We start from the raw sequence: 72,089 nt of genomic DNA, 5'->3' as shown, positions 1-72,089 counted from the left end.
CTGCAGTGCAGCACACATAGGAGGAAAAAACGAGGAGAAATATAAATATTTCTCCTCGTTAGGCCTCCGCTGGGAAGGGGTAACATATTGACACTTCCCCGGGTTTACCAGTGTTGGTAGATCTGGGAATGTGCCAAAATCCTTGGGTGGATGTGTGGGAACAGCCACATGCCTCCCATGGAACTCCTTCCCAGGACAGAATTACATAGCACAGCGATTTGCACTGTGTAGCGTGAAACTGGATTTATCAAGCCATGCATGGCTACACAAGGTGGTCTTACGTGGCTTAATAATTCAGACTTAGATTTTGAGTCACCCTTGTGTTCCCTTGCATGGTGCAAGGGTGACATAAAACCTTCATAATCATGCTCCCTAGTTTGCGCTACTGTTCAGTGAGGTCCAGAGGCTGGTAAGACAATGGAAAGCACAAACAATCCAAGATGGGGAGGGGTATTAGCAACTAAGTCTTCCTGGATCACACCTGTCTTTGAATGCTTCAACAACACAAGTCTCCTTTTGGATTGCAGAGCAAGGGCAGCACTCAGGAGCTTCGCACAGCAGGGGGCTTAGGGCCTATGAAGGATCAGGGATGGAGGCTTCCTTTAAACCTCGGAGCATAACTGGCAGACGAAGGGTAGAGTTAGGAGGCAGGGAGTGCTCAGTAAAAATAAAGAACAAAAGCACCATCTTGAATTTTGTGGTGCTTGGGGCAGTGGGATAGCTTTTTGGCATACATTATTTCCCAGAGGGAGGAAATAAGTGACACTGAAGTGAAATATGGGGGTGAGGAGGAAGTCTGGGAAATGTGTTATTACTGACTCATGGGTCTCACCAATAGCTGAATAATTTCAACCTTTAAAAGATCCTGCTGGCCAATTCTAAAGATAAAGCATGACAAAGGTCCAGCTCTCCCATGCTGCTGCATTGCTCTCTCCTGCTTTTGCATCAGTTTGATGCTTTCTCCCTCCCTCCACCCTGTTTCCCAAGTGCTTCCTCCTGCTTTCTGCCTCATCTTTTCACAGCATTTTCCTTGTTTTCCCATTGCCGCTCCCGCTTGTTTTCCTGACTCCTGTGTAGCAGGGCCCACCACTTCCCAGTGCCCCTTCCTCCTTACAGGACCTACTTAATGTTAGCTACAGTCATCCGCACCGCTGCAGCACCGAAGGGGCGCCAAAGGCAAGCCCATCTGCGCCTGTCCACGCCTGAACCATGCCGGGACCCCTGGCCCTTCCACCCCACGATGACACACTGCCACAAAGAGACTGGAAAAAGGTGTCAGCAGACTAGCGGAATGACACTCTCCGTTTGCAACTCAACACATGACCCTGAACAAGCAGCTAAGAGCTTTTCCCAGTGGATCACAGACTGTGGTGATACAATAGACCCCACCAAGACAGCTAGGACCAAAGAACAAAGCAAAAGAGCAATCTTGTTCACTAAGGAACTGCACTCTACCAAATGCAACTGTCGACAACTTGAAAGGAAGTGGCGCATCAGCAAAAAGACAGAAGCCCACACCGCCTTCAGGTCTGCCTGTGACCATGACCAACGCTTCCTGAAAGAAATCAAGAACACCCTAGCAGACCGCATTAAAGCCAGAGCAAACCACAGCAAAGAACTCTTTGCCATCGTGAAGGAGTTCACATATCCCGCAGCCACTGAGAACAATATCACTCCCTCCCAAGAATTGTGTGACAACCTCTCAGACTTCTTCCTTGATACGAGTTTGGCCATCTATGAAAACTTCGAACAACAACCCTCTGCTGCAGACAGCATCAACCAGCTCACACGCATGAACACAAACCTCAAACACCTTCTTACGCACTGGAAACTCCTCACGGCGCCAGACACTATCTCCTTCATGAACTCTGTGCACTCTGGAGCACCCACGGACCCATGCCTCCAATACATCTTCAACCTAGAAAGCAAGCCCAGCGTCAACGAGCTCAGGAAGGCCCTGATTACCTCCATCACCCCAGCCTCCTTCCCTGAGGACTGAAAACACGCTGAAGTGATGCCCCTCCTGGAAAAAACATCAGCCAGCCCAGCCAAAATGAAGAACTATCGGCTCATTTCTCTGCTCCTCCATCCAGCGAAAGCACACAAGAAAGCAATCAACCAGCAGCTCAACCAAAACCTAAAAGACCACAACCTCCTGGACCCCTCCCACTCCAGATTTTGTGCTAACAACAGCACTGAGACAGCCCTGATTGCAGCCACAGCTGACAGAGCCCTCCTGGACCGCGAGGAAACAGCAGCCCTCATCCTCGTAGACCTGTCTGCTGCTTTGGACACCGTCTCCCACCACATCGTGATCAACAGACTTTACCACATCGGGATTTAAGGAAATTCCCTCAAATGGATCACCTCGTACCTCACCGGTGTAACCCAAAGGATCTGCCTCCTACCGTTCACCTCAGATCCCAAGCAGATCATCTGCGTAGTCCCCCAAGGATCGTCCCTCAGCCCGATTCTCTTCAACACCTACATGACCTCCCTGGCTGCCACCGTCAGGTCACACGGACTCAACATCATCTACTCTGATGACACAGAGCTCATCCTATCACTATCTGAAGATCCCTCCACCACTAAAGCTAACTTCCGCAGATGCATGACGAACATCACAGACTGGATGAAGGAAAACTGTCTCAAAAACAGAAGTACTCATCTTTGGGAACAAACACTCGCCATAGACCAACGCAGGGTGGCCTGCGGAGCTCGGCACACCCCTGCACCAACAGACCACACCCACAACCTCGGTATCATTCTGGATAGCAAGCTTTCAATGGAGAAGAAAGTCAACGCAGTCTTCTTTCGCCAGCTTCCACACCCTTTGGATGCTCCGTAAGATCTTGAGATGGCTCCCGGCAGACACCAGAATGATCGTCATGCAGGCCCTCATCACCGCCACACTGGACTATGGAAACACAGTCTACTTAGGAATCTCACATCTCCTGAGGAGACTCCAGACATTACAGCACTCAGCAGCAGCCTCCCCAGAAGGACCCACATCACACCACATCCCAACAAACTACACTGGCTCCTGATTCAGAAGAGATGCCAGCTCAAGATACTGACCCATGCCTACAAGACCCTGCAAAACTAAGGACCAGCATACATCAACAAATGCCTGACCCTCCACTAGCCAACCAGACACCTTTGATCAGCTTCCCTCTCCCTCACTAACACCCCTCGGATCCTTCGAGCCAACAGCGGACGACCCTCCTTCTAGCACCTGGCGCCCAAGGCTTGGTAAGATCACACCTTCGCTCCAGCAACTCAGAAGAGAACTAAAGACCTGGATGTTTGAATGATATAACAGCAACAAACAGCTCTAGCATCCCGAGACCCTCACAGTTGATTTGCAGCACTCAATGAATGTTTGATTGATTGATTGAGAAATGCTTGGACCAAAAGACGAGAAGCATGTTTCTCAAGTAGAACTCTCGCCTGCTTGACTGAGCATTGAACAAAGGTGTCTTTAGCTTATGAATTTAATCTTCTCTGATCCCACAGGCAAAAAGGGAGTGAACGTGCTGGCCAAAGCATGCTTTCCCCTTGGATCATCCCTCCAAAATCCAGAGGGTAGCAAAAGTACTGTAGTAGATGGAGATGATGGTTGCCTACAAGGAAACCAGTGGACCACTATATATATACATCTCTATTTCTTACTCCTGGTGAACTTCCTTGCTGTGGCTGCGTTTGGCAAAAGGTAATATGGGCGTGTTGCTGCTGTAGAGACATTGAGAGGGCCAGTTATAACTGGCCATTTTACTGTAGACCTGAAACTGAAGTAGTGGGTAGCGTCCTGCAACTGAAAATGGTTCTCTGGGGTTTTCAGTACATTACATGATTATTACTTTGCGGTAGCAGTATTATAGTAAATTTTGTAGTAAATCTGAAACTTAAATCCTTATTTAGAATTGGGCAGTTGGCACACTCCATCACAAATGTGGTAGATCTGCTGTCTGCTTTTTTAAAAGAGTATCCTGGCCTTTAGAAAGTTTTCATCTGTAAGATTTGACAAGGTGCCTGCCAAGCTAACCTGAAAGAGACACAAACTCAGTGGCTTTATCTTAATTGTTTTTCACACTCTGAGCTTTATAGCGGGAATGTTTAAGCTACAGTTGCACCGCTAACTGAGGTATCATACCTCTTAGACTTTTCTTGGCTACATCCTACAACCTTGCCCCTCTTAAGGTTTTCAACCTAAAGAAAGGTTTATTAGTCAAAAAGTAAAGTGTTTGATGCAGATGAATCACCAATTACTAACAAGCCATGCGGTCATGGACAAGATGGTGGCCGGGATGGATGCTTAACAAAAAGCTTTGCTTCAGGCCTGACGGTAATCCTACCTAATCCATCCATCCAGTCACCAAACTGCACCTGCGATATCCCAGTGTGCCTTGCAAGGTGCCAACAAGTAAGAGCTCTTTCTTTCACCTACTGGGGGTAAGATACAGGGGCTGGGTGCTTAAAGGCAGTGGCCTGCTGGGACGGTCGAGCTGACTGCCGTTAAGGCGCTCTGAGCAACAGCTGCTGCTGCTGCCTGGACTGGCGAGAACAGAGCGCCCCAGTGACATCGACTGTGGAGGGGAGAGGAGACTGCCCCCGGTGCACAGCGCTCTTGTCTGAGGAACGCGTGGGGGCCGCTGCATGCTGTTGGGGACCTGTGGTCCTCCAGCTGCTGCACTTTGTCTTCAGGACTGTGTACGCTCTTCTGGTCCTATGGGGATCGAGGCCGCAAGCACAGACACTGTGCCACAACTGGAGCAGCCCTGGTGCTTCATGGGACTCCAGAAGCGGGTGTGCTTGGAGACGCAGTGAGTTGGGGAGTTGATGGGGCTGAGCTGGCCTCAATCCATGTTCTGGCCACTCCACCCTATTTCAACTGTTGGCCGCCAGACCCCCTCCCCCAAGTGGATACAGTGGACAGCCCCTGAAGGTGGAGAGGCCTGTGCTTTCTCCACATGGAAGCGCGGGGCTCCCAAACTGCCCCCGCCATGTTAACCTGACAAAGGCGCTCCCTGTCCTCCTGGGGGAAATACTAAAGCAATTTACAAACTGGTCAAGGCTCACGCGCAGATAAATCGAGGAGACCATCATTACCCCCCAACCATGTAGCTTGAACGTGACAGTGCTTTCACTGTTGCACAGGCGAAAATCACCCCCAACTGCACGTACAATTATCTGGAAGGGAAATGGGGCCCCTGTAATTGATCAATGAAATCCAGAGGATCTGTAGGGCCCCAGTGCTCACACCTGTGGGACACTGGCTTAGGCCCCCGCTCTGAACTGCATTGCCAATCACTGGACTTGCGCTGTTGTTACTCTCCTCTCCGCTATATCCACCGCCAAAGGCCAGCTATGTTACTCGGCAGCGACAAACACGTGCTGCCATTACAAGGTGTGAATGGCGGGGCATCCTGTGCTGGGTAATCTATTTAGTGTCTGCTCTCCTTGACTCCATGCAAAAAGTACAATTGATGGACAGAATGCAGAACAATGTCATACATTCACCCCAGTACAGAGATCTGGGCCTAAATCCATCGTTTTTTTTGCTCACCGTGCCATTCCAGTTTGGACCCAGTCATATGCAAATCAGTCTTGACCCTGTGCCCAATGGGAACAGTCCAGCCCGAACTGCTAGGCCAGGTCCTCCCTGGACCAGAAACAAGCATCCTAGGACCGCTTTCAGGCTTTCAGCCCTCTTCAGCCAGGATGGCTTGACTACAGTGACAGGGAGAGCACGGGAACCACGTCTGGGCATACCCGTTCCACTCGCGGTGACAAATGCAAAAAGAACAATTTGATTGACAGAATGCAGAACAATGTTATAAATTCACCCCAGTACAGAAATCTGGGCCTAAATCCATCGTTTTTTTGCTCACCATGCCATTCCAGTTTGGACCCAGCCATATGCAAATCAGTCTTGACCCTGCGCCCAATGGGAACAGTCCAGCCTGAACTGCCAGGCCAGGTCCTCCCTGGACTGGAAACAAGCATCCTAGGTCCTATTTCGGGCTTTCAGCCCTCATCAGCCAGGATAGCTTGACTCTAGTGGTATGGAGAGCACGGGACCCATGTCTGGGCATACCCATCCCACTCGCAGTGACAAATGCAAAAATAACAATTGATGGACAGAATGCAGAACAATCTCGTACATTCACCCCAGTACAGAGATTTGGGCCTAAATCCATCCTTTTTTTGCTCACCGTGCCATTCCAGTTTGGACCAGCCATATGCAAATCAGTCTTGACCCTGCGCCCAATGGTAACAGTCCAGCACGAACTGCCAGGCCAGGTACTTCCTAGACTGGAATGAAGCATCCTAGGACCGGTTTCGGGCTTTCAGCCTTCATCATCCAGGATAGCTTGACTCCAGTGGCATAGAGAGCACGGGACCCACGTCTGGGCATACCCGTCCCACTTGCGGTGACAAATGCAACAAGCATTGGCATAGCCAATAGGTCTCGCCTTTGGGACCTTATAAGTGTTTCACCATGCAACGGTTGATGTTGTTGCACCAAGGATATTGTGCTGCATAACTAAATACTTATAAGGTCCCAAAAGCGAGACCTATTGGCTATGTCAATGCTTGTTGATTCTAGACTAAGATTTTGCTCTATTAAGAACTTGAAAAACAAAACGGATGCTTTTGTGCCATTTTTTCTCAGCTTCAAGATAAACCAAAGCCATAAGCATGTGCATCCATATCAATAATGAAAGGTATTTTACTAAAATAAAATGATACATGGAGTGTCTCAAATGTTTTAGTTCTTTAAATTTCCAAGTGCAATACATCTGTACAAACATGGCACCCTTCCTTCACTTCCTCTTGTTTGTGGTGGAAATGAAAAAACTTTTCAAAATGTTTACTAAATATCTTTTCCTAAATTTAACAAAAAATGCACCATTCAGGCTCCTCTGTCCAGGGAAGAGCAGAAAAACCGGGCACCTGTGCCAAAAGCATCCGTACTGGACCTCCATCTTGTTCGCTCCTTGCTTCAGTGTGCTCCTGTTACGTTGCACCATTCAGGCTCCACTGTCCAGGGGGGTAAAAAAGGGTGAGGCAAGCTTGGCACCTGCGCCAAAAGCATCATTACTGAACCCCCATCTTGTTTGCCCCTTTTTCTGTGTGCTGGTGTTTACACTGCACCATTCAGGCTCCACTGTCCAGTGAAGGGGAGGGAAGCTTGGCATCTGTATCAAAAGCATCCTTACTGGATTCCCATCTTGTTTGCCCCTGCCTTGCTTCAGTGTGCTGCTGTTGCACTTCACCATTCGGGCTCCACTGTCCAGGGAAAGGGAGGGAGGCTTGCCACCTGTCCTTATAGTGGACTTATGTTACCAAATCCCTGCCCGCAAAGTGCTGCCAGACATGCAGCTCTTACCGAACCGGAAAACTGCGGCCCACGCCAGCTAGCCATTGAAGTGACTCCTGTCTCGGGGGCCGCATCGGCGTGTCAGATAGCCCTGTGCCCCCAAGCTGAGCGGTCCATGTGCTATTTAGATTGAAGAGCAGCCTACATTGTTGGGGAGGTTTGCGAGCCAGAGGAATTTAATCAGTTCTGCAGTGTGGCTGATCCACGAGGGGGGAATGAACAGGTCACAGAGGGCAGCAGAAAGATATGACTAGCTGCCTGCAGATATTGGGGATGAGAAAAGAGTGACGCAGCCTGCAATTTACACTCTGCCTGAAAAGGGTATGTTGGAGTGAGCGACTGCCTGGCCCACTTAAAGCCCTGACTGTAGCCCACGAGGTTAATTGAAAGTAGAGGATTAGAGCCAGTGTGTCAGTTCAGTAAACTTGCTGTGAACTGGATGGCAGGGAGAACCGAGGGATATGTGCGGTGTCTGGGATAGTGGCTAAGTAAACAAGCAGAATTTGACAATGATTGTTTAAGTCAGTGAAAATTTTCCCACCGTATTTGCTCCAGTGGGGCTGTTGGAGAGTTACTGTTTGCCTTGATTGATGAGCTTGGACCTTTAGCACTGCTCAGTCGCTTTACAGCTTTGGTGCCCGTTTCGCTGCATGTTAAAGAGGCTCTGTGGAGGTAATTTAGCCGATAAGTGCTTTCCGGCTCATCCTTCCTTATGGAAACCCCACTTTAAAGTAAAAGCGTTCACCACCACCAGCACAGACCCTTTACATAGCGCAGATCGCCTTGGTAATTAACTAAAAATATGTTTATCTGCCTCAGTAGAAACAAGTTCTTCGCAGGTCTTTTCAACCAGAAGAAGTTGTGAACTTTTCCAAACAGAGAGAGAAGAGGGAATAGTCGAGCGGGGCTTTGAACAAAATAATTTAATTAACAAGACAAGTGCAGCCCGCGTCCGCGAAAGTTAAAGTTAACGAGTACTCGTGCATGGCGATCGCGCTAAGGACGCCTGTAGACGGTGAGGGCAATGATCGCAGATCGCAGATCGCCTTGGTAATTAACTAAAAATATGTTTATCTGCCTCAGTAGAAACAAGTTCTTCGCAGGTCTTTTCAACCAGAAGAAGTTGTGAACTTTTCCAAACAGAGAGAGAAGAGGGAATAGTCGAGCGGGGCTTTGAACAAAATAATTTAATTAACAAGACAAGTGCAGCCCGCGTCCGCGAAAGTTAAAGTTAACGAGTACTCGTGCATGGCGATCGCGCTAAGGACGCCTGTAGACGGTGAGGGCAATGACTGTTTTGAAGCACACTCGTGCTTGTGGCTGCATCCGCATTGCAGGAGCGAGCAGCGGCCAATCAGCACACTCACCGCTGCTCGCTCCCGCAAGGTGGATGCCGCAACTGGAACGAGTGTGCTTCAAAATGAGCAGACCGATGGCTAAAGGCCCTCCTAGAGCAGCGCATGCGCGCTGCCTAAGTGAAACCTAAAAAGAACAATTGATGGACAGAATGCAGAACAATGTCATACATTCACCCCAGTACAGAGATCCGGGCCTAAATCCATCGTTTTTTTGCTCACCATGACATTCCAGTTTGGACCCAGCCATATACAATTCAGTCTTGACTCTGCGCCCAATGGGAACAGTCCAGCCCGAACTGCCAGGCCGGGTCCTCCCTGGACTGGAAACAAGTATCCTAGGACCAGTTTTGGGCTTTCAGCCCTCATCAGCCAGGATAGCTTGACTCCAGTGGCATGGAGAGCACGAGACCCACGTCTGGGCATACCCGTCCCACTCGGGGTGACAAATGCAAAAAGAACAATTGATGGATAGAATGCTGAACAATGTCATACATTCACCCCAGTACAGAGATCTGGTCCTAAATCCATTGTTTGTTTGTTCACCATGCCATTCCAGTTTGGACCCAGCCATATGCAAATCAGTCTTGACCCTGTGCCCAATGGGAACAGTCCAGGTCCTAGGATGCTTGTTTCCGGTCCAGAGAAGACCTGGCTTGGAAGTTCGGGCTGGACTGTTCCCATGAGGCACAGGGTCAAGACTGATTTGCATATGGCCAGTTCTAAACTAGGGTGGCATGGTGAGCAAAAGAGTGATGGATTTAACCCAGATCTCTTGACTGGGGGTGAATGTTTTGATTTTTTCTGCATTCTGTCCATCAATTGTGTGTCTTTTGCTTTCTCGCTCTAAGTGAAGAGGTATGCCCAGACATGGGTCCGGGGCTCACAGTGCCACTGGAATCAAGCTATCCTGGCTGAAGAGGGGTGAAACCCCGAAACCGGTCCTAAGATGCTTGTTTCTGGTCCACGGAGGACCTGGCTTGGCAGTTTGGGCTGGACTGTTCTCATGAGGCACAGGGTCAATACTGATATGCATATGGCCAGGTCTAAACTGGGGTGGCATGGTGAGCAAAATAATGATGGATTTAATCCAGATCTCTTGACTGGGGGTGAATGTTTTGATTTGCTCTGCATTCCGTCCATCAATCGAGTGTCTTTTGCTTTCTCGCCCTAAGTGCGCCAGGTATGCCCAGACGTGGATCCTGGGCTCACTGTGCCACTGGAATCAAGCTATCCTGGCTGAAGAGGGGTGAAACACCGAAACCGGTCCTAGAATGCTTGTTTCCTGTCCAGGGAGGACCTGGCTTGGCAGTTCGGGCTGGACTGTTCCCATGAGGCACAGGGTCAAGACTGATTTGCATATGGCCAGGTCTAAACTGGGGTGGCATGGTGAGCAAAAGAATGATGGATTTAACCCAGATCTCTTGACTGGGGGTGAATGTTTTGATTTGTTCTGCATTCCGTCCATCAATTGTGTGTCTTTTGCTTTCTCGCCCTAAGTTCGCCAGGTATGCCCAGACGTGGATCCTGGGCTCACTGTGCCACTGGAGTCAAGCTATCCTGGCTGAAGAGGGGTGAAACCCCGAAACCAATCCTAGGATGCTTGTTTCCTGTCCAGGGAGGACCTGGCTTGGCAGTTCGGGCTGGACTGTTCCCATGAGGCACAGGGTCAAGACTGATTTGCATATGGCCAGGTCTAAACTGGGGTGGCATGGTGAGCAAAAGAATGATGGATTTAACCCAGATCTCTTGACTGGGGGTGAATGTTTTGATTTGTTCTGCATTCCGTCCATCAATTGTGTGTCTTTTGCTTTCTCGCCCTAAGTTCGCCAGGTATGCCCAGACGTGGATCCTGGGCTCACTGTGCCACTGGAATCAAGCTATCCTGGCTGAAGAGGGGTGAAACCCCGAAACCAATCCTAGGATGCTTGTTTCCGGTCCAGGGAGGACCTGGCTTGGCAGTTCCAGCTGGACTGTTCCCATGAGGCACAGGATCAAGACGGATTTGGATATGGCCAGGTCTAAACTGGGGTGGCATGGTGAGCAAAAGAATGATGGATTTAACCCAGATCTCTTGACTGGGGGTGAATGTTTTGATTTGTTCTGCATTCCGTCCATCAATTGTGTGTCTTTTGCTTTCTCACCCACAGTGTGCCGGGTATGCCCAGACGTGGGTCTCATGCTCACTGTATCACTGGAATCAAGCTTTCCTGACTGAAGATGGGTGAAACCCCAAAACCCATTCTAGGATGCTTGTTTCCGGTCCAGGGAGGACCTGGCTTGGCACTTCGGGTTGGACTGTTCCCATGAGGCCAGAGTGAAGACTGATTTGCTTATGGCCAGGACTAAACTGGGGTGGCATGGGGAGCAAAAGAATGATGGATTTAACCCAGATCTCTTGACTGGGGGTGAATGTTTTCATTTGTTCTGCATTCCGTCCATCAATTGTGTGTCTTTTGCCTCCTTGACTCCAGGCTTCCACAGTCAGCAAAAAAGGTATCTACCATTCTCCACACCTCTTGTGGTGGAAAAGACTATCACTTCATGGCGAGATGGTGAAGCCGAAACCTGTAAAGCCCTTCCTATCTGAGGAGATAATGCCCCGCTTGCCAACTGTGGACAGCACCACGACTGCCCTATAGCACCTGGAAGCCACTCTCCATACTCACTCCACCCCGATTGAAAGGGTCCTACGGGCTATACTAGACACCAAGACGTCATTAGATGTCAAAATTGACACAGTGTCACAAGACGTCAATCTCCTGCTTGACAACCACTGTGAACTGGCTGACAGGGTAAAACAAACTGAGTTATCCCTGGTCACCTTGTGACCTACTGTCCAGGAGCTGCAGGTGCAAATGAAACACCTGAGTGCAGATGTGACTTCATTGCATCTCAGGGCAGAGGACGCTGAAGCGCAATCAAGGCACAACAATGTACGCTTCATGGGCTTCCCCAAATGGGCAGAGAGCCCAAGGGTAGAACTTTTTATTGAGAAATTGTTGGTTGACAATATGCTTATCAATAGACTGCCAAACATTTACTCCATAGAATGGGCACACAGGATTTCAAGCACTTCTGGCGCTCCTCCAAGACTGCTTATTTCCCGTCTCCTCAACTATTGGAATTGTAACATGAGACTCCAGTGTTTTCAAGCCCAGGGGCCTTGGAAATTTGAGGTTGCCTCCATCATGGCCTATCCCAACTTTACAGCAGAGGTGCAATGGCTGTGGTGCTCTTGCACCAAGGTCAAGCAACGTCTCCGAAACCACAACATTCAATATGCTTTATTGTTTCCTGTTAAACTCTGAGTGGTGGACGGTGAGATGACCCATGCTTTTGCCTCACCAGAGGACAGCTGGACATGGCAACATTCCAAGAGTATGGCCCAACCTCTGCCAGGGGAAGCTGCAACTGGAGAATGGCTAACTCCTCGCCCCTGCCGCCGGTGGCACAACTTGTCCAGTCAAAACCTACCAGGTCTCAAGCGGCCAAGGAATGGGCTAAAGCTCTGCTGGAGACCACCCAATACACTGCAAACTCCTCAGTGCTCGGAGACGAATGCATATCGGACTCTGGCTCTGACACGGGGAGCTCCCATGCCTCATTTGCAGACTCCACCAAAGGTCCAGTGGTCACTGCAAGCATGGCAGATGATCTCTGAGGGGTGCCCGTTTGCATGTTCGCCACTAGCTTTTGTTACAAGTGGCCCAAACCACAACTGGTGTAGCAAGTCTCGATACTCATTGGTCGAAGAGCAACTGGCTCTCGCCCTGCTCTGTGTTTCCTACGGCGTTAACGAATTGGGGCATGGTGGACCTGGCCCTTGTACTCTGCTGTGGACCGCCGGTGCTCCAGAGGGTGTGTCCAGGCACCCCTGAAATTTTGGCTCCCAAAGGTATGTCTCTGGCAGGCTGTACACACTACCTACCATCGGACTGCAGAAGGTATTACATCTTAAGTGCCGACACCACAAAGTAAGAGACTCTGCACCCCATCAAGAGACTTCCAAATGGACAAATTTAACCCCATGAGTGGTTTTTGTTGCATAGATTGTAATTTGGGGTGTTTGCCAGGTGGCCAGACTGCCATCAACATGATGGGGGGGGGTGTTATTTACTAGTACTGTTTTGTATAATCTCACAAGTTTTCTTCTGTGGATCCATGTTGGATTAACGGGAGGTGGGGGAGTGACTACATGACTTTCATGCCCAACGTGAAGGGGGAGTGGAGCACACCAATTTTGTGTTATCCTTCGCTTTAGTACTGTACCTACATAATACATCATGAGCATCCAAACTGACATGACTGCTCCACGCTATAACGTGCTGATATGGAATGTGTGTGGCATGGCTACACATACCAAACTCTATCAGATTCATGAATATCTCAAGCGCCGCCACATGCACATTGTTCAATCCACCTTACTGACACAGAGCTCTAGAAGCTCATGGCTAAATGGTGAGGGCAAGTATATAGCACAACCTCATCGTCATTTGCCAGGGGAGTGTTGATTTAGGTGGCACCAGGAGTCACCTATGTTATGGAGTGATACATTGCAGATACGGGGGTAGATATGTGGTTCTAGAGGGACACTTAGACGGGTCACCACTGGCACTGGTAGGGATATAAACACCCACCACGAGCCACTGAATCGCTTACCCCTGCTCTCTTTCATCACCCAATGGCTACCTTCCTATGGAATGTGGTGGCTTTAATTGTATACCAGAAATAGATCTTGATTGGCTTCACCCACCACTGCCCGGAGCACCTTGTAGGAGAGTGAACCAGGGTTTTGGCTCCTGGCTTGTAGAAAGAAGGCTCCATGATCTGTGGTGCATTGGGCACTACATCGTGCATGAATACTCCTTTTACTCTCTGGTCCACGATCTCCACACGCAGCTTGCCCAGATGGTTGCGAGGGAGGAATACTTGGCAGCCACCCTGTCTGATCACTTCCCACTACAAGTGGAACTGCAGAGGGGCTGGCCGCGCACACGTATCCCCAAGTGGCGTCCAAATTTATTTTGAAACTGCTGTCAACCTTTAAGTTCTTCATTTCTTAAACAGTATTCTTTCTCTAGTGATTTGTTTTTCTGCTCAAACCATGCTTTGAGAAAACTAATTATATTCTTGTATGTCCTTCGCTGTCGAGGGCTTGATTTATTTGTTTTCTGGAATGAACGTCTACTGTGGCAATGATCTGCCATTAAATTTCCTTGCAGAAAACCTGCAGCATGAGTTGGCAGTGGTCCCTTAACCTCCTTGACCTATTGGCTAGTGTCACCTGCTCCATCAACTCAGATGACATCTAGTTTCCTTCACACATATCTCACTACTACATGAGGCACTAGCTCTTTCACAGCACTCACAGTAGTCTTCCTTTGCTTGGGTAATCCCTTTTCATTGTTAGCAGTTGACTGGTCTGGACTTCAGCTCATTGGCCTTGAATGGATTCTGGTGTATGTTCTTGGTGGGATCAACCTTGCTCGGAGGTTGGAGGAGGGGCAGCAAGTGTATTCCCTTATTCCTTTTATGTTTGGCTGATGTTATATTTGGTGATTGGGAGGAAGGGTGCTTCTCCATTTCTTTGTTTGGTTCTCTCCTCCTTTTGCATATTTTTTACAGGTGGACACAATTAAAGGCACTGGTACAAAGGTTGCTTCTTTGAATCATGCTCTTCTTCCCAAAGTGCTCAAGTGGTGTGGGTATTGCTTGTTCAGAATGTTCTTCACCCATCCTCCTTTCAAGCAGGTTTGGACTTGTAACCTTTTACTAGTCTAGAGAATGCAGCTCTGGGCATACTAGTGAATACAGGCTGCTCTGTCTTGTGAGGCAATCATTGGAAGCACACTTAGGGGGATATGTACAAGGGGTTAATGCCGCTGTAGCGTCAATTTTTGGAGATTACGGCAGCACTTTTTTTCGCCGTATTTACAAGTTGCCACTAACTGCAGTTAGTGGCAGTTTTCCAGTGTAAACGTGCATTTTTTGGATTGGCAGTTCTGTTAGCGGGAGTTACCGAAAATGAGAGGCAAGGTAGGCGTTCCCGTGCAAAAACAGCCGCTCACCCCACTTTGCGATATTTACAAGGAATTCCTTGTATGGTGCGAAATTTTAAAAAAATGCCTCTAACTCCAGTTAGAGGCAGTTTTTTAAGACCTGAAAATAGTAGGTCTTAAAAATGGGGCAAACACTTGGGGCCTAATTTCAGACGGTTCTGGTGCTGGACAGCGCTGCAAGGAATGTTGCTGCGCTGCCCTGCGACAAAACTACAGGGAAGGAATGTGCACCATCAATAAGATAGGGCGCATTCCTGGTCCTCATTCATGAAAAGTGTTGCATCGCTGCGACAAAACAGCTTTGCAACACTTTTCACTACTCCCTTCTTACGACACCATGGATGCGCTGTATTTACTGTACATCGCTCCATGTCGCAATTAATTACTGGAATCCTGAAGTATCTGTCAGCGCAAAAGTCACAGATTGCTGCAGTTGTGTCACAAGCATGACGCAGCTGCAGCAATGCATGGGGCTAGACTATCCCTGTGGCACAGCGTCACCCTTACGCCTGCCATGAGGCAGGCGTAAGGTACTGACGCAGTGGCGTCCTACATTTGTTGTAGTGAAATCTGATGGATTTCACTGCACCACTCCTATGAGGCTTTGTTGTCTTTTCCCCCTAAGTTGGCTCACAATGGCTGCCATGCGCCAACGCAGGCACCCTTGCGCCATGGTGCAAGAGTGACTGTGTTTCGGAGTTGATGGATGTTGTGGCTCCATCTCTTCTCGAGATGTCTGCAGGTGGGGCTGGACTAGTGGAGGGTGGGAGTGAAGCATTTGGCCTACTTGGAGTGTTGTTTGCCTGTTCTTTTCTAGAGGGGTGCCAGTGTGTTGGCGCAGTTGAAGATCCATCGGTGGAGGTTGCGCGCTGCGTTGTTGGCTTCTGTTAGCATTGGCGGAGTGGTGGTGCTGAGGGAGTTGACGGGAAGTTCTTTGGTGGCCTTGACCGATCCACGACGGGGGGGGGGGCAATGATGGAGATGGTGTACGGTGGGCGTGGTGAAGGCATGATGTAAACAATGATGGTCAGTACAGGAGATTCCTGTGGTGTGGTTGTAGTTGAACTTCCCGCTGGTGTAGAAACCGGGCTCTAGCGTGTGTCAGGTTAATGACCTAAATATCGATTCCAAAATATAGAATGGACAGAATATCAACTCCAAAATATAGAATGGACAGAATATCGAAAATAAAAATATAGATAGGTCAGAATATCGAAATTGGGGTACGAAATATCGATTTCCATAATATAGAATGTAAAAATATAGAATTCCATAATATCGACTTTAAAAATATAGAATCCCATAATATAGAATTTTTTTTTGTGTTATGTATGGTAGTATATGTGTTAAAATTATGTATCATTTTTGTAATGTATGTTTAATTTTTTTAAACTAATGAATGTTATGTAATTTAATTTTTGCGTAATTTTATTCCGTAGCGGGTTGTGGGTTTATAGGGGAATAGGGTGGGAAGTCATTTAATTATGGTAAATTAAATATTAATTATATTTATATGTTTTGATAATTAATTGATTGACAATTAATTATTAATTGGTCATTAATTTTTATTAATTGATAATTAATGTATATTAATTGATTAATTGATAATTATGTTAATTTTAATTTTGATTATTAGCAGCGGGTTGTGGGTTTATAGGGGAATTGGGTGGGAAGTAATTTAATTGTAATAAAGTAAATATTATTTTTTTTATTTATGTGTATTGATAATTAATTGATAATTAATTATTAATTGGTAATTCATTTGTCTTAACGGGTAATTCATTTGTATGAATTGCTAATTAATTTTTATTAATTGCTAAATAATTTTTATTAATTGATTAATTGATTATAATGTTAATTTTATTTTTTATTATTGGGAGTGGGTTGTGGGTTTATAGGGGAATTGGGTGGGAAGTAATTTAATTGTAATAAAGTAAATATTATTTATTTAATTTATGTGTATTGATAGTTAATTGATAATTATTAATTGGTAATTAATTTGTTTTAATGGGTAATTAATTTGTATGAATTGCTAATTAATTTTTATTAATTGATTAATTGATAATAATGTTAATTGTATTTTTTAGTATTGTGAGTGGGTTGTGGGTTTATAGGGGAATTGGGTGGGAAGTAAATTAATTGTAATAGAGTAAATATTATTTTTTTTAATTTATGTGTATTGATAATTAATTGATAATTAATTATTAATTGTAATTATTTTTTATTAATTGGTAATTATTTTTTTACCAATGGTAATTAATTTTTAATAATTGTAATTAATTTTAATTAACTTTTTATTGGTATTGATAATTAATGTTATCTTATTTTAAAATTAAAGCATTACTTTCCCTACTGTTGCACTCTCAGGAGTGGGAATGGTTTTTTTACCCTCCCTCTATCCAACTCTTTCCCTACTGTTGCAGTCACTGGAGTGGGAATAGCAATTTTTACCCTCCTGCTATCCAACATTTTCCCTACTGTTGCACTCACTGGAGTGAGAATAGTAATTTTTAACTTCCAGCTATCCAATGCTTTCCCTACTGTTGCACTCTCTGGAGTGGGAATAGTAACTTTTACCCTCCCGCTATCCAACGCTTTTCCTACTGTTGCACTCACTGGAGTGGGAATAATAATTTTTACCCTCCCGCTATCCAACGCGTTTCCTACTGTTGCACTCACTGGAGTGGGAATAGTAATTTTTACCCTCCCGCTATCCAACGCTTTCCCTACTGTTACACTCTTTGGAGTGGGAATAGTAATTTTCCCCCTACACTATCCAACGCTTTCCCTACTGTTGCACTCTCTGGAGTGGGAATAGTAATTTTTACCCTCCCGCTATCCAACGCTTTCCCTACTGTTGCACTCTTTGGAGTGGGAATAGTAATTTTTACCCCTACGCTATCCAATGTTTTCCCTGCTGTTGCACTCTGAGGAGTGGGAATAGTATTTTGTATCCTCCCGCTATCCAACTCTTTCCCTACTGTTGCAGTCACTGGAGTGGGAATAGTAATTTTTACCCTCCCGCTATCCCTCACTTTCCCTACTGTTGCACTCACTGGAGTGAGAATAGTAATTTTTACCTTCCCGCTTTCCAATGCTTTCCCTACTGTTGCACTCACTGGAGTGGGAATAATATTTTTTACTCTCCCGCTATCCAACGCTTTCCCTACTGTTGCACTCATTCGAGTGGGAATAGTAATTTTTACCCTCCCGCTATACAAAGCTTTCCCTACTGTTACACTCTTTGGAGTGGGAATAGTAATTTTTCCACCTACACTATCCAACGCTTTCCCTACTGTTGCACTGTCTGGAGTGGGAATAGTAATGTTTACCCTCCCGCTATCCAACGCTTTGCCTACTGTTGCACACTTTGGAGTGGGAATAGTAATTTTTACCCCTACGCTATCCAACGTTTTCCCTACTGTTGCACTCACTGCAGTGGGAATAGTAATTTTTATCCCCTACGCTATCCAACGCTTTCTCTACTGTTGCACTCATTGGAGTGGGAATCGTAATCTTTCTCTTCCCGTTATACAATGCTTTCCGTACTGTTGCACTCTCTGGAGTGGGAATAATAATGTTTACCCCTACGCTATCCAATGCTTTCCCTACTGTTGGAGTCACTGGAGTGGGAATAGTAATTTTTCCCTTCCTGCTATCCAACGATTTCCCTACTGTTGCACTCTCTGGAGTGGGAATAGTAATTTTTACTCTCCCGCTATTCAATGCTTTCCCTACTGTTGCACTCTTTGGACTGGGAATAGTCATGTTTACCCCTACGCTATCTAACGTTTTCCCTACTGTTGCACTCACTGGAGTGGGAATAGTAATTTTTACCCCTACGCTATCCAACGCTTTCCCTCTTGTTGCACTCACTTGAGTGGGAATAGTAATTTTTACCTTCCCGCTATCCAACGCTTTCCCTACTGTTGCACTCTTTGGAGTGGGAATAGTAATTTTTACCCCTACACTATCCAACGTTTTCCCTACTGTTGCAATTACTAGAGTGGGAATAGTAATTTTTACGCTCTCACTATCCAACAAAATCTCTACTTTTTTTACATTTTTTTTATTATGTTTACATTTTAAGCTTTTTTATATTATATTATGTATGTTTTATTTAATTGTTTTTAATATTTAATTAATTTTATATTATTTTTAATACATTTAAAAAATTCGATATTTTGGCTAACTATATTTTAACATTCTATATTTTGGAATCGATATTTTAGTACTTACCTGTTTGTAGATAGGGAGTCAATATTCTGTCCTTCTATATTTTGTTGTCGATATTTTGTGCATTCTATATTGTGTCCCTCGATATTTAGTCACTGAACCGTGTGTCAGGCTATGTGGGTTGGTGTGGTAGCACCAGGGCCCCCTTAGGTGTGAAGTTGTAGCGCTCCCACCACACAAGTTCGGCGCAGCTCAGGGGCCTCACCCTCCACATTGTCCGACCAGCGAAACATCCTCCGGCCTGTGATGCAGAGAGGCGTGGCCCACCATTGGTAATCTCCTCCATGCGCCCGAGTGTAGTGGTGGTGCATGGTATGCGATGCGTTGGTGCACAGGAGCGCCTCTACCGTTCACAGCTCCAAGGGGCACCAGGCGGTCTTCTCACACAGGTCAGCACAGTGTCTGCGTGCGACCTGGCAGACTTCACCACCAGGTAAGGGTCATCGCCAATGCCTCAATGTCTACCACCACGTGCCAGCAACTCCACAGCACCCCCGCATCCCACTCTTGGGCCCAGACGCAGGCCCAGGGAGGCCTTTGGGCCCCGGGGACTGTCCGCGCTTTCAAGGTTGTGGATGGCATGGTGTTGTAAGGAGTGCGCAATGATAAGTGATGCATCACTGGTTTTTCCCAGCGATGCGCCTCTTTTTATGATTGTAGCCCTGGATTTCCTCTTCCCCTTGGATTCTGGCTGGCCATCCTGGCTGTTGGGGGATTTGGGGGGGGTTGTTGATCTGTGCTGCACTTGGCCCTGCTGCTCCAATCTTCATTCCATTGGTTTTGTTTCCTGTTTTTCATTGGGGGTGGACTTATAGGCTATTTTTGCCTCTAGAGGCAAAAAAAGTCACGCTGGGCTGACTAACGTGAGTTTTTTGCCCACAAATTGGCCTTTCGTCAGTTTTCGTCCACTAATGCCAGAATTTATATTGCCTTCATGCTAGTGTTAACGGCAGTTTTCACCGCAGCTACCTGGAACTATAGCCATGTAGAGACGTATTGTAAATACATCGCTAACAGGGCGATAGTTTTTGGTGATAGGCCGCGTTAAGAAAACTGCCCCTAACTAGCGTTAGCATTAGTTAGCGGCAGTTCTTGTACATATCACCCTTACTTTCAAAGAGCCACCTGCCTCCCTCATTCTCTGTGTCTCAATGTCCTTTAACCCCGCCTCCTTTATGTATTCACTAGTGACCGGGTACTGAGAAGCTAAAGTTGGCTGGAATGTGGTGGGCTGTGGTTTGAGGGAGGCAGTTTAGCAACGAAGCCAACGGCTCTCGTGCAAGCAATGACAATGCCCTCCCTACACCCCTATGTTGAGTAGTTAAACAGCCATAATTGGATGCAATGGTCCCATCAAACCACTGGGCCCCGGTGCTGCAGCACCTGCTGCACTATCAATACCTTAGCCCCTGGAGTGGTGAACTGCACAAGTGTTGAACCCATTTTGTTCAAGTAAAAAAAAACGTTATCTATGCCCCAGCCTGGTGAACACACTATGAACCTGGGTAAGGGGTTCTGAGAACTGCCAGAGCAAAGTCCCTGCAGATATTAATGGAGTATCATCAGTGTGCGCGCGTATTATGGTTCTATACTGTATGATAGATTATGTGGCAAATGCGGAAACATGTATACTTATGTGAAAAAAGTTGCAGTCGCAAAATCGCATAATTCCAGTGGCCCTGTCTATACTTAATTCCCACTATGCAGAGAAAAGTGATTCCTTCCCTTATGCCAGCATTTTTCACACAGGAATGGACGTTTCTTCCAGATCGTAAAATGTCGCCTAACCCCACCGCCTCACCTGCCGTCCACACACACCGGGCGTGTTAGACTTCAGACCTCTTCGTGCCCGCTTATGCTATTCATGTTAAAGCATTTTAAAAAAGACGGCGGTGGAACTAAGCGCTGGAGTGAATCATTTGTGTGAAGATTTCCTGAGTCATCTAAACGCAATCTCTCTTGGTGTTCAAGAGCGGAGTAATTGCTTCTCCCTCTCGCCTCTGCCGCTGCGTACACCGAGGACTTCTTGACAAACAACAGTTTCATTTATGTGCCCGGCCTAATCTATCACGCCCGGCGCGCGCGCTGTATCGCGCTGAGACTCAGGGCTGCGATTGAACTCGTTTATTGTGTGACCTGCTGCAAGCCTTTGGAGTTCAGGCGTTTGAAGAATGAAACTTCACTTCGGAGAGCAAACGTAAATGAAAGGAAGGATATTTTTACCGCAATTTGCATATGCTGGCCTGAAATAAAACTCTCAATGGTAGGCATAGGTAAGATACAAGCTGCTCCTATTTAACTTGCATATGTGAACAAGTTGCATAGTAAAATGAAAGATCTACTGACCACTTCACCTGTTGCAGGGTAAGATTCCAAGATGTGATTTCGGAGTTGGTTTGAGTGGGTGAGATTTTTCCAGGCTGGCAGGTAGAGTTTGCTCCCATGCATTGAGTTCAGCGTGACTCGGCGACAGGTATATCAACCAACAGCACCTGAGGGAGGACATAGTATGTTCACGCTAGCCCCATCCTGACGCTATGCACCCCTCATGACAGGGCGGTGTAGGCAGCACCTGCCCCTTTCTTGGATTAATCGAATAAAAATATTATTAAACAATCAGTGCCTCCACATCTCTGGCCATCATCCAGTCGTACCTTTGGGAGGTGTTACACACCAGGGCCCAGATTTACTGAGCCTTTGCCCGGGGCTTGCGTTACACAAGGTGGCACAGGGCAACAAGAAGGCTTAGGTAAGATTTACAAAGCCAAGCAAGGGATGATTTGCGCCACCTTGCATATCTTTGTAAAACAATGTAACATACGTTGCATTACATTTTGTAGTGGAAGGCATTCCATGGGTGGAGCAGGGGCGTTCTTGTACGTCGAGCCATGGAATTTGATGCAATCCCAATTTACTGAAATCAACAAAGCTGGGATTGCGCCAAAATGGTGCGCCATCCCACCCATGAGGTAACAAGGAGAAATATCTTTATTTCTGCTCGTTACTTCTTCTTTTTATGCGTGATGCATTATGCATCACCCATTGAAAGATGAAATTGCCGCTTACTCCTTCCTGCACAAAAACAATCCTGCCCATAGCACAGGCATCTGTTCAGCTCTCTCGCCCGTTCTCGCAATGCAGGGCAGCAAATTTCCTTGCTGCCCTGCATTGCATGAACATTTAGTAAATATCCCCTATGTGTCAAGCCCACATAAAGCACTGCTCTCTCACTTGGTGAATGGTGGCAGATGTGTATGTTTGACAACCCACTCCTCTGAAACATCATAATGGTGTGATGAATGACACGGGTCAAACATCATCAGATGATGGGCAACAGTGTCATTAACATGGACATTTCTCATGCTGTGCCTTGAACCCATTCCCAAGGTTCAGCGTATCTGATGCTTTTGCACAGAAGAACTCTGCCACGTCAAGAGCAGGAGTCTGAATCCCTGATGAGAGCAGTGCTTCCCAAACTTTCAAGAACCACGACCCAATTTGTAGAATTATACATTTTCAGGACCCACCGAGCTTTAACGTACATGAGGCGAGGGCAAATGTTTAATGTAATAGAAATGCTCTCAAAATGCCGTGAAGTGTGAAAATAACCTACTCTTTAAATGTTTTACATTCCTCTCTAACAGGAGTGTTTCCAAATGTCATGACGTGAGCCACTCTCTTTGACATGTTTTTTATCAGACTATTTTCAAGTTTTTGATCTGCTTTCAAAATTGGCAGATGTTGAGCTGCACTGAAGCACTTTTCATAGTGCCTGTGGCATCTCATGTATTTTTTAATAAATATATATATGTATATATATATATATATTCACTGAAAAAACCATGGGTTTCACACACGTTATAGTTAGGAATTAGCATTTAAAAAACCTTAGAAATTCAGTGAAAAAACCATAGGTTTCACACACGTTATAGTTAGGAATTAGCATTTAAAAAACCATAGAAATTCATTGAAAAAACCATAGGTTTCACACACGTTATAGTTAGGAATTAGCATTTAAAAAACCTTAGAAATTCAGTGAAAAAACCATAGGTTTCACACATGTTATAGTTAGCTGGACATTTTACTCGTAAAAAACCATTGAAATTCCCCGGTTATAGTTAGTTCAGCTAACTATAACTCGCGCGCCCGCAATGCACTGCTGATGACGTCACATATTACATCACTCATGACATGGTCAGTGACATCACTCATGACATCACTGATGACATCTCAAATGACATCACTGATGACATCACTGATGACATCATCCAGTGAATGTGTGTGTTTCTGAAAATTACCTATGTTTTATATATGTATATCTCAAGGTCGATGGAAGAATAAATGGGTATATAAGTGTCTAAATGGATGATTTGTTTTTGAAAAATTGATTGTGTTACTGACTGATTAAGTGTATCATAGTGAATACATGGCTTAGTGAGTAATGTTTAAATATGTATATATCTGTATCAGTCTTTCACTTTGTGTATAAGTGGCTGTATGGGTTGGTGAGTAGCTACATGAGTGTCTATATAGGTTATTAGTTGTTTTTTTGAGTATCAGTCTGAGTGTCTGCATGGTTCGGTGGGGGGTATTACGTAGTGCATAGGTGCATGAATGAGTGACTCACTGTTTGTATGTGTTGAAGACAGCATGTGTGCAGGACTGCATGGGTGGATGAGTGTGTGTATGGGTGTGTTAGTGAGTGAATGACTGTCTCAACAGTGTCTTTATGAGTAACTACATATGTTTTTAACTAGTATATGTGACTATTGGTGTATATAAATGAGTATATGTGAGAGTGAGAGATTGAAAGAGTTCCTGTATGAATAAGTATGTGTTTCTATAAGTGATTGTTTAAAAGACTAAGTATGTGTAAGTTTTTGTAGAAGTAAGTGTGGTGGTGTGTGTATAACTATATGCAAGTAAATGTATGTTTGATTCTTTATTAGCATGAGTGACTATGTGTGTGAGTAACTCTATGGATGAGTGGCATTGTGTTACAGGATGTATAGGTGTATGAGTACATATGATGAATGAGTACATGTATGAGTGACTGTATAGGACTGTTGGTGAATGAGTGGATGTGTATGTGGATCTTAGAATTACTGAATAGGTTATTGTAACTGGTATTGGTATGTCCATTGTTTTGAAAAGTTTAGTCTCTATTTTTGAATGTGTGTATCAAAGGTTATATTAGGGTGAGAGGAGGTCTGTCACTCTATCACAAGGATGATGTCATCAGTGATGTCATCAGTGATGTCATTTGAGATGTCATCAGTGATGTCATGAGTGATGTCACTGACCATGTCATGAGTGATGTAATATGTGACGTCATCAGCAGTGCATTGCGGGCGCGCGAGTTATAGTTAGCTGAACTAACTATAACGGGGGAATTTCAATGGTTTTTTACGAGTAAAATGTCCAGCTAACTATAACATGTGTGAAACCTATGGTTTTTTCACTGAATTTCTAAGGTTTTTTAAATGCTAATTCCTAACTATAACGTGTGTGAAACCTATGGTTTTTTCACTGAATTTCTATGGTTTTTTAAATGCTAATTCCTAACTATAACGTGTGTGAAACCTATGGTTTTTTCACTGAATTTCTAAGGTTTTTTAAATGCTAATTCCTAACTATAACGTGTGTGAAACCCATGGTTTTTTCAGTGAATTTGCATGGTTTTTTAAATGCTAATTTTTTTTTTTTCTTCTATTTTTTTAAACATATTTTTATTTTAATTTTCTAACCTTTTATAAAGACTATGGTTAAATTTTTAAAATTCTAAAAAATTTTTTTTTAATATATTTTATAAAATAAACATGTAAAATTTATTTGCAGTACATTTTTTCTTTTTTTTAATTTTTTTTTAGTACGCGTACCGTAAGCTCACGGTAAGCGTACGGTTTACGCAACGTCCGTAATTTATCTACGCTGTTTGCGTATATTTACGCAATTTCCGTTGCCGCGCATACTCCGCGTGGGACGCGTACGCGTGTACGCTACACGTGCACATTACGCGGAAGTGAAGGGGCGTGCCTGTTGTGCGCATGGGCGCGTGCGTGTGTCTTTTTTACGCGCATGCGTACTTTTTCCGTAAGCGTACCGTAAGCGTACCGTAAGCGTACGGTAGGTCATGTGATCAAGAAACACAACTTTTGATTGGTTGAAACTACTTTCAGTTCTAGAACTCTCCTACACCACACCCATTCCCCTCATTTCTGCTTGTGATCCCTTAGGAGAAGGAGCTGGGTTGTCTTTGTGATACGATGGCAGACCAGCAGAGCCCTTCTGAGAGTGAGGCTAGCACTAGCAGCACTACCTTGAGGCAGAGAGCGAGGAAACAAAAGACTTCTTATGTATGGGATTATTTTACTTTTCCTGAAGGCCAGCAAAAGGTAAATGCACCCTTAGTAACTTGTAGGCTGTGTAAGCGTGTACTTTCAAGAGGTAATCCTGACAGGAAGTATTCCTTTGGGAATCATACCATGATGAGGCACCTCAAGGATGTACACAAGAGGACACATGCTCGACTTACTGGAGGTAACCCTTCAGTAAGTGAACCAAGCACATCCACAGCAGCTCAGCCTGGACCATCATCTGCAGGGCTGACTCCTTCTTCTGCAGGTCAGGTGAGCCCTTCATCTGTGGGGGGAGCATCTCCTTTTGCTGGCCCTCTGGAAATTAACCCTCGATTTCGGAGGGTTGATATTCGATGCGCCTCTTGTCATGATCTAATTTGTCATAGGGAGACCAGTGTTTCCCTAGTGAACAACAAAATAGATCAGCACACTTGTCGCAGAGACTAATTTTCCCATTCTTTCTTTCCTCTGTCCCTGCATGAACACAACGGCTCTTTTAAGAGCCAACCTTATCTTTCATCTTTTTTTTATATATGTTTTTAAAAACTTTTTTTTTTTTTTTTTTACCGTACGCGTACGGTGCGCGTAATTTTTTTTTTTTTTTAAAAAACACTAAAAATCAATTATCACATTACAAGGTCCTTGAGAGACTACAATGAAAAACTGAAAATGTGATTGTAGAGAAGTAGAAAAAAAGGAACCATCATATTATTCACTTACCATACCCACTCAAAAAAATATTTATTCATTTTTTTTTTTAAATTGCTTTAAAAATGGTTCTAGTTTTCGAAAATTTTCTATATCAATCTGAAAAAAAAGAAAAAAGTATTAATATTTTTTAAAACATTTGATAATACAGTACACATATTTACATATTTATCAAAAAATATTTTTGCCTTAATTTGAATGCACACTTACTGCTCTTTTTTTTTGGCAAGTGAAAATCACTTATACAGACTGACACATTATAAATCCACTTTTCAGATTTTTTTAAAAGCACATGTCCATACTGCTTTTTCAGACCACCACCATGTGTATCCTGGGTGACTGCCTACAGTCCAGCAAGGGCAACCAGCCTTAGTGATGCTGAATGTATTTGCATTACAGACTGAAACCTCAAAACCCCACTCGCTTGTAAATACTGTGCATGATAATACATGGAAAGGAGCTGGGTGTGTGCTAAGAGTCTGCTTCTGCACCAAAAAAATCGCTCCCCCTTTTTCCTACTAATGCAACTGTGAAATCACCAGAGCAAAACGCAATAAATCTCTGCCTGTAATTCCTATTTGCACACAGAGTCATGTTTTCACATTAGTCACAAAACAAAATTTCTTTGCCAATTTGAATGCACACTTACTGCTCTTTTTTTTTGGCAAGTGAAAATCACTTTTACAGACTGACACATTATAAATCCACTTTTCAGATTTTTTTAAAAGCACATGTCCATACTGCTTTTTCAGACCACCACCATGTGTATCCTGGGTGACTGCCTACAGTCCAGCAAGGGCAACCAGCCTTAGTGATGCTGAATGTATTTGCATTACAGACTGAAACCTCAAAACCCCACTCGCTTGTAAATACTGTGCATGATTATACATGGAAAGGAGCTGGGTGTGTGCTAAGAGTCTGCTTCTGCACCAAAAAATCGCTCCCCCTTTTTCCTACTAATGCAAATATAAAATTACCAGAGTTGTACACAATAAATCTCTGCCTATATTTCCCAACATGTGTAACCTGGGTGACTGCCTACATTCCACCAAGGGCAACCAGCCTTAGTTTGCTGAATGTATTTGCATTACTGAGTCCAACCTCAAACCCTTAAACTATTCTTTTTTTATACCAATACACCTTAATTTATCGTGAAAACATAGTCCATATTATTTTACATGTTCCTCACATTTAAATTTCTCCCAAAACAGAAAATAATAAACACAACTTCAACAAAAAGAATTACATTTCTATTATTCATTTCTTAATTTACCATATACATCTCCTCTCAAACTCTAAACTCACCTTTAAAATTAGTTAGTTGTGAAAGAAATGTGGCACTCAAACAGCAGATTATCAGAGCCAGGATCTCTGTTCTCTACACCTCTCTCCTCTCAGCAGAACCAGATAATGGCAAAGTTTCCCTCTATTTTTCCACACATATACATGTAAGTTTCAAATCTCACTGCTTCCCCCTTTTTTTCAAATGTTATCACACATTTCTATTGGTTGAAAACCAACCCTTTTCCAAAAGTACCCTTCCCCCAACTTGACTTCTGCCTAGTACCCTTCCCCCAACTTGACTTCTGCCTGCTACCATAGCAACAGCTCATGGAACACTGCTGTGTGGAGTCAGGTCAGAAGTTCGCCAAACAATGTTTCAATTCCACAGAGCAAGAGTGCTTGACTTTTCAAACCTAACAGCAAATCCATAGTACTGTTCTTTGGTAACACATTTTTCTGTACCAATACAAAACATGCTTCTATTAATTTACACATACAGCCTAGTTTTTATTCTAGAATGGTATGAAACAGCCAATCAGTTCTTTTTTTTTTGAAAAAAATATGTATGCCTCCATTTCCAAACTGTCTTTCTTTTCATATTGCCATTCTACTGAAAGACACCTCCTGAGTGCATCCAGTTCTCCTTTGAAGATGTTCACAGTGTGGATTGTAGGGCACAGCTATGTCTTCTGGAGTGAAAAGTTTGCAGAGAAAACAGGTATGGTGAGAGACCTTGCTTTGCCAAATGTAGACATTAAATGGATTGGTCAGAGAGGGTTAAAGTGGCACCAATTGATGCCATTGGTGAAATCCTTCATTCAAATCCAACACCCTGACCTCATAATAGTGCACTGTGGTGGCAATGACCTAGGCACTTTGACTGGGGTAGGTCTGGAAATGCTTATGAAGGACACCTTTGCACAACTGTTTTCACTTTTCCCTAAAACTGCCTTTGTGTTTTCTAACATATGCCAAAGGCAAAAATGGAACTGGTCCAATCATTTCTGTCCGCAGATTGACAAAGCAAGAAAGCACGTCAACAAATCTGTTTCTGCTTTCCTCCGTGACTATGGTATGGGCTCCATTTACCACAACAACTTGCGTTACGACATGCAAGACATTTATAGAGGAGATGGTGTGCACTTCAATGATGAAGGGAACAGAGTCTTCCTCTTGAACCTTAGACTCTGCATCGGTACTTACTTGTAGGTACCAATAAAAAATCACTTTATAAACACAACGGCTCTTTTTAGAGCCCCCTAATAACTAAACACTTAAATCTGAATTTCATTTCTTTTTTTTTTTTTTTTTTTTGTTACCGTACGCTTACCGTACGCGTACCCCGTGATTTTTTTTTAAATCAATAAATGTTTTCTTTGTACTTTTCTATCCTTCTTTGACCCCCTCACAAATGTAAGGGGGTCTGTAACTCTCCTCCTTGCCCCCTTTTCTTGTTTTCACTCTTTTTTTTTCTGAGTGACACACACAAAATGGCGGCCGCCGCTTCCTGGTTTCGGCCGATTCGAATGTTTACTAAGATCTAAGAGCCAATCAGAATCGCGCTCGCGCACGCCACCGTACGCGTACGGTAAGCTTACGGTAAGCGTACCGTAAGCTGGCTCAGATATATATATTGATTTAAAGGCTATTTTCTCAGAATCTACTGAACAGATTTACACCAAACCTACAAAAGGCACTTCCTTGACCTGAGGACTACCTCTCTGCCAAATTTCAAGTAATTCTGTTCAGCCGTTCGGGCTGTAGCCCTGTCTAAAGGTCCTATGGAAAAATGCATGGGAAAAACGCGTTTTGGGACCCCCCTTTTATCTCAGCCCCCGCTTGACGAATCCCCCCGAGACTTTCAGGGTAGGAGCGGAGCGTAGCGCCCCACCTATTTTGAGAAATTCGCGAGGATTCGTCGACCGGCGCCAAAGTTATTCCAAATAGAATGTTGCGGATTTCCTATGGAAAAGGGGTCCTAACTATAACTACCTACTGGCGACCGCCAGTAGGTAATATATACATATATATATATATATATATAGAATTTTTTTTCGCTGAAAACTAAAGGTTACAGGCACATTATAGTTAAATTCAGATTTTACATACATAGAATCATAAAAGATCAGCAGTTACAGTTATCTCAAGTAGCCATAACTCGCTCCCCCGCCATGCACAGTTTTCTCATCAATAATTGTATTGCAAATGTTGCAGTGATATTATCAATGATGTCATAGAAGATGTCATGACTAAGGTAAGATGTGAGGGTAATTAGCAGTGCATGGTGAGAGTGCGAGTTATCTTATGGCACAAGTTACAGGTTCTTGAGATAAATATAACTATAACTGCTGCATGTTTATGGTTTTATGTGTGCAAAGTCTGAACCTAACTATAATGTCCCTGTAACCTTTGATTTTTTAGTGATTTTCTAAGATTTTTTAAATTCTGTTTCCTAACTATAACGTCCCTGTAACCTTTGTTTTTTTCAGTGAATTTCTAGGTTTATTTTACGTTAAGTAAGTTTTAATTACAATGCATTAATCAACAGGGCCCCCACTTCCCGAGCTGCTTTTACCCCGAGGACCCCATCCCCTGGGGTCTGGCAACATATTTAAGGGGGAGGGGGATACGGAGCCCACTCCTGGGCTGATTTCAGTCTTGGGGACCACAACCCCTGTGGTCTGATGCATTTTTAGGGGTGGGCAGTAAACTCCGCTCCGCTGGCAGAGTTTACGGTGTGTTGCCACTCCATGCGAGCTCAGCAAAAAAACTCCAACTGCTGCGTGACAGAGTTTCCAGGCGCCCACTCCTACCGACAGTCGGTCATCGCTTGCTTATGCCCACACGCAGTTTGATGCACATGCTTTCCCATGCGTGGATTGGTCGAAGGGTGAGGATCGGTCAGTCAGGCAGGCAGGCAGAAAAGACCTGCAAAGCTAAGGAGACATGTTTTTCTGTGACTTCTCTGTGCATGATGCATTCCCAAGCAACATGCAGTCCAGCTCAACCTCATCTTTTGAGCCCTGTGCCGCACATGCCTTGTTGTGTGCGGTCCTGACAGTGATGGGCTGCCATATCCACAATGCACCGGGCACTGCATGAAGCTCTGAGGTGCTGATGGCAATGCAACAAATCCAAAAGCAGTTGCAGTTCAATGGGTGAGAACTGATACACCCTAGAGCAGACACGTTTGAGCAGAGAGAGCAAGGCCAGGTTCCGATGAAGAGGTATACCCTGGTGAGCCAGGGATCAGTTCTATGTATACAATGATTTAGGGAATATTGGCAAGCTGGGACAGACACAGGGCCTGTGAGGGCCAGCAATGTGAAGCTGAGATGTCTCCTACCCCAATGTCATGCACAGAGCTCGCACGGGAGAGGCTGAGGAGCAGCTTTCATAAGAACCTGTTTAGGACTCACTGCTCCTGCTGAGGGGCTGCACACCCGTGATCCTAGGAGACCTGAGCCCAGACTTGTTCTCTAGAAGATCCTATAGACTTGTAGTGCCAGAGAGTAGCACCAAACTTACCGCCCCCTGCAGGGGGCCCAGCATGCACAGCTTGAGGCCAGCAGTGCACACCCGAGGTCGGAAGCATGAGGGCTACTACTGGCAGGGGCCTGAGGGTGATCTAGGTGTGCCGGCTTTGCGAGGCTCATGACAAGGTAAGGAGGCAGGATGGGCAAGCACCTGCAGAAGAGGCAGGGTACGGATAGGACGCCAATGAATAAAGGGGTGACGCAAGGGAGATTGTTTCCCTGTGGTCCTTATGCAGCGGGTACCATGTGGCACTACAAGGGCATGGGGCACTCGTATGATTGGTTTATTTTCTCACGATAATATTAATTTCATTTCCAACAAGTGTTGTTATTTGTTGCCTATCAGATTCACAAACCCTCCACAAAAAAGTAAAATGCAATTCCAATGGTACAATGTCCTGGCTGTATTGCACTCAAGACGGCCATCCTCTCTGGCAGAACAGCCTGACTAGGCCGCCCATCATGTGGGCACGGTATCAGTTTACTAAAATCATGTACTCTGGAAACTTCCTTCCAAAACATTACACTGAAAGAGCAGATCTCCCAAAAACATCTCACCAAACAAGAATAAGCCTGTGCATTGCTTGTGCTTGGAAACAGCAAACCTGTGGACTAAATTGCGATATAAAACATAATGTAATAATAGTATGGGATGGACGGAACACCATGGAATCGTGCAGACTTTTTATGTAACTCCGTGGAATTCCGCAGAGCAAATGTTTTTGTGGAAAGGGGGCACATGGCCCCCTTTTCTGGGTCGCCTTTGGCTCTGGGGACCCCATCCCCAGGGGCCCAGCACATTTTGTTAGGGTGGGGGGGAAATGGTCTCCCTACCCCAGCTGATTTTGGCCCCAAGGACCCCATCCATGGGGATTCGCCACTATTTTCAAGGGGAAAGAGGGTATCCGCCACCCCTCCCCTGGCCAATTCTGGTCCAAGGGACACCATACCCTGGGCCTGGCTGCATTGCAAAACGGGGGACTGGGGCACACAGCCTCCCTCCCTGGCCCAATTTCGGGCCCGGGTACCCTATCCCCCACTACTCAGCCAACAAAGGGTGGGTGTCCTGGTGCCCACCCAGGGCACTCACCACACTATGATTGGGGTCCATGGGGATCTCCAAGGCCCCTTCAGCCCCAGCCGGCTCCTGGCCTCGAGCAGGAGCCAGCATTGCTATTGCATGCAGAGAGCAGCTAGAAATGCTGCTCCCTGAAGGTGGGAGCAATCTTTTTATCTGATTCCCTGTCGGCTTCAGTTTGGGAGAAGAAACAGCTGAAAAATTTGCTGTCAGCGGAAGGGAGCTTTAGTCAAAATTCCTGCCCACTGGGCACAGACTTGGTGATTGCTCCCCTTTGGCAGGAGTTTTGAAATTGCTCCCGCCAAGCAAGAAGAAACACAGTTTTCCCTGCCTGTGCCAGTGTGGGCAGGGAAACCGCTATACCCTAAGGCACCCTGGACATAGCATGAGACAACACTGGAGTGGTGGGGTTTCCAGGGCAATTATTGGCTCAGGGAGGGGGCGGCATGGCCCCCTCCCTTTTGTTGTTGTGGCTGGGCCACAGGAGATGTGGTCCCTAGGGCTGAAATCAGCCTGGGGAGCAAGCCACGTGACCCCCTCCCCATTACATATATGCCCAGGTCCTGCGAATGGGGACCCCAGGACTGAAATCGTGCACCTCCCTCTTTTAAATATTGGCTGGCCTGGGGGCAAAATTGACCTGGGGAGGGGGACACACATGCCATTCTCCCCCCAAATATATATGATTGTTCCCCCGGGACCTGGCCCACCCACGGGGCTTAAAAAAAAACAAGCACGGGAGACAATGCTTATTTTTTTTCCTATATTTTGCCGGTGGATCCACACAGCCTCTGCAAATAAGCTGCAAAATTTGGAAAAAACTGTTCTTGGCCCCAGGTGGGGTCCCCACCACCAGGCCTACGGGGTCAGGGTATTCCTACTCTGCCCTTTGATTTCTTTGCCTTTTTTCTTAGGACTCGGGTCGAGTCCTAAGATGGCTGCCACCACTTCCTGGTTGGGAGTTATATTTAGGACCTAGTTTCAATAGATAACGTTTATTTTTGTTTTGCAAATAAATTTAGTACAGTTTGACGAATCTTCACGAAATGTTCAAAACTAGTGTGCCAATCACTTCAGCTCCTGTCTGGGAAGTTTCACAATGATCCGTCAAGCGGGGGCGATTAAAAGGGGGGGTACCAAAGCACGTCTTCCCCAAGCAGTTTCCCATGCAACTTCCCATTGGGATTTTGAACATTACTACAGCCAAAAAGAGTGCTTTTTGTAATTTGGTGCAAATCCATTCAGTAGTTTTGGAGTTATTATAAGAAAAAGATATATAGGCATCTAAGGATGCAGACCCTCTGCAGATCTGACATATCTTAAAATGAGATCTGATTGGCTGCCGTCACTTCAACCAAATCAAGTGTTGGCAGACATCTTGGGCCTCAGAACTCAGCCTGAGTCCCCCCAAAAACCCAAAGGGGAGCAGAGTAGGAATACTCTGACCCCCTAGGCCTGGTGGTGTGGTCCCACCAAAACCCTGCTAGGGGCTAAATATTTGGATTTTTTAAAATTGTGCTGCAAATTAGTAGAGAATCCGTTAATCTATGGTAAAAATTGAAATTAAAAAAAGCGCGGTCTCTGGCACTTGTTATATAATTGGCCGCCCGGGTGGGGCAGGACCTGCGGGGAATATGCTAGCATAATAGGGAGGGGGCGCATGTGGCCCACCCTCCCCAGGCTTATTACATCCATGGGGAGCACCACCGCCCCCAGGGCCCGGACAAAAGTGAAAATGGGGAGGAGGGGCATGCAGCCCCAACCCTGATCAATTTCGGCCTCGGTCCGCCAAAAGCTCGGGGCTCAGCATTCAAAGATAAAGGGAGGGGGGGGGTCGCTTTGGCCTCCCCTTCCTGAGCCATTAATGGCCCTAGGGACTCCATCTTCGGGACATAGCTGTTTCCCTGCCCGCACTGTCACGGGCAGAGAAACCTCTGTTTGCTCTTACTTTGTGAGAGCAAAAAGTAAGTCTGCTCCCAGCTGATGGGAGCATCAAAAATGCTTATGCATACTTGGAGCAGCATTTTTAATCTGTTTCCCGGCCCACTGTGAAGCAGGCAGGGAAACACATGAAAAATTGCTCCCACCCGCAGGGAGCAGCCTTTATAGCTGCTCCCTGTGGGCATGAGCAATGCCCGCAGAAGGTGGGGAGCTGGCTGAGGCCTCGGGCACTGGGGCTCTGCCACGGCCACCCAACAATAGGGACGTGGGTGCCCCTGGTGAGCTCCAGGCCACGTACCCCAGGTACCCCCTCCCATAAACAAAGGTGGTGGTCCCAAGGGATTGGTTCCCGGGGCCTAAATCAGACTGGAGAGGAAGGCTTCGTGCCCCCCTCAAGGGTTGGCTTCTTTTGGGGGATGGCCATGCCATGTCCTGCGACCAACCTTCTGCTGCACCGGCCGAAGGCCGTGCTCAGCAGAGGTTGGATTAATGTATGATAATGAACTATTACTTCACGTTAAAAATAAACCAGAGAAATTCACTGAATAAATAGAGGTTACAGTGACATTATAGTGAGCAATTAGAATTTAAAAAACCTTAGAAATTCACTAAATAACCAAAAGTTACAGGGACGTTATAGTTAGGTTCACATTTTACACACAAAAAAGCATAGACGTTCAGCAGCCATTCTTACAGTTATCTCAAACAATTCTAAATTGTGCCCTAAGGTAACTATGACTCGTGTCCTTGCCATGTACTGCTAATTACCCCACACATGACAACACTCATAACATCTTCTATGACATCATTGATAGTATATCAGCACACTTGGGATCTAGTGGGATCGGTCAGAGCCAAGAAGTACTGATCCCTTCAAGAATTATAATTCACACTAGTATGCGACTGGCTCAGTCTTAGTGAGAGGAAAAATTAAGAAGAAAGACGAGGGACTTAGGAGTATGGTGTCCTATGGGAACCTGTGGGGGAGAGATATCCCTCAGGACAAGAACCCTCACCCACCAGAGTGTGACATGCTTCATTATATGGGTTCCCTCCTCACACCGAAGTATGGGATACAACTCCCCTAGGGGAGGAGCTGAGGTGTTTTCTTAGGGGATGAGTGTAGGTAGGGGGTGAGTGAGGGGCAGAGTGCATAAAGTAGTGAAGGGTGTGGTCTAAAAATGTCTGTCTAAGTCCACTGAAATTTAATTGGGTGGACACAGCGATAATGTTAAAATACAAGACGGGTAGGGATTCATCAGCAATGCCCTAGTACATTAGCTCAACATGTTTCTGCCACCAGGCATTCGTCAGGACCTAAATAGCCAGTCACTCTGCAAAAAGTGAATAAAGTGAAAATAATAATAGTGCAAGCCACCACAGGAACTGCGTGGCCCGATGTTCAGTGCCCCTCTTCTTTTCAGAGGGTAACTTTTGAGAGAAGGTCAAGTTAGTATCATTCGACCTTCTTTATAACATTCCAAACCATAAAAACACCTGTGCTTCATATATACTTGTGTATAGGTGCTTACCTATTCTGCAAAAAAGTCACGTGCCCTCTCCATGCTCTTGGACCATCTTGTGGTGTCCAGCAGTAAGGGCTCATAACATACATTCAGTGAAGAATCATTTTCTGTCTACCTTAATAAGCAAACAGACATGGCAAATGGTGCAGTCATTATAAGTGAGTAGGTAGAGTATCTCTCCACAGCCCTGATTATGTGTAGCCTGAATTATTTAAGCCCCTTTTAAACAATGCCCCACATTCTGCATCCTCCGCATGGCTTTCTTAAGTATGCAGTGTCCCAGAGGAAGTGGCACAAGTCAATCAGCCCTGAGGGAGTACCTCTTACTGTGTTGTACTGCCCTGCTAATGGGGGGTGTGTCAGTCGGGCTACAAGTACCCTCTACAGAAGCTGAGTGTACTTGCTAGTTCAGTGCTCTATATTGTGGACTATGTAGAGGCAGAACTGCCAAGAAGAGGAAGGGGAGTAGGAAATCCCCTGTGTGGGAACCCACAAACGGGCCTCTCTTGCAGCACAGATGCCTAAAAGCTCACCTAGTTGTGGTCGTGCTCCCGCTGTGATGCTAAGCTAGTGTGGCTGCCCTGTAGGGAAGACACGGGTCAGGACATGGTGCTCCCGTGTCCTAGAAATTCAGCTGTTGGGGCTGAACCTTGGGGATGAAGAGTGGAGCAAATGCCCCATCTAGTGTATTGCTGAAGGGACAATATTGCCTGTGGGGATTGCGCTCCTACCACGGAGCGCGCCTGCCGTAACAGCGAACGGGCGGGTGGGTAGGCTAAACCTCAATGGACCCAGAGAGCGACCCTCTGATCGGGAGAGGACTCCAGATGAGGATCATACTTGTGCCCCCCAGTTGGTGCGGCTCGCGGGCATCCTGGGACAGGTCCAGGTCAAGGAGAGTGCTTACCTGAAACCTTACGGAAAATGGCAGGCGAGAGTGCGCGAGCCTCGCTCCCCGATCTCTCTTGTGGTAACGGAACGTGTGGACGCTGGAGATGTCTCGTCATTGACCCAGGGCATGCGGGGAATCATAGTCTAGACTACATCGCGTGCTGAATGTGGGGCCCGGGACACATGCCCTGGAGTGACACCCTTGGGGACTAGTTCGTGTGGACTGGGGCGGGGGGTAGTGGTAGGGTGTTTCAAGGGGAGGGGGAGGAGGGAGAGGAAGGGGAAAGGGTGTGGGAGGGAAGGAAGTGGACAGATAGAACCACCCGGATGGGCTCACAAAGTGCGTTGTAAACGATGTGAAGGTCAGACCCAGGGGTTGCCTCAGGTACGAGTGCTCCAAATACATAGGGTCAGGAATCCCTTTGTAATATTAGGGCTGGCAGAAAGCTTCAGCTCACCGGTATCGGTAGGGTCAAGCTACCTGATGTGCTGCGTGCTGGGGGGTGAACTCACCTCAGAGTATGGTCTGCCCCAAAAACAAGAGAGAGTGTGTGGCAGGTACTACGCAGGCCAAACTCACAGGTGTCGACTGTCATGTTATCAACCTTCGTCACCCAGATCCCTGGGGATGACGTCTTGGCCTCGTATCCCAATGTCTCTCCTAGCTATGGGAGAGTCATGGAAGGGGATGAAGGGGATGGCAGACAGTAGACTGGTCTCCCCCTGCCAGGGAGGAAGGGAACATGCAGTGCATTCTCAACCCCAGGAGTGGGGGGCGGGCGTGGTCCCAGCCTGCATCTGAGGTAGGTCTATGTGGGGAGAAGATTCAATTGTGCCCTATTCTCTGTTGCCCCACAAGTGTAATGCCAGCTTAAGCGGACATCCAGTTTATGTTTGGTTAGGGAGTAACCATCATTGGGAAAGGGAGATCAAGGGGATTTCGGAATTAAGCCCCTTCCTGTCACTTTTGAGACGGAAAACCCAACGTTGTTCTCTGTGAAAGAGAACCCTCTCTAGTGGGCCCATATTTCTGCAATAGTTGGTTTTATCAAGAAGCATCCATAAAATGTAATTCGCTGTGTGTCCTTTTTCAAGAAAATATCTTCTCAGCTTAGTGTTTGATTTGTTACATCTAATTGAACTCTGGTGTTCTGTAATCCTCGTGTTGACCCTGCGTGTCGGCATGCCTGCATAGGACAGATTACACGGACACTTTAACAAGTACACCACCCTCTCCGTGTTGCAGTTCATGTGTTTTGTAAGGGTCCATGGGGTGCGGAGTCCTAAGTCTATCTCTTGTATTGGTCTTGTGTAGGGACAGACTGAACAAGACCCACGGGGGTAGTGACCTGTTATTGATGGTAGGGACCATTGTGCTTGAGGAGATGGTTTCCTCGGTTGGGTTGTAGAAGTGGACCTCAGCTAGGCCTACCAGTGTAAGGGGTTCACCCTTCTCTGCACAGAGTCCTCAGACCAATAGGAAGAAGTTGGCACAGAAACTGGAATAGAAAATACAAAGTTTAATAAACCTCATGAGGTGGAACTACATTCACACAGCACCCTTCGGTATTGAGTGAAGTAGCACACTGACCAGAAAGAGCATGGTCCTTTTATACCCACACAGGGGCTGAAAAAAGGCGGTACAAGTACACATGAGAAGAGTTATGCACATAGATGGTCATACAGAAACTGCACAGTCGACAAGTAGGAGGAGTTAACAGTTTGCCAATGCTAGTAAACACATCCTGACAGTTACATACTACTAACAGCTGTAAACTCAACTTGGCATGTGCGAAGGTAGAAGATACTAAATATAGTTTGTTTCTAGGCAGATTACAAGAGCAGTTAACACTAAAGGAGGACAAAGCACATGGTGAGCACATGGCAAACAGAATGGCTGCCAGAAATACAAATGGATTCCAGAAAATGGACAAGATAGCCTCTAAATACCAGATGGATTCCGCTAATGCTAATCCAATCGCAGCCAATTTACAACCGACGACCCTTTTAGCATTAGCTGAAGACATCTGTTCCTCTGGGGTAATCTAAATATGCATCCCGTACATCTATTAGCATTATTTCGGCCACTTCTTTATTCAACATTTGTTGGGCCTTTGTCTCTGCAATATTCCTTTTGACAGGTATACAGACAAATGCAAATGGAGCAAAGCATTGGACCACATTGGATACATACACAGCATGTAAAAAGTATCGTAATAATTATACACAGGATAGTTAGTAACTTCCAGCCCCAAGCAGAAACGAGAGTCCAAAACCATCCAGCCAAAGTCCAAGTACCAGTCTCTGGATGAATTCCTGCAGCAATCTTATGCAGCTTTGATATTGCGTCATATACTGAAGGTGAGTGATCCGGTATGAATACACAACAGCTGCTACCGATGATGCGACATGCACCACCTCGATCAGCCAGAACCACATCTAGGACCATTCGGTTCTGGAGAGCTACAATCCTTGCAATTTGCAGCTCCTCCGTAATGTTCCCAAGTGCCATAGCTGTCTGATTGGTAACAGCTTCCACAACTCTAGTTAATCGTGTTGCTTTCCTACTGTTTAATGCAGCACCCACAAAGGAGAACAAACCTAAATTAAAATCGACATATTGTTGCAGAGTGGTATCAGTTTGGTCTACTTCGTCAGTACTTATTGTGCTCTTGTATCTATTTCTAGAGATATTGTTAAATAATTTAAGGTCCCGGTGATATGATGCAGGTGCCAGAAATACAGGGGGCAATAGAAAGGACACTGACGAATACCTGGTGGCAGAAACATGTTGACCCAATGTACTAGGGTATATCTGGTGAATCCCTACCCAGCTTGCATTTAAACCATGTCGCTGTGACCACTCAATAAAATTTCAGTGGACTCGGACAGACATTTTTAGACCACACCCTTCACTCCTTTATGCACTCTGCCCCTCACTCACCCCTTACCAATGCTCATCCTTGGAGAAAACACCTCAGCTGCTCCCCTAGAAGAGTTGTAGCTCACACTTCAGTGTGAGAAGGGAACCCATATGACGACACACTCACACCCCCAGGCTCTTCACCAATGAGGCATTATTTCTGCAATATAGCACGTATCTATAGGTTTGACTATGTATATAGGCTTTTGATTTAGCTAGGGTTATATGGAGTCCACTGCATTGTATATATTCTACATTTGGCATATATGTAACTAGCCAAGATTCACAATTGTCTACCTTGTTGTGCTGTGCTCATGAATACATAACTCTAGGAATTTAGACAATTTACTTATGAAATGTTGATGTGAGTTGTGTTAATTGAACATATGCAGATATCTGAGGCTTACAGAGATCGACTTACAAGTAGTCTTTCTTCTTCACGTTACTCATTGAGCCAAGGTCTGTTTTGTTCTAATTAATTTGTTTTCACTTTATTTCTGTGCAGACATAGATTTATTCTATAACAGTATTTTGATTATTTGTATGAACTGTGTTATTTCACTTGTTTAAGCAACTTTTATGTTTACTGTGACATACGGTTGCTGTGACAACCAACTAAGTGCCTTTCCCATATAGTGATCGAATTCAATGGTGCCCGATGTTGTGAGCAAGGCTGCTTGCCCTCGAAACGCGTAGAGGCTATCTATCGGATTAAAACATCTGTGTTACATTCCCACAGAGTCAGCGCCTGTCATTTCTTGTTGCCAGGATTGGTTAAATATATATATATATTACCTACTGGTGATCGCCAGTAGGTAGTTATAGTTAGGAACAAGTTTCCATAGGAAGAGCATTTTTTGTTTTGCTTATAACTTTGGCGTCGTTTGATGAATTTTCATGAAAATTTCCAAACAAATTATTTGTTCATATCAGCTCCTATGTGGGAAGTTTGGGGGTGATTCATGAGGGGGGGGCGAGAAAAAAGGGGGGTCCCAAAACGTGTTTTGTCCATGTTAATTTCCATAGGAAACTTTAGACAATGCTACAGGTCGAACGGGTGAACGGAATTACCCCAAATTTGGCAGGGAGAAGGGTCCTGGTCTAGAAAGCACACTTTTGTTTATTTGGTGTAAATCCGTTTTGTAGTTTTTGAGAAATATCGAAATTTACAGATATCGATATTTGGGAATTCTGCCATCTGATTGGCTAAGGCGTTACGAGCACAAGCTTGCTGCTTATTGGTTGTGAGCGCTGCGAGCGGTTGCAACTAGGAAGTGTTGGCTGCCATTTTGTGATTCCGTCGAAGCGAGTAAGGGGTAAAAAGGATGAAAAAAGTGGGAAAGAGGAGGGTAGGAGCAGTGTAACCTCTGTGGGGTGTTTAGGGTGTGCTATAGACGGGGTGTGAAGCGAATTATTCACCCCTAGCGGTGTGAAAGCGCTGGGCTATGGAAATTAAGTGAGGTATTGCCTAGAGTCTGATGCTGCTAAGGTGAGCTGGTGCGGGAGTCGGATATTAAAGCGTGAGCCCAAATTGTGTGTCTTATGCTGTGAAGTCATGTGCTGTGGCCGCTGCACTACACCTGTGGAATTAGTGTCAGCATGTGTTTATACCTACTAGGACGAACTACTGACCCGTACTGGTCTGAAAGTCCAGGGGTACGGAAAATATGTGAGGTATTGTGTACAGTCTCATGGTGCTAGGCTGAGCTGCTGCTGGACTCGGGGATGAAAGAGTGAGTCCAAACAGTGTGTCATATGCTGTGAAGTCATGTGCTCTGGCCGCTGTGCCACATCTGTCCAAGTAGTGTCAGTATGTAGTTATACCTACTCGGAGGAACTTTTGTTTAGAACATTGTAACTTGTGTATGGTGCTTAGGGGGTGTTATACAGGGAGTGCGAAGATAAATTTGTGCGTATCAAATCAATTCGGTATTTGTAAAGTACAAACTACTCACTCCTACGGTTCTGATGGCGCTGGGGGCGTAAGCCGAGCTGCTGACGGACTCGGGGTAAAGCCGGTGAACTACTGACCCCTACTGGTCTGAAAGTACTGGGTACAGAAATTAAGTGAGGTATTGCCTAGAGTGTCATGCTACTAAATTGAGCTGCTGCTGGACTCGGGTATGAAACCGTGAGCCTGTGTTTGCTATGCTGTGAAGTCATGTGTTCTGGGCACTGTCCCACAGTTGTCCAACTTGTATATGGTGCTTAGGTGGTGTTGTACATGGAGTGCGAAGGTAAATCAATACGGTATTTGTAAAGCGCAAACTTCTCACCCCTATGGGGGAGTAGAGGTGGTAATCAAAGCGAGAGCTCTGTGCTGCAAAGTCAGATGGTCTTGCCACTGCGTCACAGCTGTATGGAGAATACATTTTGTCGAGGGTCCAGGAGTTGCCGTTACCTGGCCCTAAAATAGCAGGCCTAAGTTGTCAGTTATAGGGTGGCTCTAAAAAGAGCTCTTGTGTTGATTAGTTGGAGCTACATATAAGTGCGGATGCACAGCTTCAAGTTATTCAGGAAAACTCGATTTCCATGATCTGTGAAGTGTACTCCATCACTTCTGTAGATATCAGTCATATCAAAACGTATGTTGTTGTTGTAGATGGACCCCATTTTGTGGTGTCTGAGGTATGCAGATACAGCTTTGTTGAGTTTCTTCCTAGATTTTTCAATCTGTGGACACACTTGTTTTGACCATTTCCACTTCTGTCTTTGGCATATATTGGAAAATACAAAGACAGTTTGAGGGAAAAGTAACATCAGTTGTCCAAAGGTGACATAAGCATTTCCAAACCTACCCCAGTCAATGTGCCTAGGTCGTTTCCACCACAGTGCACAATCATGATGTCAGGGTATTGGAGATGCAAACAGGTTTTAACCAAAGGCAACAATTGGTGCCACTTCAATCCTCTCTGTGCAAACCATTTAATGTCCACATTTTGTAAACCTAGGTCTAACTCAATACGTCTCTGTTCTGCATACCTCTTGCACCAGAAAATTTAGCTATGTCCTACGATCCACACTAGCATTTTGAAGGTATGGCTGAAAGGTATGGAAAGATGTCTGTAGCTCATGCAGTTCCTTGGTAGAATAAGAGATATGTTTAAAGATGGGGAACTACTTTTTATTGCAAAACCAAAGGCACGTTATAGTTAGAAATTAGCATTTAAAAAACCTTTGGAATTCACTGAAAAAACCATAGGTTTCAGGCACGTAATAGTTAGAAATTAGCATTTAAAAAACCTTAGAAATTCACTGACAAAACCATAGGTTTCAGGGAAGTTATAGTTAGGAATTAGCATTTAAAAAAAACGTAGAAATTCACTGAAAAAACCATAGGTTTCAGGGACGTTATAGTTAGTTAGACATTTGACTCATATAAAACCAGAGAAATTCGCCTGTTATAGTTAGTTTTTTTTTTTTTTTTTTTGAAAAACCTTTATTGACCAAGTACAAAGCATACACAGCTTCTTGCCTACAACCATGTCACCTGGCCGGCAGCAACAACATGCAGCGCAATAGGCAGAGGACACTTGCTAGACAGGAGTAAGTCAGGCTCACAGCATGTCGCCAACAACCTATATCTGCCGGCCGCTGGGTAGTACATTAAAGCTGTTGATCCAGGTAGATAGTGGCAACGATAACAGCAAGAAGCCCACAACCAATTACCCTGTGAGGTTTCGTTTTTCATTTTATCAAAACCAACTTTCAACTTCAATGAGAACTGTACCCCCCCAGTGCGTGTCCACCATACTTAGTATGTGGCGTGAGAAACTGTGCAGTGCAGAGCCGTGGTATGAGGTGTACCCATGGCTGGGTACAAATCAGCTGTAGGGTTATGTTGCTCTGCCCGTAACTGGCCTAGCCAGTGACCTGGGGGGAGACATCCTTGATGCAATGTAGTGAACATGAACCGGTGCTACACACGACACAACCTCTCAACCTGCGCTGCGGCGGTGGAAGCTTGGTGGCGTCTCGAAGCTGGGGAAATGGCATCCCGCCCCCTCCCACCCATGTAGCAGGCGCAAAAAAAGCTTGCACACCAGCAAGCATGTACTCGGTCCGAGCAAACGGGGAGCGTCCCATACACCCATCCTGGGGGGGGGGGGGGGAAACAGGAAGACGAAAAAGGGGGTCAAGGCAATCATTCCGTCGTGACGGTCTATGGGGTAGAGACCGCACAAGGCGTGGCCGAGGAGTCGGCTCTCCCAACGTTCCCCGTCCCGCCCTCGTCGGCATCGCCCCCCTCATCGGCCCGCAGGAGGTAAGCGACGAGGGGTCCCCAGAGGTTCCCAGGCCGCGATTTAGGGGGCAAGAGATCAGCATACTGCTGAAGCCTTTCCTGCCATGTAGTCATGGTACTCAGCCAATCCTTGAATTTAGGCGCCCGTCCACGTCCCCATCTACATGCCACGTGACGTTTGGCCAGCAGGAGTCCCAGAGCAAAGAATTTCCGATGCGTCTTGAGCACCGGGTACGACCGGCCCAACAGAGCGAGCTCAGGGCAAGGCGCGGTGGGCACCCCGACCATCTCGGACAGGGCCGAGAAGACCTCCTCCCAATAAGCGGCCACAGCTGGGCACGTCCAGGCCAGATGGAGAAAGCCGGCGCCCAACCTCCTGCATCTCACACAGCGGTCATCACCTCGCAGCCCGATTCGGCACAGTTTGGCAGGGGTATAGTAGAGGCGGTGCAAATATTTAAAGTGGACTAATCTGAGTCGTGCATTCCCCGTGACTGCGGTGGCATGAGAGCAACTCTCCTCCCATTGTTCGTCCGACATCGGGTTCCCCAGGTCATTATCCCAGTCCGTCCGCGCCCTGAGGGAGGGGGGGGACGGAGCCGATTGTACATGGGCATACAACATGGAGACCACATGTTTCGGGGTGTCCGTTTGCAACATAGCATGTAGAGGCGCCAAGACCTCGGGCTCGTCCGGGAAATTAGGCGTGACCGCCTTTATGTTCTGTCGCAGTCGGACATAAAGGAACGTTTCCATCACCGACGGGGACATCTCGCCAAAGAAGTGTGCCGCCGAGCGGAAGCTCCCCTCATGATATAGGTCACCCCACGTGCAGATCGCGAGCTTTGTAAGCATTTTGCGACCGAGCCCCTCACGTGCAACACTCAGTCTAGGATCGTGTGCTAGGACCATACGGGGAGAGTATAGGAATGGGGCCCCCATTCGCGCCGCTATGCGCTTCCAAGCCCGTACCGTGCAGTCAACTGTAGTAGGGTCGCGTTCTCCCAAGCGGACCTCCGAATATAGATAACCGGAAGGTTGCTCAGGCCTCATGTACCCATCCTCCACCGCCAGGTGCGCCATAAAGGGTGGGGGGTGGAGCCAGTAGGCAGCAAAGTGCCCCTGGGCACAGTCATAGTAGCGCTGAAAATTAGGCACCTCAAACCCTCCTTGGTGGTAAGGCAACATGAGGGTGCGCAGCCCAATTCTGGCCTGCTTCCCGCCCCAAACCAGACGAGACATCTGGGAGTTAAGAGCTCGGAAGAAGTGGGGACCCGGGCTATAGGGGATGTTAGTGAAAAGGTATAACAATTTGGGAAGAACCACCATCTTAATCAGGGAAACACGCCCTGCCATAGACAGCGGAAGATGAATCCATTTAGTGACGTTCTCGGTAATTTTGTCTAGTGCCGTCCCGTAATTAGCCCGGATTAGAGCCTCCCGGTCTCTGGTCACCCTGATGCCCAGGTATTTAACCTCCTCCGACTCCCACAGCAATGGGTAGTCCAGGGGGAACGGTAGAGTACTGTCCGTCAAGGGGAATAGGGCTGATTTCGCCCAGTTGATCTGAATCCCAGATATGGCTCCAAATTTAGTGATTTCACGTAACAAAGGGTTCAGGTTTTCCTGCGGCTTATGCACATATAGAGTGATGTCATCCGCATATAATGCGACCAGCAGTTGACGCTCTGGATAGATAAGAGAGTGGTGATTATGATGTTGCCTGAGTTTAGCCGCAAGGGGCTCGATCGCGACTGCGAACAGCACTGGAGAGAGGGGGCACCCTTGTCTGCTACCTCCGCGGATGGCAAAGGGGGCAGATCGGGCACCATTGAGCAAGACCGCGGCTTGGGGCCGGGTATACAACAACTTGATCCAATTCAGAAAGCTGAAGGGGATGCCCATGCGCTCCAGTAGCGCCAAAAGGTAGTCCCACTCCAGGGAATCAAACGCCTTAGTGGCGTCGAGGAAAATGGCAGCCGCCTCGCACTGTGGGTTGATATCCTGCAGCACAGCCTGCAACGTGCGCAGATTATGGGCGGTCGCGCGGTTAGGGACAAATCCGGCCTGATCCGGGAGGACCAGGCGCTCCATCCGTAGATTAAGGCGGGTAGCCAGCACCTTCGCCAATATTTTACTGTCCACGTTCAGTAGCGATAGAGGCCTGTACGAATCACATTGGTCCGGCGGCTTCCCAGGCTTCAATAAGGACGTGATGAGGGCTTCGCGCATCGTAGCCGGCAGAGAACCCTCCTCCAGCGCAGTATAGTATACCTGTTTCAGCATCGGGGCCAGTGTGTGAATGAAAGTTTTGTAGAACTCGATCGGTATGCCGTCCGAACCCGGCGCCTTGCCCGATGACATGGACATTATGGCATCTTTTATTTCATCTAATTCGATTTCGTGATGGAGAAATTCCTGCTGTGTAGGGCCCAGCCAGGCTATGGCCGTGTCGTCGAGATAATCATGTAGATTAATCGGCGACGACCTATGTGTGGTGTAGAGTCTAGTATAATGGTCAGTGAGGACCCGAAGCTGATCCGGGAGATTGCGCTGCGGGATCTCCCGCTCGTCGAGCAGGGAGGCCACGAAATTGCGGTACCTAGGGGGGCGGACAGCCGAGGCCAACGCCCTACCTGGCCTGTCTCCCTCTCCATATATTCTCGCCACGAATGGTTTCCCCAAAAACCTGCTCTCCCTATCCGCCGCTTCCGTGTATTCATTCATCTTTTCTCGGAGTTGTGCGGCCACTGCATCCCCCCGCGGGAGCCGCGTCAGCTCGCCCTCTAATCGACGTATCTCGGTCTCGAGTCTGCGCAGATCCCCGCGCAAGGACCTGAGGACCCCACCTCCCTTGGCTATGCACCAGCCTCTCACAGTAACCTTGAAGGCTTCCCAGACCGTGGCAATACTGGACACGGAGTCCACATTGCGGTCAAAAAACTCCGGTATGTCTTGTTCCAGTTCCGCCCTAAAGACCGAGTCCAGGAGATGCGCCGGGTTGAGGCGCCAACCAAGAAAGGGGGAAACTGCCACGGGTATGCGCAGCGACAGGAGGACCGGGGAGTGATCAGAAAGTGTACGGGCGAGATGCTGTGTACGGCCGATCCATGAAGAGAGACCCGCCGAAAGAAATATATAATCTATGCGTGCCCACGTGGAGTGCACCGCCGAGTAATGTGTACCCTGCCCGAGCGAGGGGTGCGAGTACCGCCACGCGTCTATCAAGTGGTGTTCGTCGACAATGTTTAATAATGTGCATTGGGTCTGCGTGTAGTGCGACGTTTGAGGGTGTGATCTGTCCGCTGTGGGCCGAAGCGCAGTGTTAAAATCGCCTCCCATTACGACATGTGCCACTCCCAGTGTTTGTATCTTACCCCACAATGTGAGAAACGGGGCCGGGTCGTCTGTGTTGGGGCCATAGTAACAGGCAAAGAGTATTGTGTGTGAGTGCAGTGTCCCCCAGACCAGACAGTACCTACCACCCGAGTCCGCCTCAGTCCCTTCAGGTACAAACCCCACTCCCCTTCGCACCAGAATCGTAACCCCTCTAGCGTAGTTAGAGTAGGATGAAAACACCCTACAGGTAGCCCAGCGGGATGCAAATAAGGGGGACCCACCCTGTAAGAGATGCGTCTCCTGAAGCATGGCAATGGAAACCCCCTGCCTGTCCAAATATCCCAGGACCTGTCTCTTCTTCCTCGGGTTGTTCAACCCTCGTACATTCCAGGATATAAGTTGCAATTGTATAGAGGGCCGCAAATCAGCTACGTCACCCATTCACCCAGACACAAACATCCACGGTTGAGAGCCATAGCATATGAAGTCGTGTAGCACTCAAATTCCCAAACATGATAAACTCCCATAACAACTGCCCCCTCCCCCCGACTCCAGGTAGCTGGCAGTGCCACATCTAAGATCTCAGCAACTAGCCGGAGTCGGTTCCCTCCCACACCGGCAAACCCCACTAGCCGGGTACCTCGCTCCCTCCCCGTCCCTCCCTTCACGAACAAAACCATCCCCAAGAACATGAGGGAAACAACTGACGCCCTCCCCACACTTCGGAAGGGGGAGTATAGGGGTTCGCCCATTAGGGGACGATGCCTAGGGGCTCCAAACCTGCCCTCCCCCTCTCTCCTTTCACCCACTGGGAACCAGGTATATTCCTGGTAGCACAATGTGGGACAGAGGCGGGTGACCGGGCACAAGTAATGAAATAGTTCAGTTCAGCTTAACACCTGACCTGTTCATCGGAAATGTCTCACCAGAATACACGTCTGATAGTCCGAGAATATGCAGCAGCAGTGGCCTCTCGCGGCCTGCATGGCGCCCCAGCACGATCAGTCCTGCTGCGCCATTGGCGACGGCGCCCTCGAGCGCCCCCCTCCCGCCGCCTCCGCGGCCAAGTCTTTTTTATAGGATTTGAGGAAGTCTTCAGCCTGTTGTGGGGTTTGAAATAAATGCTGTCGGCCCTGGTAAGAAATTTTTAGCTTCGCTGGGTAGAGCATAGCGTAGGGCAGCTCCAGGGACTGTAGTTTCTTTTTCACCCCGGTGAATTTGCGTCGAGCTTCCTGTACCGAGGCAGTGAAGTCAGGAAAAAAAGATAACGTGGCATTACCATACACCACCGTGCCAATCTCTGGCGCTCGCCTCAGCACCGCGTCCCTGTCTCTGTAATTAAGGAAGCGCGCCACGATGGGTCGCGGCGGGGCCCCCGGTAGAGGCCTGGCAGCTAAGGATCGATGGGCACGTTCCACAATGAGAGATGAGGAGAAGGAGTCTTTCCCGAACAGTTCAACTACAAGGTTCTCCATGAAAATTTCAATTTTCCCCGTATTGGTGGACTCAGCCAGACCCAGTACGCGGATGTTGTTGCGACGGGACCTCGCCTCTAAATCCTCATTCTTGTCCGCAATGATCTTAAGGAGCCGGTCCATCTGGGTCACCTGCCTGGCAGCAGAAGAGGCCCCGTCCTCCAGGGTAGAGATCCGTTCCTCCGTTTCCTTGATGCGAGTATCATGGTGCTCCAGCCTAGTGACAACACTGTCCAACCTGGTATTGATGCTATCCACTTTGGCGTCTATGGATGTCAAACTGTGCCGCATACTCACTAGTAGAGCTTTCCAGTCTTCGTCGGGTGCCCACGCGGCGGGCGGCTCGCTCCCCGACGCCGGCGCTGTCGCGGATTTCTTCGCGGCCTCGAACGGCAGCGTGGACTGTTTAGCATCCTTGCGACCCATGTCCAGGACCGCCCCTTCCAGAGTCCGACTCCCTCCGGCAGACCAGTCGATCAGAGGAGCCTTCCCAGCCGGGGCAGCAGCCGAGCAGTCTGTGGGCACGGTCTCCAACCGGCGGCGCAAGTGGCGACCCAGCGCAGCCCCCTCCAGCCGAATGCCCGCAAGCAGGCAGAATCAGGCAGCACACAGCGGGCTGATCCCAGGGCGAGCGCCGCAGTCACGAGCCCCGGGTCGAAGCTCTCAGCAAGTGGGCTCCTCACCTCCTCCGGCCGGCTCCGGCTCCGTCCCAGTCGCTCCACAGCCCTCACACTGCCTCGCGTCCAGTGCCGGCCTCCACTGCACCCCGCCGACAGGGAGAGGACCAGAGGCAGGGGGGGGGGGCCGCGCCAAGGCGACCAGCCGATCCGCGAGCCAAGGAAGGGGTCGTGTATTGTCACCGATCCACTGCGGCGTTCGTGGTGGGTAGGTGTGGGTAGACTGCACCTCCCGCGCCGAACTCGGACAGGCCGCACCGCGTGGGGAGCTCCACCCCTCCCCCACACGGCCCGCAGCCCGCAGCCACGCGCTCCGCCGGGGACAGACCAGGACAGTTCTTTAGCCTTCTGGGGGCCGCACTCCGTCAGGCCACCCGCCCAGGGAACCACAGCACCACCGGACCGGTGGGATCCTCGCCAGGCCCCCGCAATGTCCTACCAGAGTCGTCGGGAAGAGGTCGCCCACGCCGCCACCAGTCACGTCGTCTCCTCCGCTCCAGCACCAGGAGACCTCCTCACGACAGGGGCGCAGCAGGCTCCGGCGATCCCGCTCGAGTCCACCGGTGTACCGCTCTCCCCCGGGGGGCATCCCCGCAGCAGCGCAAGGGCCCCAGAAGCCACGGAGTTTCCTGGCAGGCGACTCCGCCCCCTCGCCAGTCTCAAGACTGCCAGTAGCGCCGCCCGGGAAGAATCGCCGTCGATATCTCCGCTGTTCGGCAGGGCATCCACGCTCTACGAGCACCGCTGCAATCAGCAGGTATTCCGACGTTCAGCCAAGGCGTTTGCATGCAGGATAGAGTGGTCAGGATGGCTGTAAGGATCGGAAGAGTGCCCGGTCGGGCGAGAGCCTTGCTAATGCGCGGCCATCTTGGTTTGGCGCCACCTAGCGCCCCTCGCCTGTTATAGTTAGTTGAGCTAATTTTAACTTGCGCCCCCGCAATGCACTGCTGATGACATCACATATTACATCACTCATGACATGGTCAGTGACATCACTGATGACATCTCAAATAACATCACTCATGACATCACTGATGACATCATCCAGTAAATGTGTGTTTCTGTAAAGTTTAAATATGTTTTATAAATATATATATGCGAAGGTGTATTGAAGAATGAATGAGTGTATAAGACTCAGGATGGATGATTGAGTAGGTGTGTGATTAATTGTATAAGTGACTAATTAATTGTGTCTTGCTTAATGCATGTGTTAGCGACTGATATAGACATTCACTGTTAGTTGGTGTGTAAGGAGTTCCATGGTTTGGTTAGCAACTAAATGAGGATCTATATGAGCTATTCATTGTTTGCCTGAGTACCTGTATGAGTACCTGAGTGTCTGCATGGGTGGGTGGGGGGTGACTCTCTGCATAGATGTGTGAGTGGCTAATTCACTAGGTATATGTGTTCAAGTCTGTATCTGTGAAGGTCTGTATGGCTGAGTGAGTGTGTGTATGAGTGTCTCAGTGGTACATGTGAGTAACTCCATATGTGAAAGGCAGTATATACGAGTGTTGGACTATATAAATGACTATATGTGAGAATGAGTGATTGTGAGAGTGCCTGTATGGATCAGTGTGTCCTTGTATTAGTTATTGTAGTAGAGTGTAAGTATGTGTTAGTATATGTTTAAATAAGTGACGTGGTATGTGTATAAGTGTACAGGTGAGTAAATGAAAATGTTATTGATTATTTCCATTACTGACTAGGCGTGTGAATAACTCTAAGAATGAGAGGCATGTGTGAGTGTCTGTATATATGTGACTGGATATGCTAATGCTGTATTGATGGCTGACTGTATGTATGTATGAGTGAGAGTATAGGTGAATGAATGGATGTGTGTAGACCTACAAATTAGAGAGTGGATATGCACTAACTGGTATTAGTGTGTTCACGGTTTCGAAAATTATAGTCTGTATTTTACAGTGGGTGTATCAAAGGTTATATTAGAGTGTGAGGAGGTACATCAGATTTTGACTTGGATGATGGCATGAGTGATGTCATCAGTGATGTCATTTGAGATGTCATCAGTGATGTCACTGAACATGTCATGAATGATGTAATATGTGACGTCATCAGCAGTGTATTGCGGGGCACGAGTTATAGTTAGCTGAACTAACTATAACGGCTGAATTTATCTGGTTTTGTACGAGCGAAAAGTCCAACTACCTATAACGTGCCTGAAACCTGCGTTTTTTCAGTGAATTTCTAAGGGTTTTTAAATGCTAATTTCTGACTATAACTTTTTTAAAACCTATGTATTTTCAGTGAATTTCTAAGGTTTTTTAAATGCTAATTTCTAACTATAATGTTTTTAAAACCTATGGTTTTTTCAGTGAATTTCGAAGGTTTTATGAATACTAATTTCTAACTATAATGTCCCTGAAACCTATATTGTTTTAAAAAAAAAGTGCATACTTTTGTAGTGAAAAACTAACTGTAACAGTACTGTGTTATAAGTTATAATTTAACAATGTTTAAAATGTAATTAGCACTAATTAACATCTAAGTGTGGAAAAAGTGTGACGCAGCAGCTATGATACCTGACTTAGAATAACAGCGTTCACAGTTTGATTCCCGGCTCCGGTGGCACGTTAGCCCACCACTATGACACTGTGGGCAATACCTTGCTTAATCTACCCAACGCCCCCGAGCGCCGGAACACCTCTCTGGAGGTCGCTGTACCCTTTACAAATACTGGCATTTTTTTTATTTAAAACCAAAGTGATGAGAAATATTAGCATGTATTTTTTTTTCTTCTATTCTGAACAATATTTTTTTTATATCTTCTATTTACAATTATGGCAATTAATAGATGTTTTTAGTCACGAGAAAGGAAATGACATGGTTTGCCGGGTAACAGTTTTTAAGCTCTCCAATGTATGTACATATTAAGGAGCTTATACGTGTGAGGATCGAAATTGAAACCTTTACCGCTTCACATTTTGTAACTTTTCCCAAAACGTGCACAAGTTAAACAGTGAAAACGTGAACATGTTCCTGTTTAGTTTTGTTTTTGCGAGTTATTTACGCGTGTCCATTCTGTGATGCAGGTTCCGTTTTCTAGCGTTGGATTCTTCTTTTGCGACAACAAAACATATTACGGAGTTGTAAGTTGTTTGATTATGGCATAGCAGATATTTATAATATGTAGCTATTTGGATTATTTAAAGATTTGTATTTATAAAAAAGTGTTATTGATTGTTTTTACCATTTATATGCAATGTCAGCAGCTTGTATTCAGAAACAGACAGAATAGAGAAAACACTGTTCCTTTTCTCTCTCCTTTGAGCTCATATAGTGTGACATTCTATATTATAATATAGAGACTATACTTGACCTCAGAGGTGTTGGTGACCCATGGGCGCGAAGACTAAAGATTTATATGTAACGTCAGCAGCTTCTGCTTCTTACTCTGTTTCCCCCCTGAGATCATATAGTGTGAATATGTATATTGTAATATTCACATTCATACTGACCTCAGTGGAGTTCATGACCCGTCGAAGCGAAGACGAAAGATTTCGAAATCCAGAGAAAAGAAGCTCTGAACATATTCACCGCTGGAAAATATTTAGTTATTCATCTTGTTTTGTGTTCATGACTTTATTTTCCTTTTCCTATTGTCTGGCATCAGTGACACTCTGTATATTGTAATACAGTGTTATTTTTTCAGACAACAAGAGTTGGAGATTTGTTGGCGCCAGTAGTAAACCATCTGAAATACAGCTTACTGATCTTTATAACTTACTTGATCAGATATTTTTTCAGTGAGAATATGTTTCGGAATTGCACTTTAAAAAAAGATTGTTTGCATAGAGACTTTCTTACCGAATGCCTTTGATAAACCCTACATTTCTGAATGATATTTTGGTATTTCTCTTTTTCTCTGTTGTGGTTCCTATTCTCCTTCTCCCTATAGAACATATACCATTAGTAGTGTATATTATACTACTATCGTATATGTTCTTAAAGGAGTAGGTGATCTCTTAGCGGAGCAGTGAGCGACCTCTAAGCACTACGACAGAACTTTCCCGAGTTCTACAGAATAGAAATTGTAAAAATTTTGATTTGTTTGTTGTGGTCCTTATTCTTGTTCTCCTGTGGAATACTATAAATGCACCCTGTATATTGTATTACTGTGACTTTCTGGTAGTTCAAAGGGGTTGGAGATCTCTGTGTGCGAGAAATTAACACCATATACTACAGTTATTTTCGTTGATAACTTACTACCTCACAGTTTGTAACATTGCTAATGTTTTATAAAGTAGTAGTTGCTAAAAAAAAATTGTATACAGAGTGCTTCATTTAATATTTTGATAAAGCGTACATTTCTATGTAATATGACGTCATTTGTGTTTAACTGTTTTTTTACTTGCTATTGGTGTTGTGACCTGAGATGATGTAGAGCGGGAGTGTTTCTTGTAGCACTTCTTTTGTACTTTATCTAAAAGTAACTGATGCCCTTTTATATTAACAAGAATATGGGACAACACTTTTATAAACTATAGGCGACAAAAAGAAGGCAGGGTGCGCCCACGCTTAAGGGATATTTTATGAATTGCGTTTTTATTTGTCACCCCTCTGATATATACAGCTTCACTTTCCTAAGAAAGTATATTTGTGATTGCTTAATAAAAACTGTTTCAAACCTAGACTGAAATTTTTGCAGCGCAACCACACCTCCCGGTCAAAGAAGTAAACACCACATTCTAAGTAAATAGTGCTCCTGGGAAGTATCCCACCCTCTGACTTAATAAAAAGAAGACCGCAACACTCTCTGTTATTTTCCCGCCGTGATTTGTAGGCCCCACGCAAATTATATAAATGGCCCTTAAAATATATAGAAAACAATTTTTACCTTCACAGTCCCTGTCCACCAGCTTTGACCACTGTACAGAGTTAATAGTGTTCCTACTCTCCCCTCTACTACTTTTTTTTCCCATACTCCTTTGAAGTGCCTCACAAAATGGCTGACAACAGTAAACCGTTGCCAGCCAATAAGGAGCAAACATGTACTCGGAACCCTTTAGCCAATAAAATGTCCATGGTGTTCTGCAGAGGGGGAGGGAATGGCTGCCAACACTTCTACTTTTAATGCTTCACAGCCAATGAACATTAAGCTTGGGAAGGTCCTGCTTGGAAAACGTTACCCAATCAGATGTCCCTGATACTCCGCAGAGGGGGAGGTAATCGCTGACAACACTTCTACTTTCAATGGTTCGCAGCCAATGAACATTAAGCTCGTTGTTGGAACACCTCAGCCAATTAAACGTTAATTTTGTTCCACGCACAGGGACAGAACACGCCCTCCCACATAATATTAAATTTCCTCTAACAAAGTGACACTATCCGTGATAAAAGTGAACACCGCATTATAAGTAAACATTACTGCACATAATATTAAAGGAAGACCGCAATACGGTGCATTGTTTTTTCCCCAAAATGATTTCCACAAGCCTACTAAACATTGCCGCAATACCGCGCATCGTTGTTTTGTGGACGTGATTTCCACGGCCTACGCAACATTCACACTACCTGTGTGCGCATTGTTTTCCCGACGGGATTTCCAGAGACAATGCAACCTTGCTGCAATATAGCTCACCATTGTTCTGCGGATGTGATTTCCACGGTCTACGCAACATTCAAACTCCCTGCCTCTGCACCGTACAGACTGCTTAAACTAAGTTCACAGTGTTCCTACTAAACCCATTTATACAATTTTTCTCTTTTTGCCCCTACTTCTTTCAACTGTGTCACAAAATGGCTGCCAACACTTTCTAATTTCAACCGTGCACAGCCAATGAGCCGCAAGCTCGTGCTCGTAACGCCTCAGCCAATCAGATGTCAGAATTCTCAAATATCGATATCTGTAAATTTTGATATTTCTCAAAAACTACTGAATGGATTTACACCATTTAAACAAAAGCGTGCTTTCTGGCCCAAGACCTTTCTCCCTGCCAAATTTGGCATAATTCCGTTCAGCAGTTTGACCTGTAACCTCTTCTAAAGTTTCCTATGGAACTTGCATGGAGAAAACACGTTTTGGGGCCCCCCTTTTTTCTTAGTCCCCCCTTGACGAATCACCCCCAAACTTTCAAGATAGGAGCTGATCTGACAAAATAATTTTTGGGGAAAATGTCTTAAAGATTCGTCAAACGACACCAAAGTTATAAGCAAAATGCTTTTCCTATGGAAACTTGGTCCTAGCTATAACTACCTACTAATATAATATAGGAACATAATACCATGCTTCTAGAAATGATTGAACTTTGTCTATCCACTAACTTTTTTCTTTTCCAGAATGACTTTTTCCATCAGGTGCGCGGGGTGGCTATGGGGGCTTGCTTCTCCCCTAGCTACTCATGCTTGCATGTGGGTTGGTGGGAGAGGCATGTCCTCATGGTAGCTCATCAGCACTGGTGGAGCCTTGTGGTCCACTACTGGAGTTACATTGATGATATATTTTTAGTCTGGAAAGGTTCTAAGGAGGATGCAATGACATTTGTTGAAGACATCAATGTGAATGATATGAATCTTAAGTTTACTGTTTCCATCAACAACCTCTCTGTTGAATTTCTTGATGTCTTGGTATATATAGACAATGACAGACTTTGTACTAAGTTACATAGAAAGATTACTGCAGGTAATTCCATTCTTCATGCCAACAGTGCACATCCTCGTCATTTGATTAATAGCATACCTTATGGCGAATTTATTCGCATTAGAAGAATTTGTAGCTCTGAATTGGTCTCCACTGAATGCCAGAAGGCAGCATTTATTAGGTTCTTGGATAGGGGTTATAAAGAACATCTCTTGACCCTTGCCCTTAATAAGACTAATAGTATACCAAGAGTCAATTTACTTCAGCCCAGCACTAAAAATGTAATCAAGATTTCAGAACCTGAGGTACAGTCGATACGTTTGATTACAACTTTCTGTGCTCAAGAAAATGCCCTCCGCAAGATTATTTATTCAGAATGGCCTATCGTCTTAACTGACAACATTCTTGGCCCTATCCTTCCTAGTCTTCCATCCATTACCTTTAGAAAGGCTCCTTCGATGAGGGATGCTCTTGTGAGACCTATGCCTGTGCCTATTACTAAAGGCACTTGGCTAACTGGGACAGGTTTTTTCAAATGTAATTCTTGCCGAGCTTGCACTTTTGCTACCAATAGTACACACTACAAAACAGCTTTCAGTGATAAAGAGATAGCTATCCAAGGGCATTTAACTTGTCGCACAGAGTATGCTATTTACAAACTTAAATGCACATGTGATTTGGAATATATTGGTAGCACCAAACTTCCTGTGCATAAGCGTATTCTTCAACATGTGAGAGCTATCGCCAATTCAGACCACAACTATCTGGTTGCTAGGCACTTCGAATCCATCCATGATAACAAATTAAAGGATTTGGAGTACACTGTCATTGGGTCAGTTGCCAACATCGGACGGGGTGGCAATCGAGATAAGCAATTGAGACAACGGGAGTCTCATTTTATTCTAGCTCTCGACACAAGAGTCCCCAATGGCCTAAACATCAATGAAGATCTGCATAATTTTCTATGATTGCTGGAACATGTTTTTTTATGTTCATTACTATTTTTATGTACATTGTCAATTAGTAAGTTACACACATTGTATCTTCTTGCAATCTCCTCCCATATGATTCTCTCTTTTTTTGACTTGCTGCTACTGCTTTTATGATGATTATTATAGAGCACTATTTTGCACTGTTTCTTCACAGCACCTTAGTTTTTAGATTTTTACAGACTATTTATTATCGGGGTAATTTCGTGTATAGAGTGAGTTCATTTTTTTATGCATTCTTTTACTATGAGATTTTAGCTATTTATGACGTCGGACAGTTTTTATTGTTGCACTGATATCGCTAAATTTTTTATAAATACTGCTATTATGGTCGTTTGCCTTTTCTGTTTGGGCTATTTCTTGTCACTAATTTTATCTCATGTCTTTTTAGATTCTAGATTTTTGTATTTTTTTATTAGTGACAAGATTAGTATTAGTAAATTATTCTGAATTGTTAGATTCTCCTCAGGTACTTCTGTATTCAGCTACCTCTCTATGCAGTTTACTTCTTACTTTTTTCTTTTGTCTCACTTTCTAATGTCCGTATTTTTGCAATTTGACTGATATGCTTTTTTTTAATGCAATTTGTAAGTACTATGTGGTTGTTATGTATGGACACTTGTCCTTCATTTGTTAGATTTTTACATTATTGGTATCTTTAGAGGCGGAATAGATGCACTATGTATTCATTTGACTACCGCCCGTTTGCTACCTACTTGTAATTTTGACAATATTTATTCTTTATTGTCAGTACAATTTGCTTTTTGCATCAGATTTTTATACCTTTCTATACCAGTATGACTAGGTTTTTCGGACATTATGAGACTCAATGTGTTGATATTTTTAGTCTGTTTTCTATTTTCACTGCATTTTTGGTGTTAATTGTATCTCTATTTATTTCGTCATCACAAGGAGACGCATCATGTGATCAAGCTCCCTGCGTGGAGTGAAACGCGTCAAGGAGGACACTGGTCCTGTGATTTATCGATGATTCTTGGGGAATTAAACCACCTGCTTCACCCACTCCTTGCTGTTGTGGGATTTTGTCATTTTCTTTGGAGGCAAGAGGTCCGTACCTTCATTTCTGCTGAAGTGAAGAGCGGCGAGGGACTGTTTCTACATATATATATATATATATATATATATTGTCCTTCGTTTCCCCGCAGGGCAGGTTTCTCGCGCACTCACGGAAGGAACAAGGCGTCACCAATTCTTATCGTCAAATTTCTTTATTTACAGCATGCCAGTTAAAAACTCTACGCGTTTCAGTCCCACCAGGGACCTTGTTCACGAGACTGGTCTTTACTGAAACTTTTTTTGTTTTAAATCCACCTCTACAATCAAACGTGACATCACTTCCTTTTGGGAGCAGCTAGACATTCTGGTAATTGAAGTCCTTACTGTTTTACCTTAATGGCTTGTACAATTACATATATATGATGTTTTTGTCAAATTTAACTAAACAAACGCGACTGGGAAATTCTGTTGATTTAAACCCTCTATCAACGTACAATGTGTGGATAACAGTATGCGCTTTCTACGGCATTCGATAAAATTTCTAGACTGTACCCTGATGTATCTGTATGACAATTCATTTTACATTGTCTATGGCCCTCTGGTGGGCCCTCGTTTTTCGAGATTTTATTCACTATTGATTAATTCAAACAAATGAGTCCCAACCTTATTTCATAATTGCCCTCTAGTGGGCCCTCATTTTTAAAGCATATTTTCAGAAACCTTAATTTCATCCCAGTCGATTTTCCTTTCCATTAGGATTTTACTGTTCAACCCAGTGCTCCTAAGTCCACCCAAACTGTGATTGAACATATATAAAAAACTAAAAATAAAAAATACAAAATACAATTCGCTGACAGTCAAGGATAATGCCACTCATGATAATAAGCTTATTCTGCAGTTTATAGATGGTAATGGAGTTCTTCGTCTTGATTTAGACCATCAGGGGTCAAAGTTCTGAAATTCAGAATATGTTTCGATTCCTTTTGCCTCATCACTCTTTCACGGTCTCCTCCTCTGGGGTGTGTTCCCACTGCTTCAATGGCATAGAATTTAAGATCTTTCCAGTTTCCTTTGTGTTCCTTCTCCATGTGTTTGGCCACCGCATTGCTCCTGTTGGTGTTTATTGTGGCCCTTACATGTTCCAAGATGCGTTTTTTCAATTCGCATTTTGTACTTCCCACATATTTCATTGAGCAGGGACATTCAATTATGTAGATCACAAATTGGCTCTTGCAGTTGATCAGCTGTTGGATTTGCCACATACGTTTGTTAGCCATAAGTACTTCTTTGGTGTTTTGGGCGATTGCACAGACCTTGCAACATGTACATTTGAAGAACCCTTTGGGTTTGAGCCAAGTGTCTTGTTTCTTTGGATTCCTGAAATGACTGTGGACCAATTGATCTCTTAGATTTTTCGCCCGTCTGTACGTTATGTTGGGGTGATCCCCCATTATTGCCGATGTGGTTGCATCCATACGCAGAATGTGCCAGTTTTTGCGTAGTATTTTCATCACTTTTGCATTCTCCGTGGAGTGAGCTGTTATGAACCTTATTTTGTTTTCTTCATTTGTTTCTTTTTGTTTTTCTTTTAACAAATCCAATCTGTTGATGGTCGTGGTTTTTTGTAATGAGGTATGAATCGTCTTAGAACTGTAGTTTCTTTTTTTGAATCTTGTTATGGCTTGATTTCGATGTTTTACCCACTCCTCATCTTTTGAGCAAATTCTTTTAATCCTCAGAAATTCACCATAAGGAATATTGTTTATTAGACTTTTTTGGTGGAAACTCCCAGCATGTAAAACTGCATTTGTCGCAGTACTTTTACGATGTAAGGTCGTATGTACTGTATTTTCCAAGATGTAGATTTTGGTGTCTAGGAATACCACTCTCTGGTCACTGATGTTATATGTGAATTTTAAATTGAAATACGAGTTGTTCAATATCTCAAAATACTCAGCAAATTCCTGCTCAGTTCCTTCCCAGATTATCAACAAATCGTCGATGTATCTGAACCAGGCTATGGTTTTGTTGACAAAGATATCATTTTCAATGCTCCATGCCCAGGTTTTCTCCTATTGACCCATAGTTAGACAGGCGTACGATGGGCTAAAGGAAAATCCCATAGCCGTACCCTTGCGTTGGCGAAAAATTTCCTCCCCAAACATGAAGGAATTCTGTTCTAAACATATTTGGATCATTTCCAGTAACATGTTGTTGTGATTAGTGAATTGGATGTTTCTCTCCAACAGGAAGTGTTTGCATGTGTTCAGACCGATGTCATTCTGGATGTTGGAGTACAATGATATAACATCCATAGTTACTAGCTTGTATGTCGGGTGCCATGGGGTATCTTGTAGATGTCTCAATAGATCCCCTGTATCTTGTAGATACGAAGTGAGACCCTTGACAAAAGGTAATAGGAACACGTCCAAAAAATTAGCCATTGGTTCCAATAAGGCTCCTTTTGCTGAGATTATTGGCCTTCCAGGAGGATGTTTTGAATTCTTATGTATTTTCGGCAGAAAATATATTGTGGCCATTTTGGGATATTCCGTTTTGAGGTATTTCACTTCATCCTCGTCTAGCAATTTTTGCTTGCTCCATGTGTCCAATTTGATGTCAAGTTCTTCTTTCCATTTTTTTGTGGGATTAGTTTTCAATTTTTCATAATATTCTTCATTTCTTAGTTGTAAGTGTGCTTCTTTCATGTATGCCTCTTTGTCTAAAACAATGACGTTTCCTCCCTTATCTGCCATTTTTATCTCAATGGTATCATCGTTTTTTAAGTCAGACAGCGCCTTTCGCTCTTCATGTGTTAGATTGTCCTGCTTTTTTGAGTGGTTAAGTTGGTAGAGATCTCTTATCACACATTCATGAAACAAATCAATTTTATTTCCGTGTGGCAGTTGCGGATAGAACTTAGATTGCGATTTCTTTTGGCTGCATCCTGCTCCTAATTGGTCACAATAAGCTTGTAAGTCACCTCTCTCCTCTTCCGGATTCTTGTCTAATTCCATTAGGGTAATGAAGTGTTCTGCATCTTGTGCAATTAAATCCATGTTCGGTGTTATAGTAGTTCTGCCAAATTTGGCCATTTTTGGGTTTTCAGTGAACAGTTTCGCTAGCTTGATTTTTCTTATGAACTTATATAGATCTATTCTTGTTTCTGCTAGGTCCAGGCCACTTGTGGGACAGAAATTTAGGCCGCGTTTGAGAAGTTCCATTTCAGTTTCCGTGAGAGCTTTCTTTGAAAGATTGATAACTTGTAATTCATGTGAGTCTTTTGCGACAATGCTATCCAGATTTTTTAAGTCCATTTCTGTCGCATGCTCCGTGTCATTGTTCCCACTCGGTTTGCACTGAAACTTTGTTTTGTGTTGTCGCTTGCCTCTTCTTGTTGGTTTCTGCGGGCATTTCCGCGCCCCCTGCCTCTTCCTCGATTGTTGGAGGGTGGCCCTCCCATGGTCTTTTCCCAGTTCTTCTGTTGCAGCGCCAACCTCATTTCCCCTAAAAAAGAACGCTTTGATCTTGTTTCAGTTGGATCCCCTTCTGGATCACTCAAATCCGTTGATGTTAGGGATGACAGGCTGCTGCTGTTAGTTGCCAGGTCTGATTTTTCATATTGTTTGAAACGGTCGTATTTCCTCGCATAAGTAAAAATGCGTCCTTCCAAATAGTCCTCTTTATCGCGTTGAAACTTTGATTGTTTTCTTCTTCGCACGGTTTCTTCGTGCTTTTCAATATAATTTTCCAATTCCTCTTTGAATTTAGTTAAATCTGAGTTCATTTCCGCAGTTGCAAGTTCTTTTTCGATTTCTTTTAGCTGACTGGTGGTTTTCTCTAAGGCGATTGCAATGTGTTTGACTAAGATTTCCATAAGTCCTAACGAGGATTTTAGAATATATTCGCTCCATTCGTTCAGTAATTCATTACTTGTGTCGACATGATTGGGCATCAAACCAATGCGGAGTCCACGTGGAACTCGTTTAACTTCCAGGTATTTCTTTAGAGATGCCACCTCCCACCACTTATTTATTTCCTTTTTAGATAATTTTTCCCATGTTCTTAGTTTCTTTTTAATGTCAGGCTTGTTTAAGCCGCTCGTTGCTCCTTCCCCAGCATTAGCGATAACTTCTTCGTCAAAAAACGTGTCAATGAGTGCATTTCTGTTGACTGCTCTTTTGTCCATGTTTAACTGGCTTGTTTAAAGAAAACGTTTCTGCTGAATTTTAAGATCAACGTGATCTTACTTGGTTGTTCCTTCCGCCTTGGTGCATACTTTGATTTCCTTTGTTTAAACAGAATTAGTTTCCGAGTTTAGGATTAACTCGTGTGTTTTACAGGGGAGTGTGCACTTAAAAGACCAACCGGCTTCCGTTCCAAATCGGATACATTATATCAAGGAAAGCAATTCAAAGTAGCTCGCTTACCGATTCCAGCTTCCCCGGGCCTCACGTTTCCCTCCGGACTCGCGTCTCCCGTTACAGCCTTTCTCGGCAAGCCTTTGTCAGCAATCTGATGTTTGTTTCCTGGCCGGCGTTCACCCGATTTCAAAGTAATTTCTACAAAGCGACCCACTCCAGAAATCTTTGGGCGCTCTTAGGCGGTGCGTTCAGAGACGGCAGGGTCAGGCCGTAATCAAATTGTCCTTCGTTTCCCCGCAGGGCAGGTTTCTCGCGCACTCACGGAAGGAACAAGGCGTCACCAATTCTTATTGTCAAATTTCTTTATTTACAGCATGCCAGTTAAAAACTCTACGCGTTTCAGTCCCACCAGGGACCTTGTTCACGAGACTGGTCTTTACTGAAACTTTTTTTGTTTTAAATCCACCTCTACAATCAAACGTGACATCACTTCCTTTTGGGAGCAGCTAGGCATTCTGGTAATTGAAGTCCTTACTGTTTTACCTTAATGGCTTGTACAATTACATATATATGATGTTTTTGTCAAATTTAACTAAACAAACGCGACTGGGAAATTCTGTTGATTTAAACCCTCTATCAACGTACAATGTGTGGATAACAGTATGCGCTTTCTACGGCATTCGATAAAATTTCTAGACTGTACCCTGGTGTATCTGTATGACAATTCATTTTACATTGTCTATGGCCCTCTGGTGGGCCCTCGTTTTTCGAGATTTTATTCACTATTGATTAATTCAAACAAATGAGTCCCAACCTTATTTCATAATTGCCCTCTAGTGGGCCCTCATTTTTAAAGCATATTTTCAGAAACCTTAATTTCATCCCAGTCGATTTTCCTTTCCATTAGGATTTTACTGTTCAACCCAGTGCTCCTAAGTCCACCCAAACTGTGATTGAACATATATAAAAAACTAAAAATACAAAATACAAAATACAATTCGCTGACAGTCAAGGATAATGCCACTCATGATAATAAGCTTATTCTGCAGTTTATAGATGGTAATGGAGTTCTTCGTCTTGATTTAGACCATCAGGGGTCAAAGTTCTGAAATTCAGAATATGTTTCGATTCCTTTTGCCTCATCACTCTTCCACGGTCTCCTCCTCTGGGGTGTGTTCCCACTGCTTCAATGGCATAGAATTTAAGATCTTTCCAGTTTCCTTTGTGTTCCTTCTCCATGTGTTTGGCCACCGCATTGCTCCTGTCGGTGTTTATTGTGGCCCTTACATGTTCCAAGATGCGTTTTTTCAATTCGCATTTTGTACTTCCCACATATTTCATTGAGCAGGGACATTCAATTATGTAGATCACAAATTGGCTCTTGCAGTTGATCAGCTGTTGGATTTGCCACATACGTTTGTTAGCCATAAGTACTTCTTTGGTGTTTTGGGCGATTGCACAGACCTTGCAACATGTACATTTGAAGAACCCTTTGGGTTTGAGCCAAGTGTCTTGTTTCTTTGGATTCCTGAAATGACTGTGGACCAATTGATCTCTTAGATTTTTCGCCCGTCTGTACGTTATGTTGGGGTGATCCCCCATTATTGCCGATGTGGTTGCATCCATACGCAGAATGTGCCAGTTTTTGCGTAGTATTTTCATCACTTTTGCATTCTCCGTGGAGTGAGTTGTTATGAACCTTATTTTGTTTTCTTCATTTGTTTCTTTTTGTTTTTCTTTTAACAAATCCAATCTGTTGATGGTCGTGGTTTTTTGTAATGAGGTATGAATCGTCTTAGAACTGTAGTTTCTTTTTTTGAATCTTGTTATGGCTTGATTTCGATGTTTTACCCACTCCTCATCTTTTGAGCAAATTCTTTTAATCCTCAGAAATTCACCATAAGGAATATTGTGTATTAGACTTTTTTGGTGGAAACTCCCAGCATGTAAAACTGCATTTTTCGCATTACTTTTACGATGTAAGGTAGTATGTACTGTATTTTCCAAGATGTAGATTTCGGTGTCTAGGAATACCACTCTCTGGTCACTGATGTTATATGTGAATTTTAAATTGAAGGACGATGGAGGATAGAAGGGAGGGTCAGGACCTGTGCACAGACAAGAAAGTTCAGGGGAAGGGGCCTCTCACAACAGACCACACGGGGCAGGCAGGAGGAGCAGTTGCAGCACAACAGACCAGGGATGGCAGAAGGGTGTGGCAGTACAATGGTCCATGTAGGACAGGAGGAAGAGGATAGGGGCATGGCATGTGGACAGGCAGGGTGGAGGTGGCAGGGACAGGTTACAGTCATCTGACAATGCTAGGCAGGTGGGAGGGGAGTGGCAGCTCAACAGAACACTCAGAGTAGATAGGAGTGGAAGGTCCATGGGACATGGTGGGCAAAAAGGATGGAGCAGGGGCATGCACAAAGACATCGGAGGGCAGGGGGAAGGAGAATAGGGGCAGCAAGCTAAGCACAGAGTTTAAGCAGGAGGTCAATTATGGGCCATAGAATTGGGCAATGGAGGGCAGGAGGAGTGGACTGGTACATCATACTAAATTGAGGGCAGTGGCAGCACATCAGACCATGCATGGCAGGAGGGAGGAGGCTAGTCCATGGATTCACACAACAGAGGATAGGGAGGAGGGGGATGGGGCAGCAAGCTAACTGTTCAGAGAAGGCGGGTATTAGGAACTTTATTGTTTTTAAAACATTGTGTCTGTGCGAACTACTTAAAATATGAACAAGTATGCAGCATAATCTCACTTTTATTCAGGAAGAAGAGGACGTTTGTGACTGTGACTCCGGGCTCACTTGGCAGAAACACCCCCTGATCCTCCACCCCCTATCGCAAAATGTAATGCCCGTGAAAAGGGTAGGTGAACACAGTGTTATATAGAACATAGTCCTGAGAGCACGATTGAAAAGGAAAACTAGATATAGTGTATGGTATAAACTATGCACCAAAAAGTGTGATATAAGATGAACCGGGCGTGAAATATAATATGCAATACATTGTGCGCAATGACAGATTCATTGGAGAGCGCGAGATAGCACAGGCACTAGCGCGTGCTATGCGATATGCGCCTTGGAGTGTAATATGCACAGGGCAGGGTTGTGTAACCTAACTAGTCTCTAAAGTTGTAATATAAAATATGTGCTGGGGAGTGTAACGTGGCATATGCACTGTGACAAAGATATGGATCCCAGATTGTAATATGTATGGCATAGCACTGTGCGTTATAACATAGGCATCGAGGAAGGCACGTTAGATGGGGCAATATAACCCGTGCGAAGACAAGTGTGGCATGACATATTCACGGGGTGGTGTTACAGTGCACATGGGCTAGAGAGTGTCATAGCATATGCACTAGCTGGTGGAATACAACACAGAGGTGTGTGGCACTCGGCAGGCAATAGTGGGTGTAACACAGCATTGGGCTCTGTCAGGAGCGCGCTGTGACTCTCAAGTGATGTTCGTCCCCTTTCCAGAGAGTAAATTAAAAAGTATTACACATCCGGCAGTGGATGTGTGTTTTATTAACCGTGAGGGGGGTTTCTTGCATAGTTTTGGTCGAATTTTTGTCGAATCCCCTTTGAATGGCTTGGTGTGCATGTGTATTAAATGTGCCCGTCAATAGCTACCCATGTTTGTATGAATAAACGACAAGGGTGTCTACCGGGATTAGGCACGGTAGGGCATCAGACATGTCAGAGCTTCACTAGTGGTGTAAATACATTCCACGTGGATTCATTGCATGCATAGTCGCCTTTTAATGAATATCACGCAAATCGTCATGGTGATAGGTACGTACGGTTTGTCCAGCATGTCCTAGGTGTGTCTATAAATATATATTTTTTAAAAATAATAAAAAACAGTGGCCGTCCCTGGGGATTGGGGTCAAAAAAATATAATTAGGAGACAGGCCCTGGGGGATGGGGTCATCAGGGCCAATAAATTAGAATAAGAAGGGGAACCACCCCCTTCTTAAAAAATTAAAATAAATAAAAGACTGGCATCGTGCCGGAGGCCATGCCGCCTCCGTGCAGCACTCTGCAAACGCGCCCCCAACAGGCATCTCCAGTATGCGCCAGGGAGCTGCGCTGCAGACAGGTGTTCTGAGGCCAAGCCCCTTTTTACACCTCTCTGCAACGCAGCTCTGTGGCGCTTACTGGAGGTACCTAGTGGTCTAGTTTGACCCTAGGGACCCTTAGGATTCAAGGGGACTTAATCTCTCAACTTAGAACAGCCACAGGGCGTGTTTACACAGTGGTGAAGGGAGGGGACGGGGCCTGAGGTGACGTGTGCAAACACGCACTATGGCACGTTTTAAATTGGGGATATAATTTCCCTTCAATACTGAGGGCCCCTGGGGGCTAACTAGCCCACCAAGTGCTTCCAGTAAGCGCCACTGAGCTGCATTGCAGAGAGGTGGTCCAGGCCGTGCCACTTTTTACACCTCTCTGCAACGCAGCTCTGTGGCACTTACAGGAGGTACCTAGTGGGCTAGTTGGACCCTAGGGACCCTCAGGATTCAAATGAACTTAATCTCAAAATGGACACAGGGCGTGTTTACACAGTGGTGAAGGAAGGGGACGGGGCCTGAGTTAACGTGTGCAAAAACGCCCTGTGGCCTGTTTTAAGAGGTAGTTTTAATCCCCATGCCCTATTATATACTAGGGGCTTACAGAGGAGGTCATGCTAATCACAGGGGGACCCCAACGCATAATATTCCCTAGTGTATGTAGGTGTTTTCACTGTATTCTAAGTGTCTTTTAACATAGCACTGGCTCTAGGACTGGTTAGTCAGACTCAGTTACCACCAGTATCCGTCTGAAAAAGTTGAGGGTACAGGATGATTTTGCAACAAGGCTTCTTTCTGCTCTTCTTTTTGTTCTTTCTGCACGTTATCCTTCTTCCTGCACTTATCTTCGTATTTGAGGACTTCTGTTGCTTCTTTCTGCACTTCTTTTGTTCCTTTCTGTGCATTTTTTCTTCTTTCTTCACATGTCCTATCTCTGTAGGCATAGTTAGAAATTAGCATTTAAAAAACCTTTGAAATTCACTGAAAAAACCATAGGTTTCAGGGGTGTTATAGTTAGCTGGACTTTTCACTTGTACAAAACCATTGAAATTCCCCCGTTATAGTTAGTTCAGCTAACTATAACTCGCGCGCCCGCAATGCACTGCTGATGACGTCACATATTACATCACTCATGACATGGTCAGTGACATCACTCATGACATCACTGATGACATCTCAAATGACATCACTGATGACATCACTGATGACATCATCCTTGTGATAGAGTGGCAGACCTCCTCTCACCCTAATATAACCTTTGATACACACATTCAAAAATAGAGACTAAAATTTTCAAAACAATGAACATACCAATACCAGTTACAACAACCTCTTCAGTAATTCTAAGATCCACATACACATCCACTCATTCACCAACAGTCCAATACAGTCACTCATACATGTACTCATATGTACTCATACACCTATACATCCTGTTACACAATGCCACTCATCCATAGAGTTACTCACACACAGAGTCACTCATGCTAATAAAGAATCAAACATACATTTACTTGCATATACAGTTATACACACACCACCACACTTACTTCTACGGAAACTTACACATACTTAGTCTTTTAAACAATCACTTATAGAAACACATACTTATTCATACAGGAACTCTTTCAATCTCTCACTCTCACATATACTCACATATATACACCAATAGTCACATATGCTAGTTTAAAACATATGTAGTTACTCATAAAGACACTATTGAGACAGTCATTCACTCACTAACACACCCATACACACACTCATCCACCCATACAGTCCTGCACACATGCTGTGTTCAACACATACAAACAGTGAGTCACTCATTCATGCACCTATGCACTACGTAATACCCCCCACCGAACCATGCAGACACTCAGACTGATACTCAAAAAACCAACTAATAACCTATATAGACACCCATGTAGCTACTCACCGACCCATGCAGCCACTTATACACAAAGTGAGAAACTGATACAGATATTTACATATTTAAACATTACTCACTAAGCCATGTATTCACTATGATACACTTAATCAGTCAGTTACACAATCAATTTTTCAAAAACAAATCATCCATTTAGACACTTATATACCCATTTATTCTTCCATCGACCTTGAGATATACATATATAAAACATATTTAATTTTCAGAAAAACACACATTCACTGGATGATGTCATCAGTGATGTCATCAGTAATGTCATTTGAGATGTCATCAGTGATGTCATGAGTGATGTCACTGACCATGTCATGAGTGATGTAATATGTGACATCATCAGCAGTGCATTGCGGGCGCGCGAGTTATAGTTAGCTGAACTAACTATAACGGGGGAATTTCAATGGTTTTGTACAAGTGAAAAGTCCAGCTAACTATAACACTCCTGAAACCTATGGTTTTTTCAGTGAATATATATATATATATATATATATATATATATATATATATATATATATATATATATATATATATATATATATATATATATATATATATCACTGTCCAAACTCCTTTCCACTGAGAAAGAATTGAGCCCACAGGATACCACTGGAAATTCACTCTTTATTCAGTACGGCATGACGCGTTTCGGCGTAATGCCTTTTTCAAATGCCGCTCAATACTGAATGCTTGGGGAGGAGCCTAGCGCGCATCCATGATGGTCGCGTGAGCACAGGGCTCCCCGGACCCTCGCTGCTCCTCGGAACTTATCCTGACTTTATCCTGACTTGGTTGACGGATTCTGGAAGATGAACGTTGGCTGAACCCTAAACTCTTTTCAGAAACCAAATCGGACCTGGGAGACCTGATCTATGGTGGTTTGAACTTTTGAGGCCCAACTGATGGCTGTGCCCGGTGCGAAGGTGAACTGTGGAGCCGGGGCATAGTTGAACAACAACGGCATCGGGGCTGTGCCAGCGGCCGTCCCATCACTTTCGGTTTCACTTTTGGATCTCTGAGTGGCTGGACCGTGGAGTTGCTTAGTGCGGCTGGGTTTTCACTCGGCCTTCGCTTGGTGCCTTTGCCTCCGTCTGATACCAGTGTGCCCATTGACTTTGATCCTCTCGCACCGCCATATTGCGGTCTCTGGTACGGCTCGTGTCTGCTTCGCCTGTGCCCCTTCGACGCTCGCTCGGTGGTCCCCTTCGGTGAGCGTGGTTCAACATGGGTGGCAAGGGGGATCCCGAGAGGCGTAAGACCAAGACATCCCTACGTGGGGGACCGGTCCAGACTAACAACATGGACCGCTACACCCAGGGTAAAGGGTCCCCTGGGACGGCCAGTGTTCTCACGGATGACGCTGGTGGTGTTCCGTCCGTCCCTCCGGATTTGTCATTGCAGGACATCATGGGTGCCATTAACGGCATCAAGGAGACCATCGCTAAGCAGTACGAGGCCTTGGCCCGTAAAATCGACACGGTGGCCATTGATGTTACGCTAATTCGGGCGGATCTCTCTAAGACCAATGAGAGGGTTCAATCGCTGGATTTGCGGACGTCCACCCTTGGTACGGATGTGTCGGACCTGCAGACTGCTCTTGGCGACCTCAAGTCGGCCAACGACCTGATTGCCCGGCGGCTGGAGGACTTCGAGGGACGGGCTCGACGCAATAACATCCGCGTCATAGGTGTTCCAGAGACCTTCGACAATCGCCCGGTTGATCTTATGGTTGAGGATCTCATCCTCAACCAGCTTGCCCCCGCTGGCCTGAGTAAGTTCTTTGCCGTGGAGCGGGCCCATCGAGTCCCAGGCGGTCGGCCGCGACCGGGAGCTCCCCCGAGGCCTATTGTTGCAAAACTTTTTCACTACAGAGACCGAGATGCGATTCTGCAGGCCTCACGGGTACATGGCCCGGTCCGATATGAGAACTCATCCGTTAACTTTTTCCCGGACTTCACCCAACTTGTCCAGAAACAGCGGATGGGCTTCCAGGGGGTGAAGCGCCGTCTCCGGGACCTGGGTTTTAAGTACTCCATGCTTTTTCCTGCTAGGCTCCGAGTGGAATACAAAGACCGGACTACCTTTTTTGACTGTCCTGCGACTGTGAGTGACTGGTTGGATTCTCTGCCGGACCGGGGTGACCGGCCTGGGCCTTCTGGTGGTACCGAGGGTGGCGGGCCTCCTTTGGAGTGACTTTTGGTCCTTGACTTTGACATTTTGTTTTGTTCGGCGGGGTTCTACTTCTTTTGTACATTTTGTTTAATTATGATTTGTGTTGGGGGCGGGCAGGGACGGGTCCCTCTCCTCCTCCGGGGTCTTTTCGTAGAATGGGGTTTGTAGGGCGACAGGCACACTGCAAGTTGGGGTGGTTTTTTGGACCGCAGGGGTGCAGGGTGGGGGGAGTTGAATTTGGGGGGGGTTGGTGGGTGGGAGGGGTTGTTTGGATTTGTGTTTTTTGTTTTCAAGGCGAGGTATTGGCTCTGTTTCAGTTTCAGGTGTCGCGCTATTTGCTGGGGGACCCTTGATCTACTGGGGGGGATGGGGGGGGACGGGTTGAGATTGATGTCTTGGAACGTCAACGGATTGGGGGATCGTATCAAACGGGGGGTTGTGCTGCAATATTTGCGTTGTTTGACTCCTGATGTGGTATTCTTACAGGAGACGCATTTGGTTGGTAATGTTTGTCATGCCATGAACAGGGGGGGCTACCGACTTGTGGCCCATTCCGGTTTCACCACCGGCTCTAGAGGGGTGGGCATTCTCCTACGATCTTCACTTCCGCTAGAGATCACCAGGGTTGTACTAGACGATAGAGGGCGCTATGCGGCCCTGACTGGGAGGTGGGAGGGACAGTCCCTTTCCTTGGTTTCGGTTTATGTTCCCCCGGGCCTCCAGAACTCCACTTTCTCAGACTTGGGTCGTATGCTGCTTGAGCTTCCTGACAGTCTTTTGCTTATGGGTGGGGATTTTAATTCGGTTGTTTCGGGTGATCTGGATCGCCACCCGCCCAGGGCCCTCCCTGCTGCCCAGGCGTGGCTCGGCGGGCTCTTGGATACCTTCGGTCTGGTGGATTGTTGGAGGTTAATGCATCCGACACAGTGTCAGTACACATTTCACTCTGGGGCCCATGATTGGATTATTTTCTTATGCCCGCGGCCCAGACTGCCCGGATTCGAGAGGTTAAGCACCTAGCCCGGGGTATCTCTGATCATTCCCCACTGTGGTTGCTTTTCGACACCGGGAAGCGGTCCGCTGGGCGGATCGCCCCTATTAACCCTTGGTACTTACGAGACCCCAAGATTCGTGATAGCCTGGTTAAGTCGATTGATCAGTATTTTCTCGAGAATGAGGGGTCGGTGTTGTCCTCAGTGTCCCTGTGGGAAGCCTTCAAAGCAGTGCTCCGCGGGCATGCCCTATCCCAGATAGTGGAGGCTAAGAAGGTCAAGAATGAGGCGGTGGTGAAGCTGGAGATCGAAATATCGGGGCTGGAGGCAGCTTTGGAGACGGGTGTCACTCAGGATGGGCTTCATGCCCTCAGCTTGAAGCAGTTTGAATATAAGTCTCTTGTTATGGACGCCGCCAAGACCATGTATAGGGAGCAGCAGGGTAGGTTGTATGATGCCGGGGACAAGGCGGGTAAACTGATTGCTTGGTTGGATAAGAAGGAGAGAGTGAATTGTGTGGTCCCGGAGCTTCGGAGTTTGGATGGAGTGTGTGTGACTGACCCTGGTGAGATTGTGGAGTGTTTTGCGGACCACCTCCGGGCGGTGTACTCCCCGGTGTCTGATAGAGATGAGGATGACTCTCGTCTCTTGCTGCGGGATATTGCCTTGCCCGGCTTATCCGTCGAGGACCGTGAGCAGATGGAGGCCTCACTGTCTGTCGACGAGATTGCTACCGCGATTCGTTCCCTTCGCTCGGGCAAGGCTATGGGCCCCAACGGACTGCCGATTGAACTGTATAAACTACGCCCGGATAAAATCGCGCCCTTCCTCCGTCGTATGTTTCTGGAGTCGCTCGAGCGGGGTTCCCTCCCCGACGACCAGCGTCTGGCTACTATAGTTGTGATTCCCAAGGA

The sequence above is a fragment of the Triturus cristatus genome, chromosome 6 (assembly GCF_964204655.1).
Source record: "Triturus cristatus chromosome 6, aTriCri1.1, whole genome shotgun sequence".
In the NCBI taxonomy this organism is placed as follows: domain Eukaryota; kingdom Metazoa; phylum Chordata; class Amphibia; order Caudata; family Salamandridae; genus Triturus; species Triturus cristatus.
The sequence above is the reverse complement of the archived record's forward strand: the minus strand, read 5'-3'. Positions refer to the sequence as shown.